Below are 72,089 nucleotides of genomic sequence, written 5' to 3'. Positions count from 1 at the left end.
ATGCATATGATGAGATAGCATGATGGATCTTAGGGTAAAAATTAGGGTCTTACACACACCACTAACAAGTTAATAATAAATAGATAAAAATACAGGTATTTTTATCCTGGTTCTCATGAAACTCAAAGTTACTCCAACCCACCCTCCAAGGTGATTTTGCCTTATATACAAGGACTTAATCCACTATAATCAACAGGTTACAATAATCACAAAGAATAACCTTCTTTGTCTTATCAAGGATCCAACTATACCCTTGTATCCCTAAGGACTCACAAAGAACAAACTTCTTTGTCTTCTCAAGGATAACCTCCTCAAGTAATCAAATAAACAGTTTGCATAATATTTTGTGTGTTACAAGATGCTTCTACACAAGTAGATTTTACACAGATGAATAACAAACAATTTAAAGAAAATTATGTACAAATAAATGATAGCTTTTCTCAAAGAAAATATACTTATCAAAATATTGTGTCACCGACGTTTTTCTTCAAGTCTCCAAGTATCTCTTATATAGTATAAGAAGAAGGCCGTTGGATGGAAAAATGGAGAAAGCTCATAAAGCGACTGTCCACTTTTGGATGGGAAAGGAGTGATACTGCATATTATCTTTCACCCATAAAATCAGTGACATGTGTCATGTATAGAACTATCCTTGCCCACGAAATCAGGTAATGGAAAGGATGTTCGATTTGTACTGTGTACTATTGGATCACTTTCCCATTTGATCTTATCTTCAAGTTCATTGGCTTCTGATGAAAGTTGATGAAGCATGAAATGAAGAAACGTAAAGCTGGATTCAGAAACTTCAGAATCTTTTTTAGAACCTTGACAACGTCAATAGTCAGGATTGAGATCTCAGTATCTTCAGAGTCATCAGAATCTTCACTTAGAACCTTGATCACTTCAATTATCTGGCTTGAGATCTTCTGAATCTTTATCTACATAACACAAGTTCATAAGCTTGACATTCTTCAGAAGTTTCGTGATCGGAGTCACGTCCAGAAGCATGAACTAAGAGAATATTGCAACAACACCATAGTGTCTCCTCAGAATCTTCTAAAGAGTGAATCAACACAGAAGCAGAAAGAACATTACAGCAGAAATATTGAATATATTTGAGAACTTCTAATAGTTGGCGTAGAAGCTGTAGGTGTTTAATTGGCTGCATTGTATGGTAAAACACAAATGTCTTGACTGATGTCATGACATGTATATGTAACTACATTGTAGTTACTGCAGGACTAGCTAACACAGGATTATTGAATGCTGTGACATTCATACCTGTCAACAGATACTAAGGAACAGAAGCTCTGTTAGAACTTAGTATTCACTTGCAGTCTGGTTATCAAGGAAGAACCAGACCTGGCATAAGGCCTACTGATTGAATGTCAAACTGGATGTTGTGACATTCATCATTGACAGCAGCTACTGAAGATTGGGCAGAGTGGTGTTCTGCTATACTTCAGCATATTAGTTAGTTTGTTCTTCAAGAGAATTACAGAACTAACCTAAGGCCAACTGTGTAAATGTTAAGTTGGACACTTTGACATTTACTAATGTAAGCTGGTACTGTAGTATGGTCATATTGATCATGTACAGGTCAGCAGATTTGTACAGTCTGTTTTCTGGGAAAACAGACTCAGCATATGGACCTTGATGTCAAGCTGAATGTCGTGACATTCATGCCTGACAGCATATGCTAAATTGTAGGTTGTTCAGTTTTCTGTTACAGCTTTCTCAGGCTATTCTTTAGGAAGTCAACAGCTTAGAGAAAATCCAGGAAATCAACAACCAAGCTACATTCAATGAACCTAACAAATAGCCTATTTGTTAGCAACCTAAATATTGAATTTGAGGGAACGTATGTGACCTAAAATTCAGGAAAATACAGGTGCAAAAGCCCAGGTGCTGCAATATAAAAAGGAAGGCATTCCTCCATTCAGTTTCAGGGATTTTGAGGCGTGAAGATTTAGTGTGTCCATCATACTTCACTGCTGTATTTTTGTGAGTCTAGAATTAGACGTATCTTGTAAGCCAAGTCATTATCAAATAGATGATTGCTTTGGCATAGGGTGTTCATTGAGTTGTAAGTGTTGTGTCACTCAAAGCTTTTAAGCGTGAGTGCTGTGTATCTTGGTTTAAGCTGTGAAGCATAACCAAGAGTTGTTTTGAAGTGTGACTTCAAAGTGTTTTTAATATCACTGAGGTGATTGAGGGGGAGTGAGTAGGAACTCTGATCTTAGATTAAGATTGAAATTGCATTGGGTAGGGATTAAGTGATAAGTTGTAAACGGGTGAGTTTAGCTTTGAATTGATACTACTAATAGTGGATTTCCTCCCTGGCTTGGTAGCCCCCAGATGTAGGTCATGTTGGACTGAACTGGGTGAACAATTACTTGTGTTATTTACTGCACTTACAATTAAGTTCTGCATAATCCCTGTCTGTGCAGAATTGGATGTCATAACAACCAGTGTGACATCCAAAGTCTGATAACTAGAATTTCAATTGGCATCAGAGCAGGCACCCTGCCTGTGAAGCTCTGGGTGAGATCTAGGGAAGTTACTTTCTAGTACCATGGACAAGGATTTAGGACACTCAAATAGACCACCCATGTTGGATGGCCCTAACTATGATGACTGGAAGCCTCGTATGATAGCCTTCTTAAGGTCTCTAGACAGCAAAGTCTGGAGAGCTGTCAACAAAGGATGGGAACACCCAATGAGGACAGGTGAAGATGGAGTCAGTGTGCAGATTCCTGAAGAAGATTGGGACAAGGAACAAGAGGCATTAGCTCTTGGAAATTCCAAAGCCTTGAATGCACTGTTCAATGGAATCACTAAGAACATCTTCAGGCTGGTGCACCACTGTGAACTAGCTAAGGAAGTTTGGGATACCCTCAAGGTAACTCATGAAGGTACTTCCAAGGTGAAGATGTCAAAACTTCAGATGTTGACAACCAAGTTTGAAAATCTGAGGATGAAAGAGGATGAGACTATTCATGACTTTCACATGAATATTCTTGAAATTGCAAACACCTCTGGTGGACTAGGTGAGAAAATGACTGAAGAGAAACTCGTAAGAAAGATTCTCAGGTCCTTGCCTAAGAGGTTTGCTATGAAGGTCACTGCCATAGAGGAGGCTCAGGACATCAGCAATATGAAGGTAGATGAGCTCATTGGTTCTCTCCAAACCTTTGAAATGGGCTTAGGTGAGTATGCTGAGAAGAAGAAAAGCATAGTCCTTATAGGAGAAGGATATACTAGAGGTGATGAAAGTATATCAGAAGCCTTAGCCATGCTTGGGAGACAGTTCAACAAGCTCATAAAGAAAGTTGATCAACAGGGTAAATCTAATGTCAAGAACATCCCATCTGACATAAAGAAACGATCAACTCATAAAGAACAGGCCAACCAAGGCAAGGGAATCCAGTGCCATGGATGTGATGGATGTGGTCATAGTAAGGCTGACTGCCCTACCCTTCTCATGAGGCAAAGGAAAGGGTTATCTGTCACCTGGTCAGAAGAAGACACTGAGAGTGAATCTGAAGGAGAATCGGGCAAACAAGTCAATGCTCTGACGAGTGTTTGTGCCTCAGAGGATAACTCAAGTGGAGATGAACTCACATTGGATGAGCTTGCTGTTTCATATAAAGAATTATGTGTTAAAAGTGCAGAAGTTTGCATCCAAGGAGAAAAGCATAAGAAACTCATCAAAGAACTAGAAGCTGAGAAACTAGAGCAGCTGAAAGTCATAGAGGGTCTGAAGAGTGAGATTTCGTTGCTAATCTCTAAGCTAGACCATATGACCAAATCCATCAAAATGTTGAATAAGGGATCTGACACCTTGGAAGAAATCCTGAAGATAGGACAGAAGTCTGGAAACACATCTGGTCTAGGCCTTGGGAAAAGATCCTCAACTAAACGCAAACGCCCAAAGGCTAAAGTTCAGAAGTCCAAAGGGATGTCTCATTCAAAGTCACAACATCGAGGAACCAGAATGAACAACCATCAGAAGAAGAAATTCAAGAGATGGAAATGTCATTACTGTGGTAGATTCGGTCACATAAAACCATTCTGCTACAGGCTGCATGGTTACCCAAACCAGACCCCTCAAGGTAGGCCCAAGAAAAAGGTGTCTACTCATAATGCTCCCATTAAGAAACCAACATGGGCGGCTAAGCAGACACCTCAGGCCAATCCTAAGCAGCTGGCATCTAAGATGCACTTCTCTCCTGAGAATCAACAGTGTGTTGCTAACCTTGCGTACACTTCTTCAAGGGGACATATCAAACAAGATTGGTACCTTGATAGTGGCTGCTCAAGGCATATGACTGGGATGAACTACCTAGTGGTGAATCTACATCCCTCTAACACCAAGTCTGTGACATTAGGTGATGGAACTAAAAGAGAAGTCATGGGTGTTGGGAAGCTGGACTGTCCAGAAGCTCCAAAATTGAGTGATGTATTGTTAGTAAAAGGACTAACTGTGAACCTCATAAGCATAAGCCAGCTGTGTGACCAAGGATATAAGGTGGAATTTACCAAGGGAGGATGTGTGGTGTTGAATGGGAGCAATCAGGAAGTTATGAGAGGAACCAGGTCCAAAGACAACTGCTATCTGTGGGAACCTGACCTCTCTAACTTTTCCACAACTTGCTCCTCAGCCAAGGAAGAACAGGAGGTAAAGCTGTGGCATAGAAGACTTGGCCATCTCCACTTACGTGGAATGAAGAAGATCATATCCAAGGAAGCAGTCAGAGGAATGCCAAAGCTTCTGATTGATGAAGGAATAAGCCATGAGTTCTCCTCCCCTATAACTCCTCAGCAGAATGGAATAGTTGAAAGAAAAAATAGAACTATTCAAGAATCTGCCAGAGCAATGATTCATGCAAAGAAGCTCCCTATGCACTTTTGGGCTGAAGCAATGAATACGGCGTGCTATGTTCACAACAGAGTCACCTTGAGAAAAGGAACCTCCTCCACTCTGTATGAAATATGGAAGGGTAGAAAACCCACTGTGAAGTACTTTCATATTTTTGGAAGTAAATGCTACATTCTCACAGATCGTGAACAGCGAAGGAAGCTAGATCCCAAAAGTGATGAAGGCGTATTTCTGGGATACTCCACGAACAGCAGAGCCTATAGAGTGTTCAACTACAGGACCAATGTCCTGATGGAATCCATAAATGTCATTGTGGATGATAAAGAGGAAGGAACCGATGTCATGGAGGATGTTGAAACATTCCTTGATAGTCCAACTGACAGTCCAGTCAAGCCTGAGGAAGTACAGGAACCTCCTCCTGAATGTGAAGTAGAAGCACCTACCAAAGTGCCATCTATCAGAATTCAGAAAGACCACCCTAAGGATCTTATCATAGGGGATCCCACCAGTGGTGTAACTACCAGGTCAAGAGGAATAAACTCAAATTCCTGCTTTGTTTCCAAGGTTGAACCAAAGAATGTGAAAGAAGCCCTGACTGATGAATACTGGATCATTGCCATGCAAGAGGAACTCGAGCAGTTCACAAGGCATGAAGTATGGGAGCTGGTTCCAAGATCTGAAGGGTCCAACATCATTGGTACCAAGTGGATCTACAAAAACAAATCTGATGAGAAAGGAGTAATTACTAGAAATAAAGCAAGACTAGTAGCTCAAGGATACACTCAAGTTGAAGGAGTAGACTTTGATGAGACATTTGCTCCTGTGGCTAGACTTGAGTCCATCAGATTGCTGTTGGGGGTAGCATGCATCCTGAAGTTTAAGCTATTTCAAATGGATGTGAAGAGTGCATTCTTGAATGGCTACCTGAATGAAGAAGTCTATGTGGAACAACCCAAAGGGTTTTGTGATCCTAACCAACCTGAGCATGTATACAAGCTGAAGAAAGCCTTGTATGGGTTGAAGCAAGCACCCAGAGCTTGGTATGAAAGGTTAACCGAATTTCTGACCACAAATGGATACAGAAAGGGTGGCATAGATAAAACCTTGTTTATGAAGGATGAGGAAGGCAAAATCATGATAGCTCAAATCTATGTGGATGATATAGTCTTTGGTGGAATGTCAGAACAAATGGTTAAAAAATTTGTTCACCAGATGCAATCTGAGTTTGAAATGAGTCTAGTGGGAGAACTGACCTATTTCCTTGGAATGCAAGTAAACCAAATGGAGGACTCCATGTTTCTCTCCCAAAGCAAGTATGCCAAGAACATAGTTAAGAAGTTTGGTATGGATCATGCCAGGCACAAGAGGACTCCAGCTCCTACTCATCTGAAGTTAACCAAAGATGATGGAGGACCCAGTGTTGATCAATGCCTGTACAGAAGCATGATAGGTAGTCTGCTGTATCTAACTGCAAGTAGACCTGACATTTCCTATGCAGTTGGAGTGTGTGCCAGATATCAAGCAGAGCCCAAGGTGAGTCACTTGGATCAAGTCAAAAGGATCCTCAAGTACATCAATGGGACATGTGACTATGGGATGCTGTACTCACATGGGTCTGAGCCTGTCCTATCTGGGTACTGTGATGCTGATTGGGCTGGAAGTGCTGATGACAGAAAAAGCACATCAGGTGGATGTTTCTTCTTAGGAGAAAACCTCATATCGTGGTTCAGCAAGAAGCAGAACTGTGTCTCTCTGTCCACTGCAGAGGCTGAATACATAGCGGCTGGAAGCAGTTGCTCCCAACTGGTTTGGATGAAACAAATGCTCACTGAGTACAATGTCACTCAAAATGTCATGACATTGTTCTGTGATAATCTCAGTGCCATCAACATCTCCAAGAATCCCATCCAACACAGCAGGACCAAACATATTGACATTAGGCACCACTTCATCAGAGATCTGGTGGAAGACAAGGTGATCACTTTGGAACATGTAGCCACGGATCTTCAACTGGCTGACATATTTACAAAGGCTCTGGATGCTACTCAGTTTGAAAACTTAAGGAGCAAACTGGGAATATGTCTCTCTGAGACATTATAGCAATCACTGATGTTTGGGATAAACTGTTTAATATCTCTGCCTATTAAACAATTTGTACTAGGCTATGATTGGTCAACAGATCATAGCTATGCTGCTTGCAACAAGGGTGGATACAAGAGGGTAAGGAGGCACCCTACAGAGAGAAGGCCACTGTATCTGCAGGAGTTCAAGGATGCGGTTCATGCAGGAGGTTCTGGATGTCAGAAACAACATCATGGCATCTGATATGGTGGTACCTATTGTAAAGCAAAAGTGGGTGATCACTTGATCGAAGCTGTGAAGCAAGATCAAGTGGATGTGAACTTGGTTGAAACTGTGATGTAAAACCAAGTCTGGAACTCTGTCATTGTGCTCTGACTATGTTGTTGGCTTTGGCAACATTTGTGACAAAAAGGGGGAGTAATAACCACCAATACCCCTGACAAACAGAGTGGGTCTCTACAACAGACTCTCATGACAGATCTGAAGATTCCCCCCTTGCAGCTGATGTTGAAGTTTAGGTGCAACTTCGAATATATGTGTGCTGCTATGTGAAGTTTTTATTTAACTTCCATGTGTGTGAGTGTGCTGCCACTCTGAGTGTTTTAGCTAGTATTATTTCCTGCTAGGTGAGTGTTTCCGCTGCTATGAACTCTGTTATGGGGATCAAAGTGTTTTAGCCAAAAATTTGCCAAAGGGGGAGTTTGTAGGTGTTTAATTGGCTGCATTGTATGGTAAAACACAAATGTCTTGACTGATGTCATGACATGTATATGTAACTACATTGTAGTTACTGCAGGACTAGCTAACACAGGATTATTGAATGTTGTGACATTCATACCTGTCAACAGATACTAAGGAACAGAAGCTCTGTTAGAACTTAGTATTCACTTGCAGTCTGGTTATCAAGGAAGAACCAGACCTGGCATAAGGCCTACTGATTGAATGTCAAACTGGATGTTGTGACATTCATCATTGACAGCAGCTACTGAAGATTGGGCAGAGTGGTGTTCTGCTATACTTCAGCATATTAGTTAGTTTGTTCTTCAAGAGAATTACAGAACTAACCTAAGGCCAACTGTGTAAATGTTAAGTTGGACACTTTGACATTTACTAATATAAGCTGGTACTGTAGTATGGTCATATTGATCATGTACAGGTCAGCAGATTTGTACAGTCTGTTTTCTGGGAAAACAGACTCAGCATATGGACCTTGATGTCAAGCTGAATGTCGTGACATTCATGCCTGACAGCATATGCTAAATTGTAGGTTGTTCAGTTTTCTGTTACAGCTTTCTCAGGCTATTCTTTAGGAAGTCAACAGCTTAGAGAAAATCCAGGAAATCAACAACCAAGCTACATTCAATGAACCTAACAAATAGCCTATTTGTTAGCAACCTAAATATTGAATTTGAGGGAACGTATGTGACCTAAAATTCAGGAAAATACAGGTGCAAAAGCCCAGGTGCTGCAATATAAAAAGGAAGGCATTCCTCCATTCAGTTTCAGGGATTTTGAGGCGTGAAGATTTAGTGTGTCCATCATACTTCACTGCTGTATTTTTGTGAGTCTAGAATTAGACGTATCTTGTAAGCCAAGTCATTATCAAATAGATGATTGCTTTGGCATAGGGTGTTCATTGAGTTGTAAGTGTTGTGTCACTCAAAGCTTTTAAGCGTGAGTGCTGTGTATCTTGGTTTAAGCTGTGAAGCATAACCAAGAGTTGTTTTGAAGTGTGACTTCAAAGTGTTTTTAATATCACTGAGGTGATTGAGGGGGAGTGAGTAGGAACTCTGATCTTAGATTAAGATTGAAATTGCATTGGGTAGGGATTAAGTGATAAGTTGTAAACGGGTGAGTTTAGCTTTGAATTGATACTACTAATAGTGGATTTCCTCCCTGGCTTGGTAGCCCCCAGATGTAGGTCATGTTGGACTGAACTGGGTGAACAATTACTTGTGTTATTTACTGCACTTACAATTAAGTTCTGCATAATCCCTGTCTGTGCAGAATTGGATGTCATAACAACCAGTGTGACATCCAAAGTCTGATAACTAGAATTTCAGAAGCGAATTTGGAACACATAGTTCAAAAACTGATGACGTTGCACATCCTATATTCAGAATCAGAACTGGTTGTTAAAGCTACACAATAACAAACAATTAGGGTACCAAAATTCTTCTTACACAAATACAATATTATTATCATCAAAACTCAAGGTATAGATGCAGAACCAAATCTTGTACCAGATGTTTGTGAAGTTGTTTTTCCAGACTAAGATCTCAATTTCTAATTTTTTTTATAACTTTATTGATAATTATCACATATATTATTAAAACTGATATTGCACATCTTGTAGCATATGTTCATAAAAAAATAGACTTGAAGATCCATTATTTAGACATCTAAAGTTAATTGCATGACTTATACTTGTGAGAACATAAATTCTAAATTAGATATTTGAAACACACAAAATATGAATATTAAGATATTTATTCGCATTAAGCCAACGAGTTAATATATGATAATTCTCTCCTTAACTTATAAATTATTTTAGATTAATAATATAATACTTTTCATCTACGTAAACTTTTGGATGTGTTGTGTATAATTCAATTGCTCCAATATATCACACTAAGATGTGTTTTGAAAGAATATCGAGAAAATGCATTTTATATGAATCTGTACTTGGGAAAAAGCTCAACAGACTCATTTTCAATTTATAAATTAATTTTCTCAATATTAGAAGGAGAGAATAAGAAAATCAAAGTGCGAACCAAAAGTTTAAATAAATAATTTAAAATAAAATATTATTATATCATTTTGATTGTCGACGATTAAAACACAATTCATTATTTGCAAAGTTTATGAAACAAATTATCAGCTGCTAATACTCCACTCAAAATGGATTCTCCGATTAGACAATATAATATTGGAAATGAGTCGTAGCTGTAATACCCTGTTTTCCTAATTTATTTATTTAATTGAAATTATATGTGTTCAATTATTTAAATTGATATCCATGTGCATTGGGTGGTGTTTGAGTGGTTAGTAGTAGTATTTAAAGAATAACTAAAATAAATAATATTAGAATAATGAGGATTTTAATAATTATAATCTAGCAATTCTATTTAATTTGTTGGAATAAAAAAAGTAGAGAGAATAGGAGAATAACATTAGTGGTATTTTTATTTAAAATAAATTAGAGACGAAAAGGGCATTTTGGAGAATAAAGGAATAAATGATGGCAATGTTGGAAGTCATTAAATGAGGGAGATTAAGTTACTAATAAAAGGTTAGTAAAAGGGTTTTGAGAGTTTTTCTATGAAAAATAGAATTTTGGTGAAAAGAGGAAGAGACAAAGGCTATGGCATAGGAACAACATCAGTTGGAAGAGTTTTAAGGAGTTTTTTTTGGAAAATATAAGGTAAATGAGTGATTACTCCTAATATGATGTAGATTGCATCAATTGGGTAGAGGGAAGTCCTTAATCCCTTTAGGTTTTCATAACTTTTCCCCTTTTGTTGAATGAATGATGAACATGATGTAAATCATGTGGTAGTATGACTTGTATGATGTATGATATAAAATTTGAATGCTATTTTGATGTAGAATTTATGAATTCTTGTTGATAATTGTAAGTATGAATTATTGTTCATATGTTTTTGTGAATTGATGAACAAAACATGTCAAATCCATATTAGTTGATAGATAATTGATGAGACGTTATTGATTTATATGTTAAAAGATGATAAAATTCATATGTTTTCATGTACAATGATGTATGGTATGTTTTGGGACTATTAGAGGTAAAATTTTAGGGTTTGGATCTGATGAACCTGAAAAACAAGAGGGATCACACAAAATTACGAGCAAACTAGGGTTTTTTGAGCACTGCTATGGGTTGTAGCAGCTGCTACGGGCGACCGTAGCAGCTGCTGTAACAATCCAATTTTAGTATTTATTTATTATACTATTATTATTATATTTTATTTTAATTATGTGGAGTGTTAATTAATCAATTGGTTGTTAGGTAGTATAATAATTGATTATATTAATTAATTTTGGTGTGTTAATTAATTATTTAGTTGATATGAGATATAATTAAATCATTGTATTAATTAACTTAGTGTGTATGTGGGGTTAGTTTAATTTAATTGAACTAATTAGAGATATTTAAATATTAGGTCTTATTGGGCCTATTAATTAAATTAGAAGTATCATGCTTTAAGCCCAAATAGAATACTAGTATATAAGAGGGAAGGAGAGTGAGAATTAGGATTCATTTGATCATTTGAAGGCAATAGAGAAAGAGGAGAGGAAAAGTAAAGAGAAGAGCTAGGGTTTCCAGAAAATTGAAGAGGTAAGGGGGGAATCCTTATTATTATGGGTTAGTATGATTGGGTCAATGGATAGATGTATGTTTAGGTTAAAATCCCTAATTTTGTATGGTTGTTTGGAATTGTTAGGTTTTGATGAGTATGCTTGATTGTGGTGATTGATTGTGTTAAAACTGCAAATTAACGTTATATATTTAGAGTATTGTGTGAGTTATAATTTTCTGAACTTTTGGTTTTTTACGGAATCGAAATCGGAGGTCCGGAAGTCCTCCAATGATGAAAACCGCAGAAAATTCTGCATGTTGTCCGTCACAATCGCGGCCCTTTTTTATGTTTTATTGTCGAAATTGTTTTGGTCATAACTTTGGATCCGTAAGTCCAAATTGAGTTCCGTTTGAAGCGTTGGATAGCTGAGACAAAAGGCTATAACTTTGTTTCAGGAATAAAATAATTTTGGAGACTATTTCATGGACGTTTTTGGGGTTGAAGAAGATGACAATTATGTTGGAAAATTTAGAAAACAACAACTTTTTAGTAACGCCTTCGTGCACGGTTTTATTCCTAACTTTCAACTCGTTAATCATTTTTTATTAGGGTTTAAAGCAATAGAAAGGTGAATATAATAGATATTATGTGAATCGTGTATTTGTTATGAATGTGTATATGTACCATTGGTGGATTGTGAATGATATATTGTTATGAATGTGTATATGTACCATTGGTGGATTGTGAATGAAATAAGTGGGGGAGAAGCGTCTGCTTATCTTGGATGTTCCAATTGTATCGAGCTTGGACATTATGGTGTTTTCCTGAACCCGAAGAGAGGTCGGATTCGAGGATGGTGTTGGTTAGAATTTAATCGGATGTATATCAACTGTTTTGCTAAGGAAGATTGATTTGTGTCTGCTAAGCAAGTTGACGAATCGGTGCAAGATGGTGCCGATTGTTTATGTTGTTGGCAACTTTGGATATTCGTGAGAAGAGGACGATTGAAGAATTGCCAATAGTTTGTGAGTTTGCGGAGGTATTTCCGGAAGATATAAGTGATTTACCGCCGGAACGCGAGGTTGAGTTTTCGATTGATTTAGTTCCTGGAACTAGTCCGGTATCGATGGCTCCATATAGAATGTGTGCTTCTGAGTTGAAAGAGTTGAAGAGTCAACTTGAAGACTTGCTTGAGAAGAGGTTTATTCGTCCTAGTGTGTCGCCGTGGGGTGCACCTGTTCTGTTGGTCAAGAAGAAAGAAGGTTCTATGAGATTATGTGTTGATTATAGACAACTGAATAAAGTGACGATTAAGAACAAGTATCCACTCCCGAGGATTGACGATCTGATGGATCAACTGGTTGGAGCTTGTGTGTTAAGCTTGGTATGTTGAAGCTTACGTGTGGCATTCTTGACGATATTAGAGAAGGTCAGAAGTCAAATTTGAAATTAGTCGATGTTATGACATTGATTAATCAAGGAAAAGGTGGTGACTTTCGTATTGATGAGAATGGTATCATGAGGTGTCGTGATCGAGTTTGTGTTCTGGATGTTGCGGAATTGAGAAAGAGGATTCTTGAGGAAGGGCATAGAAGTGGTTTGAGTATTCACCCTGGTGCTACTAAAATGTATCAAGACTTGAGAAAGATGTTTTGGTGGCAAGGTATGAAGAATGATGTAGCGGAATTTGTGTATTCATGTTTGACTTGTCAAAAGTCAAAGATTGAACATCAAAAGTCGTCTGGTTTGATGCAACCGTTATCTATTCCCAAGTGGAAGTGGGATAGTATCTCTATGGATTTTGTTTCGGGTTTGCCGAGAACATCGAGTAATTCTGAGGCGATTTGGGTCGTTATGGACAGGTTGACGAAATGTGCTCACTTTATTCTGATGAGGATGGATTATTCGATGGAGAGACTTGCTAAGTTGTACATCGAAAGGATTGTATGGTTGCATGGTATTCCGTCGAGCATTGTTTCGGATAGAGATCTGAGGTTCACTTCGAGATTTTGGGAAGGTTTGCAAAGTGCTTTGGGTACGAAGTTGCATTTGAGTTCAGCGTATCATCTGCAAACTGATGGTCAAACAGAGAGGACTATTCAGTCACTTGAAGATCTTTTGAGGTCTTGTATTTTGGAACAAGGAGGAAACTGGGATAGTTTCTTGCCTTTGATCGAGTTTACGTAGAACAATAGTTTCCATTCGAGTATTGGAATGGCACCTTTTGAGGCTCTTTATGGCAGAAGGTGTAGAACTCCTTTGTGTTGGTACGAATCGGGAGAGAGTGTTGTGGTTGGACCCGAGTTGATTCAAGAGACTACGGATAAGATTAAGATGATTCAAGAGAAGATGAAGGCTTCTCAGAGTCGTCAAAAGAGTTATCATGATAAGAGGGGGAAAGCTCTTGAGTTTGAGAAAGATGAGCATGTGTTTCTTTGAGTTACGCCAATAACGGGTGTTGGTAGAGCTTTGAAGTCGCGTAAGTTGATGTCGCGTTTCATTTGTCCTTATCAGATTTCCGAGAGGGTAGGTGAAGTGACATATCGGATTGCATTACCACCGTCACTTTTTAATCTTCATGATGTGTTCCATGTGTCTCAATTGAGGAGGTACATTGCAGATCCATCGCATGTTGTTCCATTAGATGATGTTCAAGTGAGGGATAACTTGACAGTTGATACATCACCTATGTGGAGTCGCCAATGGCAATATTACTTGGGAACTCGAGGATAAGATGAAGGAATCATATCCGGAGTTGTTCGTTTGAGGTATTTTCGAGGACGAAAATCTTTTAAGTGGGGGAGAGTTGTAACAAGACAATTTTAGTATTTATTTATTATACTATTATTATTATATTTTATTTTAATTATGTGGAGTGTTAATTATTTAATTGGTTGTTAGGTAGTATAGTAATTGATTATATTAATTAATTTTGGTGTGTTAATTAATTATTTAGTTGATATGAGATATAATTAAATAATTGTATTAACTAACTTAGTGTGTATGTGGGGTTAGTTTAATTTAATTGAACTAATTAGAGATATTTAAATGTTAGGTCTTATTGGGCCTATTAATTAAATTAGAAGTATCATGCTTTAAGCTCAAATAGAATACTAGTATATAAGAGGGGAGGAAAGTGAGAATTAGGATTCATTTGACCATTTGAAGGCAATAGAGAAAGAGGAGAGGAAAAGTAAAAAGAAGAGCTAGAGTTTCCAGAAAATTGAAGAGGTAAGGAGGGAATCCTTATTATTATGGGTTAGTATGATTGGGTCAATGGGTAGATGTATGTTTAGGTTAAAATCCTTAAATTTGTATGGTTGTTTGGAATTGTTAGGTTTTGATGAGTATGCTCGATTGTGGTGATTGATTGTGTTAAAACTGCAAATTAATGTTATATATTTAGAGTATTGTGTGAGTTATAATTTTCTGAACGTGTGGTTTTTTACGGAATCGAAATCGGAGGTCCGGAAGTCCTCCAACGATGAAAACCGCGAAAAATTCTGCATGCTGCCCGTCACAATCGCGGCCCTTTTTATGTTTTATTGTCGAAATGGTTTTGGTCATAACGTTTGATCCGTAAGTCCAAATTGAGTGCCGTTTGAAGCGTTGGATAGCTGAAACAGAAGGCTATAACTTTGTTTCAGGAATAAAATAATTTTGGAGATTATTTCATGGACGTTTTTGGGGTTGAAGAATATGAAAATTATGTTGGAAAATTTAGAAAACAACAACTTTTTAGTAACGCCTTCGTGCACGGTTTTATTCATAACTTTCAACTCGTGAATCATTTTGGGTTGGGGTTTAAAGCATTAGAAAGTTGACTCTAATAGATATTATGTGAATGGTGTATTTGTTATGAATGTGTATATGTACCATTGGTGGATTGTAAATGATATATTGTTATGAATGTGTATATGTACCATTGGTGGATTGTGAATGATATATTATTATGAATGTGTTTATGTACCATTAATGGATTATGAATGATATATTGTGATGAATGTGTATATGTACCATTGGTGGACTGTGAATGATATATTGTTATGAATGTGTATATGTACCATTGGTGTATGATTCATAGAGTTGAATTATGGTGATATGTGGAATGTTAAGATGGTAGAGATGATCTTAATTGCATATGTATTGGTATTTGTACATTCATTCATGGCATGGTCGGCTTCATTGTGGAAGCGGTGAAACTGTGGGTTCACATGGTATTAGACGTTGATCCTTAATTGGAAATAGGCGTAGCAGACGTTGATCCTTAATTTCAAATAGACGTGGTGGCTTGGATTCTAGATATTGAATCGGAAAGCGGTGAAACTTTGGGTTCACATTGAGGTACCGCATGCATAGAGTCACATGTCTTGCATTGAGTCACATTAGAGTTATGTGATAATTGAGTGTATGCATTATTGTGATTGTGATGTGTGTATGAGATATGGTAATTGGATGTGATGATGTTTGGATACATAACTTGACAACATATATGATTATGTGATAATTGTAGTTATGTGTATATTTGAGAATATAATATTGGATTTTAATATTGTACTCCTTGAGTTTGATGGATGTTTGAAACATGTGAAATAGATGTTGGTGAATATTATTTACATGGTTATGTGAAGTGTGATGAATTCCTTTAATTGTTGATTTAATCATTGTGCTTGATTATACTTTTTCATAATGATTTGAATTCTCACCCTTTCTGTTTGAATGTTACCTTTACATGGGTATCGTGCAGATACTCAGGAGTAGTATTGTTGAAGTAAGTGAACGGTAGCACTCGAGGTTAGCTGGAGAGCTTCGGTGCTTTGTTTTAGAGACTAAGGAGTGAGTCAATGCTCTGGTCATGTAACACTGGGTAGATTGGTAGTATTGAACTCGTGTCTTATTTGGATACGTTTTATGGTATTACTTGTGAACATGTTTAATTGAAGAGATTATTGAGAGATGATCATGGTATGGGACATGGATCATTTTATGAAATGCATGGATATTCGTTATTTTCCGTTGCGAACGCATATTCTTGAATATTCATGATAATGGAAATGTTTTATTTTAAATGACCAGGTGTATTGTGTAGTTATGATGAATGATGTTGGTTTTTGAAAGCTTTTAGTTCTTGAAAACGTCGATGTGACGCCCTTTTATTTATATGCGTGCTTATTTACTCTGATTATATGTTAAGTATTTTGGGGTAGAAAAAGGGGTGTTACAGCTGCTACGGGCGACCGTAGCAGCCCTTTGTGTTTTTATACCAGAGGCATTCCCAAATCGGGTTTTTGGCATGAGGAGTTCTACAGGCCGTAGCAGCTGCTACAGATGGCCGTAGGAGCTCTGTGGAATTTGTACCAAGCAAGATGTTTTCAAACGTAACTTGAGTTTCGGGATTCACATTTAGGTATGGTTTGAAGCGTTGGAAAGCTAATGCAAAAAGTTACATTATGGTAGTGCCTTATGAGATGAATTTCTATGTTTGAATGATTTGTATATGTTGTTAAGTGTATATCTAATTGTGTGACTTGTTATGTTTACTTAATGATGAATTGATGATAAAATGATTTAACATGATTGAGTGTTGTATGCATATATATATAATTAACATGGAGCTATTATTGACCATTGTTGGGGGTGAATGATGTTGTTATTATGTTACTATGGATTTAATCCACTTGACTTGTATGTAAATTGATGTTGTTGTTTGTTATGGTGATTACATGGTGATTGTATGGTGATCATTTGGTGATATTGCGTGGTATGGTGAATCATGCGTCATGGTGTATGAATTTCGGTCTAGTTTTGGTGTGCTCTGATCCTATGATAGGGATTCAGGAGAGAGTAGTTGGTTCCATATGTGAATCAGTGAAGCGTTACCTATGGTGATGGAAGAGATTTTGTGTGCTCTGGTCCTATGATGGGGATTCAGGAGTGAGATGGATCTATGTTATTTATAATTGTATTGCATGCATTGTTGAGTCGTGGTGTTGAGTTCATTTCATTCGTTATTTGTATATGCATTGGTCTTTTGTTCCTTGATTTAATTTTTGATTCATTGTGATTCAATCCATTATAAGACATCATTGTGGGTCCATCTATGCATTTGATCAGAATCATTCATATGGCTTTGAAAATGTATTATGGTTTCAGGTCTGTATTCATTCAATACCTCGATTTACACAAGAAAACCCTAGGCCCTAATCCGCCGTTGATTTTGGTCAACTGATGACTTTTTGATCAACAAGTTGACCAAAGTCAGTCATGTTCCTTAAGTTATATTCAAACCTATGTCTATTGAACCATGTTTTAATGCCATTTTGTCCATTTCGTTTCATTGTTTTAACAAGCCAATTCTTCTCATGTTGTTAGTAACCTTTTAATCCAAATAAACTTTCCATTCCATACAATTCAATTAACCTTTAATTTCAATTTTGACCATTTCACCATTTTTGAAATCATTTCAACATAACCTTTCAAAGTCATTCAATTTCAAACCTTTACTAATATTTAACACCATTTCAAATCAAGACCATTTCAAATTGTTTTTCAAGTAACACTATGTAATGATATTCAATTTTCTATAATCCAATAACTTTCCAAATAAATGAATATCCCATTTATATCCAATACATCTTCATTCACAATAAAACTTCCTAAAGTTAACTTAAACCAAATCTAAATACCATCAAATATTATAGAATATCCAAATTTAACATTTAAATTCATTGCCAAAATTACAAATGTACATTCATAGTATTTACAAATTTACATTCAAGCATTTCAATTTGAAATTCCATAAAACCATTTCAAGTTGATCTTCAAATCCCTTCCAGACATTTACATAAACCCCATCATTCAATTCCAAATATATATTAAACTATTCCAAATATACATACAAAGTAAATTTCTAATACATTCAATCAACAAAAGTTACAACATGACCAAAGTCCATAGCAATCCAATCTATCCTTCACAAACCTTGAAAGCTTTCACTTCATCACCAATCATCAATAGTCCCACAAACATGCTGCAAATCATGAAAAGAATGAGATTAGTTTTAAACAACCTTTTGACATTAATATTCAATCCCATAAAATCCACTTCACAACAATTACAGTCAAAACATAATATGGATTTATCATAATAGCTGTTATTACAGCGTCTCATTTTGTCTTAACTAACTAAACTCCAATTGTCTTAACAGAAAACACCAACTAAACTCATAACACAATCACACAACAAGGGAATTTCAAAATAATCCAAATGCAGGACATGAAAACATGTAGCAGAAAATCAACACAGATGAGCCACAATGCATAATTTTCATTAACAAAACATCAATATGAATTCCACCATAAGCCACAATAACACAAACACATGATCAAAACCTCACCTATGCACTGCAAACTAACACAAACAGAAAGCAAAACCAACTAATGCTCAAGACTAACTTAACTACCGATTTAACAGAGTTCACATTGAATTTAAGAAAAAAAACTAACAGAATTCATCTACAGGGAACCCCTAACCAAATTCAACTAACCTTTAACACTTTTTTTAACGACATCTAACAGTTAACCACTTTGCACTAGATAAATCTAACAGAGTCAGATTCTGTTAAAGGTTAAAACCTCTATATAACCATCATTACAATCATAATTCAGGGGAAGCGATCATTTTCACAGAAACACATTCACTCTTCAAGATTCTCATATCCATTCTCCTCAAATTCTCACGTTCTGTCTCTCTCGACTCCTTCTTTCTCACAAGGCCAAGCAGTGAAACAGAGGGGAAGAAGTGAAACAAAGAAGAAAATAGAGCACTGAGAAGAAGAACGCAAACGCATAAAAGGATTGAAGAGGAAGGAGAAGATCGATTCGTAACCTGTTTTCACCGCCACGTCGAACCGGTGAGTTCCTCGCTTTAATTTCAATTCCGTTCTCTCCGTTTGTACGCGCGGAAATGATGAATCTCGAGCTGAGTTATTGATGCGGATTTGAGACTGCGAGATGATGTTGAAGCTTGAACACGATGATGATTGAGGCCGAATCACGATGCAACTCCGACGTTCCAAATCTGCAGCCGTGATGCCGAGGCGGAGAGTTAATCAAAACGCTGTTGCAACTTTTGCGTTTTGGGAGACACGATTGATTCGGTCGCATCTGATTAGAGAGTTCCTATGGTTTTTTAAATCCATTTCATATTATGCTTTAAGGTCCACTGTGCTGGTCATATTTGGGCCTTAGGCCCAAACGAATAGATTGGGATTTCCACCCCTAATCTTAGGCTACACCCGCCTAGCTCATCTCAGGCCATGGATTGGGTCAGGAACCCTTGGCCTATCCGTTTGGGCACATTCTGTCCACTATACCACCAAGCCTGGGCCTGCACCTTCATTATTTCTTAAGCATTTAATTAATTTCCTTCCATATTATTTTAGGTTGTGATTAGAATAGAATTAGGGGTTTAATTTTAGATTTTAGAGAATATTAGGTCATTTTAATTTAGAATTTGATTTGGGATTTTGATTAGATGTTAAATAGAGTTTTAAGGATATTTAGTTTTAGAACTTGTTTAGGCCTTAGAAAATGATTAGATTAATTACTTTTAGAACTTGTTTAGGTTTTATGAATTAATTAGTTTTTCGAGTTGATTAGGTTTTTAGAGTTCTAATTAAATTAATTCTAATTAGATTTTAAAATAGTTAGAATATGACTAGAAATATTTTAGATATTTAATTAATTGGTAACCGTGCATAACTACATATTAGATTTAGGTTAATTTCTAGATTAGTCTGATTTTTATCTCATGACATTACTAGATGTAAGTAGAATCAATTAGGTTAGCTAGGGTTGATTAGAATTTTAATTGTTGGAATTTCATTCAATATTTTTCCTGATATGACCATTTTCCCCTTAGGCTTAGAATCTTGATTTATAATACATGATCCCGTAGCTTAGACATACTTAGAACCATTTGATTAGTTGATTAATTCTTTTAGAGTTGTACATAATCTAGCTAATATTTTCAATCCCTCTGATTAGTGTTGACCAAAGGTCGCTATGGTCAACCAAATCCTTTGTATTGTGTTGTAAGCCCCAAGCCTATTCAAGTGATCAAAAGACCCTTGATCACTTGATATAGCAAGTTCATTGTGCTCAAGCTATTGTGGATATGTTGAGTCTCAGGAGCTCAAGACCTCAAGGTTCAAATACGAGATCAAGACTTCAAGTCAATATCAATCAAGCATAACTAGCAAAGTGGATTACTTCTCAAGCACAACAAAGGTATCAACACTTGACAAGTGTGACTCAAATATTAAGTTATAAGCCTTAAGTAATGAGGAATGATGTGACGGAGTTTCTCCTACCCATGTCTAGAATGACTTTGCGTACGGGGCGTAGGCCCTAGCTATTCAAAGCATTTTCTCTCATTCATATACTTTAGCATAATTCTTATCAACAATTGCCAAGTCTTCGCAATACAACAAACAACATGGCATCATCAAAATTAGTCATCAAAAGCCTCTAACACTTGTCAATCATGATAAGGGTTACACACTATGAGCCTTAAGTAGTGAGGAATCATGAGACGTAGTTTCTCCTACCCTTGTCTAGAGTGACTTTGCGTATGGGGCGTAGGCCCTGGCTATTCAAAGCACTCGCCCTTGTTAATAGACTTTAGTGCAATTTGAATCATGCAATTGACAAGTCTTCTTCAAGCATCAATCATTCAACACCTCAATAATGGAACGCTTTTTCTATTATCAACTTGTGGTTGTACACCCTCTCCCGTTCATTCTTTTGCCTTGTAAGGTGGTAAACATTGACATGTTCTTTGCCTTGTAAGGTGGTAAACCTTAGCACTTGCCCTGTAAGGTGATAAACCTTGGCAGTCCAATTCTTTTCTCGATAAGGTGATAAACCTTGACAATATAACTCATTCCTTGCCTTGTAAGGTGGTAAACCTTGGCAATTCAACTCGGTTCTTCGCACTGAGAGTCATGGACTCTGGCATCTTTTTGTCTTTGCCCTGTAAGGTGATGAACCTTGGCACTTGTCTTGTAAGGTGGTAAACCTTGGCAATTCAGTTCTTTTCCCTTAGAGTCATGGACTCTGGCATCTATTCAGCTCATTGCCTTGAGAAGTGGTAAACCTTGGCAGTTCAATTCCTTGCCTTCATAATCATAAACTCTGGTAGTGATACCTTGCCTAAAAGGTTGTGAACCTTGGCGCTCCTTTTTCATCCTTGAAGGGTTGTGTACCCTGGCAAATCAATTTTTTTCCTTTTGCTTCATCCATGTAGGTTGAACTACGATTGCTCTGATTTTCTCATTGCACGATGAGAATATGTAGGCACGAGGGTTCGAATCCTCCGCGAGCATACTTATTTATTCCTCCCGACTTAGGGCACCATTCATATCTTTCACGCTCCACTATTTACCTTCAATCATTGAACCGTTCACCCCAGTGACGCATCGTTTCTTTGAAACTAAAGACACTTCCTTTGGAATTCCATATATACCCTTTTAGGATCATATAATGGCAAATCCACATTTGTACCTAGAGTTGTTTGGCTCGTACCAAGAAATTTAATTCCTTCTTTTTTAGCTAAGACGTTGTTTCCCTCTATGGTACAAATTCCATTTCTCCTATGGATTCCAATGTATACCTTGACCTTTGGTTTTAAATTACACTGCTTCAGTCAGTTATTACCAAACCCTTCAATTATGTGACTTTGGTCACTTCATTGCATTCATATCCTACATTCATTCACTTCACGTGATATACCCTATTCTTTGAGCCAAATACACTACCCCTATGAGCTCCATCTTGTATCTCCTTATAAACCAAGAGTTGTTTGGATCGTGCCCAAACACTTAATTCTCCTTGTTTTCGACTATACTATATAGTGGCACACGCTTCCGACTAGTCCACATATCAGTTAACGCCAGATTTACTCTTGGGTTCATATTTCACCCCTTCTTGGATTTCAAATCATTATTCTTTGGTGTAGACCATACTTGATAACAATTCTTTTTATCTTCCATCACTAGTTCTATGAACTACAGAGCTATGAATTCCTCATTGCACTATGAGGATACATATGCATGAGGGCCCTAATCCTCACTGAGCACTTTATCTATTTCTTCCTTTTCCTTTATTCTTTTGCGAGTAACCTTTAGATATAACACACATTTGAGCAAGAACAATCAAAACGGTTCCCATGGAGTACCATGGATATTAGGGGTGCTAATAACTTCCCCTTGCATAACCGACTTCCTTAACCATCATATCTCTTTCCCCGAGTTTTATCGATGTTTTCCCTTTCCTTCGGGAATAAAGAAAGTTCGATGGGGAATCTGTTGTATGTTCGAGCATGCGATACGTTCAGGTATATTTCCGCTAGCTTCAGCATTGAATGACTATGTTGATGTTGGTGATTGAGAATGCTTTAATAATGTATGCAATTGAATCATGTTGAATAATTGATGTTGTTTGTTTAAGCCACCCTTGCATACTTTTGCACCATTATACATTACGAGCGTATTCTCACCCCTTTGTTATTTGTGTGGTTATGTGCTCCTTCTTGGGGTACAGACGAGCAGATAACTGAGTAGCCTCTTAGAGGCTGAAGGATGGCGTAGAGGTTGTTCTTCCTTTTCTTATTTTATGTGTTTATTTTAGTATTTTGTTACTCTAATTTGTAACACTAGGATGGCGGACGTTTGTTTTTATTAGTTATCATTTGCGAGGTTGTTGAAGGCATTTTTCCATGACCATGTTTTATGTCATGAGACTTATTTATTTGTTGATTTGTTCCTATTATTTGATTATGCTGCAATGAGCCTATATTAAGGCGAGCATGTGATGTCAGGTGTTTAAATTGATGTATGTTTCATGTAACCCGTGTTATGGAGCAGGTTTTTGTTATGTTTAACTGACACCCTTATTATGTAATTGTTTTACTTTCACATTATTTTGTATTTTGGGGTTTAGGGTGTTACAGTAGTTACACTTGAAGCGTGGTAGGAAAGTTGAAAATCTCTTAAAAGGTTCGTTGGTATGGCCTGGCGTAAAAGGGTTGGGGATAAGTGTGTAAAATCTTAAGATCAAATTTTATTAAGGTTCGTGGGCATAACATATAAAATCCCAAACTTTATAGTCAACATCTCAAGAAGATCGCTTAGGGACAAGAGTAGGCCAACGTTCGATGGAACTTAGATAAATCTCTGGTGCAGTCTCTTTAACTCTTATCCTCTTTAACTTCTGCTATTTACATACTATTTTTTCATTTGTTATATACTCTATGAAACTACTAACACAAATTTAAGAATATTTAATAAAATCACAAAAGTAATCATGAATTTTAAATACCATAATTCACCTCCCCCCCCCCTCCCCTTTGGAAGGTTGTGAAAGAAGATTCATTTACTCCTACACACAAAGTTAATGGTGTTTTAGTAAATAAACCATAAAAGAATTAGACCAAAGATGATAAAGAGAATGTGCAGCTCGGTTTGAAAGTGCAAACTGTCATCACCATTTCCCTCAGTCTTGATGAATTTTTACGATTTTCTCACTGCAAGACTGCAAAAGAAATGTGGGATATCCTCAAAATTATCCATGAAGAAACTACTGACATAAATCGGGCAAGGTTGGGCACATTAACCCATTATTATTAATTCTTGCGAATGAAACCTGAAGATAGCATAAATCAAATGCAAACACGAATCACCCATATCGTGATTCATATGAGAACTCTAGGAAAAATATTCTCATATGAGAAATTAGTTACAAAAATTATTTGTTGCCTAAATTGTATATGGCAACCCAAAGTTACTGCAACTTATGAATATATGTATTTAGCAACTATGGACACACACACACACACACACACACACTCTTTCTATTTTTGTCTTTCTCTCCCTCTCTCTAGAAAATTGCAGGAACACGAAATGGAAATCAAAAGGCTTGCCATAGATGAAGAAGGAGAAAATAAAAACAAAAGCCTAACACTTAAAGTTGAGGAACCCAACCCTGATGGTGATATGTCTCTCATAGTAAATAATTTCAAGATATTACTGAGGAATGAGAATAAGCAAGAGGAAGAGCAAGAAAAAGATGGAAAAAAACATGCATTCCAACATGCTACAAATGTGGGAAGAAATGGTATATTAAACCATATTGTCCCCTATTCAAGAAAGTAAATCAAAAGTTCAGAAAACCTCATAAAGAGAAGAAAGATTATGTTGCGTGGGAAGTCAATGATATGGAATCCTCAAATAATGAAGAAGAAAAAGCCAACATTTTCCTTATGGAAAATCATCAAAATAAAGAGGTGAATTATCACTTCTCTTATCATGAATTTTTTAGAATTTGTAAGAAACTAACAAAAGAAAAACAAGTAAACTATAACAAATTATTTCTACATCTAAGGCTAATATCTTCTCTCTTAAAACTAAAAATAAAAACATGGAAGGGAGATAAAACTCCATAGAGAGATACAAAATGATCTAGTTCAAAGTTCTTCCACTTCAAATGAATATGATGAACCTGACAAGTGCAACAAAAATTGTAAAGGCAAATTGTCATACAACATACAATCATAGGTTTCGATGATGACAAATGACCACCATGGATGAATCGGCATTGTCGATTCCACTTCTACAAAACAAATGCAACATATCACCTATCATATCCTTTTCTATGCTCATCTAAAACTGCTATATTTCATACAACATATGTGGATAAAATATGGTCATGACAAAATGCATGAAAACCACAAAAATATGAATTTTTGCAGATTTGCAGGGTTTGAGTCGACCGCAAGGGTCAGCACATGAGCCACGGGTCAGCGTATAACATAGACCAGTTGGTGACTGGTCAGCGCATGGTGGCTTGAGTCGACCACAGGTCGGCGCATGGAAGACTTGAGTCGACCACAGGGTCGACGCATGAAACTTTCATTTTCCCACGGGTCAGCGCACGCCGACCTATGGTCGACGCATACTGAAGCATTCTTCAGTCTGTCCAAAATTGCAGGCCATGCATCGACGCATAGACCTGCTATGGTCGACCGCTCGTGCGCAAATTCAGTTTTTGAATACTTTCCACTCTGTTTGAAAAGCTGTTAATTTTGGTTGGTAAGTTGGTTACTATATATAGAAGTTTAGTTACTTTTATCAACTAACATTTATCAAATTGATTCAAGTGTTCAAAGAAACAAGAAAAAGTGAAATAGGTGTCCAAGATTCATCATCTTCATCTTCAACATCTCACAACACATCAACTACACACAACCATTTTTGAAGTGCTTTGTGATTGGTTAAAGGTGATAAGGTTCGAAGCTGAGATTGGGGAATCCGGTTCAGGTTGAAGCTTGTGACCGGTTTTTTCTTGAATAAAATCGTTGGGGTTTTGTCCTCCAAGACTGGTTTGTGTTTGGGGGTTTTTGGACGAATTTCTTCATCAATTTTCAGCTGAGCGAAGGTGATTGAGAAGAGGAAGTCTTCGTCAATCTAGTAGCGGATTCAGTGATATTGAAGGGAAGAATTCGGGTTCGATTTGTTGTAGTTGAGATCAGCCGGGCCGAGGGTTTGAAGAACTGAGGGTTATTCAACAAAGGGGCTGGAATCGAAGGTCTATCAACAACAATCGAAGGGCTTGATTCATCTTGAATCAAGGAACAAGGAGTGGAAGCAACATTCAACATCTTGAGAGTTTTGTTGTATATTTGCTTTGCAATCCTTGTATAAACGATTAAATTCAACAGGTGATATCTATTAAATCATCTCAATTCTAGTTTTAGAATTGAGGGCAAACGTACCCCGAAGCGAGGACGGCGGGGGAACTGCCTCATCAAATCTTTGCCTTCTCTATTTTTTAGCATATTTGTTTTTAGCTTAAAAATTAAGTGATTTTAGTATAAGCACTTTTATCAAACCTTGATATTAATTGAGTAAGAAGTTAAAACTCTGTTTTTGAATTCAAAGTACAATTAAATATTGTACTAGACTAATTGAAATCTCTTACTCAACATAAATATCACTTGGAGTGTTTTTGCACACCAAGTGTTTGATAATTTGCCTAAACCAAAATTATCTTAGTTGTGTATCTAGTTTGGTTTGGTCTTTGAATCATTGGAACTAGGAATCCTAGTAAGTGAAACAAATCATTGATAGTGTGACAAGTGTAGTGATTCTTATTCCACATTATCACTAATCCATAGGTTTGACGCATATCCGGTTTTCCAATAACAGTTCGTTTTAGACTATATTTTCCTCGGCCGCTTTCGCACTTAAAACAATTTTTCAAAACCAATTTTTAATTGGTAGCGCCGACTCAAGTTTTTAATTAGGATCTATTCAACCCCCCCTTCTAGATCCGTGCCATAGTCTAACAAAAATAACAATTTAAAAATTGAAATTTGTGATCTTTTAAAATCACTTGTCAAGTTCATCTAAGGAAGAGATAACTTAAATCTGTTGTTATGGAATCAAATAGGCTCTTAAAACAAAGAAGGCCTTAGTTATGATTTGAATAATAATAACGAAAATTTTGATAACATTTGAAATGCCAAAACACATTTTATTTTAAAATATTAAAATGCAACTACTATAGTAAAGAAGAACGAATCAGTGCCTAAGCCCGAAGCATAATGGACCGATGATGATGAAAAGAAATACAACTATGATCGGAAAGCCAAAAATATCCTAATATCCTCATTAGGTGTAGATGAATACTATCGTGTATCCCATTGTCCTACTGCTAAGGCCATGTGGGATTCACTACAAATTGCCCATGAGGGGACGAACGATGTTAAGTTGGCAAGAATCAACACACTAACACAAGAGTTTGATCTCTTTTTCATGGAGCAAGGGGAAACCATTGTTGACATGCAAAAGAGATTTACTCATCTTATCAATCGATTACATTCACTAGGTAGGCCGGTTTCCAATGATGTTGCTACTAATAAGATCTTGAGATGTCTTAAAAGGGAATGGCAACCTAAAGTGACCGCCATTAAAGAAGCAAATGATCTCACCATATTAGACTTGACAACATTATTTGGCAAACTACAAGAGCACGAACAAGTACTCTTGAGCCTAGAACAACATGAAAAGAAAGAAAAAAAAGGACAAAGCAAAGGTGAGTGAAAAGAAATCAATAGCTTTAAAGACTTCCTCCTCAAGGTCTCAAGCAAAAGAGCAAAGTGATTATTCCTCGAGCGACGAAGAAGAAGAGGACAAGAGCGAAGATATGGGGTTGTTCGTTAAACGATACAATCGTTACGTGAGAAAGAACGGCATCCAACATTCCGAGAAGAACTTGGTAAACTTCCGGAAACAATCTAGGTACTTTAAAAATGATGACTCAAAAGGTAAAATGACTAGAGGGTCGTGCTATACTTGTGGAAAGCCCGGTCATTACAAACCGGACTGTCCAATGAACAAGAAGACAAAGGAAAAGGAAACATACAAATCACACAAGAAATCATCAAAGCCAAGGAGAGCATACATAGCTTGGGAAAACGGTAGCGACTCCTCCGATGATGAAAGTTCTAGTGATGAAGATGAAGCTGCAAACCTTTGCCTATCTGCTCATCAAAAGAACAAAAAGAAACAGGTACAACATGCTAAATGTGAAAAATCCTCTAGTATGTCTCATTATGAACTACAAGCTGCATTTGAAACTTTACACTCTGAAGTTAAAGAGGCCTTTAAAAGGCTTGCCTCAAATAACAAAAATTTTACTCATTTGGAACAAAAAATTCGAGAATTCGAAAGGAAACTTGAGGCACTTAAAGCTTCTATAGTAGAAAGCACAAAAGCAGGTTGTGAGGACCTTAAAAGTAGAATGATCAACTTTGGGTGTGATACTTGTTATATTTGGCAAGGTGAAGAAACCTAAAGGCCAAACTTGACAAGGCTCTTGAGCCCAAGATTACCTTTGCAATCGATAAATCAAACTTTCGAAAAAGTATGGTTAATCCATATCAAAAATATAAATATGTTATAAAAGATGAAGATAGCAAAGGAAACCAAAATGTTAATTTCTCTTGTCTTTATTGTTGCAAGAAAGGCCACTCCATTGCTAAATGCAGGTTTAGGAGATTCTTAGTTCCTAAAGGCATTTACCAATGGCTGCCTAAATGCAACCATTTCGTTACTCACCATTCAGGACCCAATAAGCCATTGGGTACCTTCTCGTGTTAATTGCATTTCCATAGGTACAATGCCTCGAGACCACCGAGAGAAGATGGGTTCTCGACAGTGGATGCTCAAGGCACATGTCAGGAGACATATCACTCTTCATTGACTTCGTGGCTAAGAAGAAAGGATATGTAACCTATGGTGACAACAACCGTGGAGCAATACTAGGTAAAGGTAGTGTAGGTAACCCTTCTTCCACTACTATCTTTGATGTATTGCTTGTCGAAGGTCTTAAACACAATCTACTTAGCATCAGTCAATTATGTGACAAAGGATACAATGTATCGTTTTCAAAAGATTGTTGCAAAATTGTACATAATGATGATAAGAAGAGTATGTTTAATGGCCTGCGAGTGAATAATGTCTATATGTTAGACTTGAATGAAGTATCGTTAACAAGTGACAAATGCCTTGTAACAATGAGTGAAGATTCATGGTTATGGCATAGGCGTTTAGCACATGTTAACTTCGACTTACTAAATAAAGTAGTCTCAAAAGATCTAGTCATAGGTCTCCCCAAAATAAAGTTCACCAAGGATCATCTTTGTGATGCTTGTCAAAAAGGGAAGCAAACGAGGATCTCATTTAAATCCAAAAATATCGTTTCAACAACAAGACCTCTCGAACTTCTTCATATGGACTTATTTGGGCCGTCTAGGATTAAAAGTCTAGGAGGAAATTATTACGGTTTCGTAATAGTGGACGGTTTTTCTAGATTCTGTTGGACTATCTTTTTAGTAAGCAAGAGCGATACGTTCGCCGCCTTTGAAAGGTTTGCTAAGCTTTCCCAAAATAAATTAAATACAAACATTGTTTCAATTAGAAGCGACCATGGGGGTGAGTTCGAAAACCATTTATTTGAAGAATATTGCGGTAACCATGGTATCGATCATAACTTCTCCGCTCCACGTACTCCTTAACAAAATGGGGTTGTGGAGCGTAAAAATCGAATTTTGGAAGAATTGGGAAGTACAATGATTAACGAAAGTGGTTTACCGAAATATTTTTGGGGCGACGCCATTAGTACGGCGTGTTATGTTTTGAATAGGGTGCTCATTCGCCCCATTCTAAATAAAACACTGTATGAGCTTTTAAAAGGTCGAAAGCCAAATATTTCTCACTTACATGTTTTTGGTTGCAAATGTTTTGTATTAAATAATGGAAAGGAAAACTTGGGCAAATTCGACTCCAAGGCCGACGAAGGTATATTCCTCGGATACTCTCAATTGAGTAAAGAATATAGAATATATAATAAACGATTACTTGCTGTGGAAGAGTCTGTACATGTCACTTTTGATGAATCCAATCCGAGAAACGTCGGAAAGGGTAGTGTTGTTCATGGTGCAGGTACATCTACAGAAGACATGCTCAAAGGTGGCGAGCCGGGGATTGATCAACCCGACAAAGTCAAAGTTGAGAAGGATAAAGATGTACTCCATGAGGAAACCGGGGAAGCTCATCCGCCTTCAAACGATGATCTCCCTCAAGCTTGGAAGTCTCCCAAAGACCATCCAATCGACAACATTCTCGGAGATATCTCAAAGGGGGTTACAACTCGATCGAAGCTAAGTAATTTCTGTTATCACTTCGCTTTCGTTTCACAAATAGAACCTAAAAACCCTAAAGAAGCCCTACTCGATGAACACTGGTTTTTGTCAATGCAGGAGGAACTAAATCAGTTTACTAGAAATGAGGTTTGGGACCTTGTCCCTCCTCCGCGAGATCATCGAGTAATCGGCACCCGATGGGTGTTTAGGAACAAGCTGGACGAAAACGGGGTAATAACCTGTAACAAGGCGCGTTTAGTCGCGCAAGGGTATAACCAAGAGGAAGGCATCGACTATGAGGAAACTTATGCGCCGGTTGCCCGACTCGAGGCTATACGCCTTCTCCTTGCCTTCGCTTGTGCGAAAGACTTTAAATTATTCCAAATGGATGTTAAGAGTGCGTTCCTTAACGGTCACATAAATGAAGAGGTCTACGTCGCACAACCTCCGGGTTTTGAATCTCATGAGTATCCTGATCATGTTTATAAACTAAAAAGGGCTTTATATGGTCTCAAACAAGCTCCTAGAGCTTGGTATGAGCGACTAAGTAAATTTTTACTCGATCAAGGTTACTCAAGAGGAAAGGTTGACACAACTCTCTTCATTAAACGTCAAGGAAAGCACTTGATATTAGTACAAATTTATGTAGACGATATTATATTTGGGTCTACTAACATGAATCTTGTTAGAGAGTTTTCAGATCTTATGCAGGGTGAATTCGAGATGAGTATGATGGGGAGCTCACATACTTTCTCGGTTTGCAAATTAAACAACTCAATGAAGGAACATTCGTGAGTCAAACAAAGTATTGTTTGGACCTTATCAAGAGATTTGACATGGCAAAAGCCAAGGCCATTGACACCCCCATGCCAACATGTGCAAACTTGAATAAAGATGAAAGCGGTAAGGACGTAGAGGTAAAACGGTATAGAGGTATGATTGGATCACTTCTCTATCTCACTGCTTCTCGTCCCGAAATTATGTTTAGCATGTGCATGTGCGCAAGATATCAATCATGTCCCAAGGAATCCCATCTAAAAGCTGTCAAACGAATACTTCGATACCTATCCGATACTCCGAAGTATGGACTATGGTATTCCAAAGGTAATGATTGCTCATTGGTAGGTTTCTCCGATTCCGATTTTGCCGGTTGCAAATCGGATAGGAAAAGCACCAGTGGCACTTGTCACTTATTTTCAAATTCCTTGGTCAGTTGGCATAGCAAGAAACAAGTTTCAGTTGCTTTGTCAACCGCCGAAGCGGAATACGTTGCCGTCGGTAGTTGTTGTGCTCAAATCCTATGGATTAAGCAACAACTATTGGATTTTAACCTCAAACTTGACCGTATTCCCATTTTCTGTGACAATACAAGTGCCATTAATCTTACCAAAAATCCTGTGTTGCATTCTCGCACCAAACATATCAAAATTCGACACCACTTTCTTCGGGATCATGTAGAGAAAGGTGATGTTGTATTTGAACATGTTAATACTGAAAATCAACTAGCGGACATTTTCACAAAGCCGCTAGCTACTGAACCTTTCTTTCATATTCGCTGAGAACTTGGTATTCTCGACATTTCTGAACGGGCGTTATAAATTGCTTGCTTTATCTTATTTCATTTAACACTATAATCTTGTACTTATAACAAGTAAATGTTGTTGCAAGCACAATTATATAGCTCATCAAGTTATTCCGGCATGGTATCGAGGTGATATTGTTCCTTATCCTTCTCTCTCTCCCAAACTTCATAGTTAAATGGTTGTACTATATGTCAAATTCCTGGAATGCAATGCCAAATATAGCGAAGACCTGGTCCGAGTGTTCTACGCCTGCCTTCATGACAAATTTCGTGGGCACAAGTTTCACTCCATGATCGGCACGAGAAAGGTATCGTTTAAGTCAAATGTTTGGAACAAATATTTTGATATGTCATTGGATGCTGATGAAAATCCTCTAGCTGAGGTAACTGACTCTCACCCAATAGAAGGTTATGAGTTTAAGAGCGCGTTGAACGACATGCTGAAACGACCTTACCCTGATCAGATTGTGAACAGTGATGCGTTCCCACGAATTGTCACTGCCGGCAAACTGAAAACAGGAGAGCGGATTCTCCAGTGGATTGTCTCACGCATCCTGCGACCTAAGAAGGGTGGTCTTTCCAGAGTTGAACAGGCTGAGGTTCATCTCATATACATTCTGAAAAATAAGCGGAAAATCAACTGGCCCTACTACATTGCCAGTAGGATGTTCAGTCTACGTGACTCCGGACGAGGAACGACTCTTGCCTACGGATCTTTTATTCAAGAGGTCCTTACTGCAGCCGACGTTGATCATCCGTCCTTCCCGTATACCTCCATTTCATCATACAAAGAGTTCAGCCCAAAAACTTTGTCTATGATGGGATATTTTTGGTGTGATAAGCGGAGAATCTACAAGTTTGTTCGAAGAGGGTATGTTCCTACGACTGTTGAAGAAGATGATGAAAGTGATGAAAGTGAAGAAGAAGACAAAGAGGAAAATGAAGAAGAGGGAGCAGGACAAGCCTTTGATCAGCATGGTGGAGATAATAGTCCTCCACAAGTTGACACTCACGACTACTCAAACTCCGCTTGGGTTCAGCATTCACATTCAACTGAAGAAGATGCCCCCAACTAGGGTGGCTGGGGTGAATGGCAACATACGGGTTGGTCAACACAACGCCAATTCTACCAGCCGTATCAATATGGTGATGAAGAATCTCCTCTGTCTCCTCCACAATACGCAAACTTTTCCGAACTGTTGGATATGATGCGAAATATGCAGCTGGCTCAACAATCCTTCATGCAAACTCAGGATGAGCGCTATGCTCATATTAGCAGCCAAATTCAAGCACAAAATGAGAGGCTCGATAACCTCTCTACAAGCATGAATGAACGGTATGCAGCATTTACCGAAACGTTTGAACGCCAGGAGCGGTCGGTCAACGTGGGTATCAAGTATCTAGGTGGTGTTGCTGACCAAATATCGTCTCTGGCAGACCCCTACAGAAACCCGGATATCTGTTACCATCGAGGACGACACCATTAGGACATAAGACTGCATATGCATCTGTATTTTTTTTGTTTTTGTTGTTTGACTGAATTAATTTTCTATTGTGCTCGTCTGTGCAATTCTAATTTAATGTTATCTTCTTTTTATTTGTTCAGTAATGATATTTGGTGTGATATTGTTATCTGATTCCCTATCTCCTGTTGAATTTTATGTTACGTTGAATAATCGTTCCTTTTCTCTTTTTGATGTTGTCAAAGGGGGAGAAGAGATACAAGCAGCCAAAATATTCACAACAATTAACAGTCGATTTTGCATATAGCCTTAGATTACAAAAGAAAGGGGGAGTATGCATAATGTGTGTAAATATTGCATGTTATTTTTCTCTTTGGCTTTACACAAGTTGTCATCATCAAAAAGGGGGAGTATGTAAAGGCAAACTGTCATACAACATACAATCATAGGTTTCGATGACGACAAATGACCACCATGGATGAACCGGCATTGTCGATTCCACTTCTACAAAACAAATGCAACATATCACCTATTATATCCTTTTCTATGCTCATCTAAAACTGCTATATTTCATACAACATATGTGGATAAAATGTGGTCATGACAAAATGCATGAAAACCACAAAAATATGAATTTTTGCAGATTTGCAGGGTTTGAGTCGACCGCAAGGGTCAGTGCATGAGCCACGGGTCAGCGCATAACATAGACCAGTTGGTGACTGGTCAGCGCATGGTGGCTTGAGTCGACCACAGGTCGGCGCATGGCATAGTGCAGTTGGTCACGGGTCAGCGCATGGAAGACTTGAGTCGACCACAGGGTCGACGCATGAAACTTTCATTTTCCCACAGGTCAGCGCACGCCGACCTATGGTCGACGCATACTGAAGCATTCTTCAGTCTGTCCAAAATTGCAGGCCATGCATCGACGCATAGACCTGCTATGGTCGACCGCTCGTGCGCAAATTCAGTTTTTGAATACTTTCCACTCTGTTTGAAAAGCTGTTAATTTTGGTTGGTAAGTTGGTTACTATATATAGAAGTTTAGTTACTTTTATCAACTAACATTTGTCAAATTGATTCAAGTGTTCAAAGAAACAAGAAAAAGTGAAATAGGTGTCCAAGATTCATCATCTTCATCTTCAACATCTCACAACACATAAACTACACACAACCATTTTTGAAGTGCTTTGTGATTGGTTAAAGGTGATAAGGTTCGAAGCCGAGATTGGGGAATCCGGTTCGGGTTGAAGCTTGTGACAGGTTTTTTCTTGAATAAAACCGTTGGGGTTTTGTCCTCCAAGACTGGTTTGTGTTTGGGGATTTTTGGACGAATTTCTTCATCAATTTTCAGCTGAGCGAAGGTGATTGAGAAGAGGAAGTCTTCGTCAATCTAGTAGCGGATTCAGTGATATTGAAGGGAAGAATTCGGGTTCGATTTGTTGTAGTTGAGATCAGCCGGGCCGAGGGTTTGAAGAACTGAGGGTTATTCAACAAAGGGGCTGGAATCGAAGGTCTATCAACAACAATCGAAGGGCTTGATTCATCTTGAATCAAGGAACAAGGAGTGGAAGCAACATTCAACATCTTGAGAGTTATGTTGTATATTTGCTTTGCAATCCTTGTATAAACGATTAAATTCAACAGGTGATATCTATTAAATCATCTCAATTCTAGTTTTAGAATTGAGGGCAAACGTACCCCGAAGCGAGGACGGCGGGGGAACTGCCTCATCAAATCTTTGCCTTCTCTATTTTTTAGCATATTTGTTTTTAGCTTAAAAATTAAGTGATTTTAGTATAAGCACTTTTATCAAACCTTGATATTAATTGAGTAAGAAGTTAAAACTCTGTTTTTGAATTCAAAGTACAATTAAATATTGTACTAGACTAATTGAAATCTCTTACTCAACATAAATATCACTTGGAGTGTTTTTGCACACCAAGTGTTTGATAATTTGCCTAAACCAAAATTATCTTAGTTGTGTATCTAGTTTGGTTTGGTCTTTGAATCATTGGAACTAGGAATCCTAGTAAGTGAAACAAATCATTGATAGTGTGACAAGTGTAGTGATTCTTATTCCACATTATCACTAATCCATAGGCTTGACGCATATCTGGTTTTCCAATAACAGTTCGTTTTAGACTATATTTTCCTTGGCCGCTTCCGCACTTAAAACAATTTTTCAAAACCAATTTTTAATTGGTAGCGCCGACTCAAGTTTTTAATTGGGATCTATTCAACCCCCCCTTCTAGATCCGTGCCATAGTCTAACAAAAATAACAATTTAAAAATTGAAATTTGTGATCTTTTAAAATCACTTGTCAAGTTCATCTAAGGAAGAGATAACTTAAATCTGTTGTTATGGAATCAAATAGGCTCTTAAAACAAAGAAGGCCTTAGTTATGATTTGAATAATAATAACGAAAATTTTGATAACATTTGAAATGCCAAAACACCTTTTGTTTTAAAATATTAAAATGCAACTACTATAGTAAAGAAGGACATATTGCAATGTTTTGATTCATCAAGAAGAGTCACAAAAGTAAATAAGGACATCATTCTTCATATTTTTACAACAAACACTATGAACAAAAAAAAATGTTGCCTAACCTTGATAATGCATATATCTTTAAAACCAAGAATAAAAATGATTAAGAAACTAATAACCAAGGACCCAAGATGATATGTGTACCTAAAGTTTAGACCTAACCTTTTCTTTGCAGGAATGCTTTACAATTTCAAACACCAAATGGTATCTTGATAATGGTTGTTCAAAGCATATGACATGTGAAAAAACCCTATTCGACGCTTTCTTTCCTAAACAAAGAGGATATGTCTCTCATGTAGATGATACTAGGGGAAAAATTCTAGGAGTTGGCACCGTTGGTAAGTACCCCAGTCCAACGATTGGGGAGCTTCTCTTTGTAAAAGGGTTTAAGCATAACTTACTTAGTGTAAGTCAATTATATTACAACGGTAACAATGTAACCTTTGACTCTTATGGTTGCAGAGACATAAAATCTAAATCAAATGAAACTCTATTTACAAGCTCAAGAAATGTAATACATATACAATGAACTTAGATAAGATTCCTTCAAATGATGTATGTCTCCTGAGCAACGATGATGAACCTTAACTATGGAATAAGAGAATAAATCACATCCACATAGATCACTTGAACAAGTTGGTATGTAAAGATCTTGTAGATGGACTTCCAGACTCGCATTTGAAAAAGAACAAATTATGTGATGCATTCCAAAAAGGAAAGCAAGTAAGGACCTTATTTAAATCTAAAAATAATGTTTCTAATCATCAGCCCTTACAACTTCTTCACATGGACCTTTTTAGCCCATCTAGAATCGTAATCTTAGAGGGAAACATCTACGCTTTTAGAATTTTGGATGACTACTCTTGCTATACCTGGACATTATTCTTATCTTGGAAACCAGACATGTTAGCTTCTTTTCAGAAACTAACCTAGGTTATCCAAAATGAAAAAGGGAGTAAGCATTGCATCCATCAGAAGGGACATTGGTGGATAATTCCAAAATGAGGAATTATAATTCTTTTGTAATGATAATGGCATTCAGAAAACTTTTTCCACTCCATGAACTCCCCAATAAAATGGGATAATAGAGATGACAAATAGATATTTGGTAGAGCTTGTGATAATGATGCTCAATGATATCAATCTTCCTAAATATTACTGGGCCGATATAGTAAGCATCGCTTGCTATGTCAGGAATTGTGTCTTTACAACACCAATTCTAAAGACGATGCCTTATGAACTGTACAAAGTAAGAAAGTCGAATATCTTTCACTTACATGTTTTTGGATGCAAATGTTTTACCCTTAACAATATGAAAGATAACCTGATGCGAAAGTTGATGAAGGAATATTTCTAGGATATTCCATTTCTATCAAATATTTTAGATTCTTTAACAAAATAACCTTGGCAAAACTGAAGAATCAGTTCATGTTTCTTTTGATGAATCTAACCCTAAACCTGTAGAAGTGGAAGTTGACAATTATGCAGTTATCTTGGAAAAGACAAATTTGGAGGAAAATGGTCAAGAACCTGACCAAGACCAAAGTGAAAATTAAGAAGAAGAACTAGCTCAGGATCAAATCCTCTAAATGAACAGAGACTAACAGGAGACCATCATATCCATAACGTTATTTAGATGTCTCTAAGGGAGTCACAAGTTGTCGGTCCCTTAATAAGATATGTAACTTTTTGGCTTTTGTTTCACAAATTGAGCCAACAAAGCCATTATCGGTGAACAATTGTATCTTACTATGCAAGAAGAGTTAAATTAATTTGAACGAAATAATATATGAGAACTCGTTCTCAAAGCTTTGGTTAATATAGTAATTGGTACCCGATAGGTCTTTCGCAATAAGTTTGAAGAAGATGGCAAAGTTTTAAGAAATAAAGTCAAACTTGTTGTGAAGGAATACAATCAATAAGAAGGAATAGATTTCAGTGAAACTTATGCTCCTGTAGCTAGATTAGGAGCCATAAGCATGTTATAAGCTTTCCCTTGCATCATCAATTTTAAATGGATGTAAAAATTGCTTTTCTAAACAGATATATTCAAGAGGAGGTATATGTTTATCAGCCTCCGGGTTTTGTCAACCCAACTTTCCTGACCATGTTTTCAAGTTTAAGAACTATATGAACTAAAACAACCTCCTAGGACTTGTTATGACCATTTGAGAAAATTCTTGCTTGAAAACATGTTTCAACGAGGAAAAGTTGATAAAACTTTTTTATCAAGAAAATCAAACATGTCATCTTACTAGTTGAAATCCACGTCAATGATATTACCTTCGGTGCAACTAACAAATCCTTTAGCCAACTTTCAGTTTGTTTTAAGTTTAAAAAATTGAGTTAATTGCATTTCATGCATTTACATCGCCTCATGCATCATTTTAAGTCGACCTAAGGTCATTAGAATAAAATTTTAGTTCTACAGGCATATCAGTAAAAGCGATTCAACACAGTGTGCAAGATTAACAAACAAAATATTTCGAGTTTTGGTCTTTAGCTGATTTTTTTATGAAACTACGTTATGCATAGGTCGTGTGGGTGTGCTTGCTTTATTCTTTCAAATGTAGAGGTCAAAGTGGTTGAATAGCCTATAAAGAAGCGTGAAACTTTCCCAACATGTGACCTCTTTCTAGGATAACGTCCCAAAAAGGCGTATAGTAATTGTGCAGAGAATAAAGAATAAGAACTTGTTTTGCCCAAATGGAAGTTTTCTCATCTGACGGAGGAGGTTCAGGAATGTAGTCTCTCACTTCCTCATCCTCGTTTGGTAAGATTGTGAAAACCAACCGATTTTTGCTAGTGTCAGATTTAGAGGGCATTGTGTGAGTGGAAGGCATGGTTGGAAATGGATTTTGTTAAAAAGAAAAGGAGTTAAAGGGTTTTGTTGCTCTAAGCGAGAAAATTGTAAGAGGAGTTGAAAGGAGGAAGAAGAAGAGAGGAGTTGAAAAGTATTATTTATAAGCTTTTGAATGCATTGCATTGATATGCTTTTCACATTATGTGTTCCACATCGTCCATAATCTACGTATGTGTTCCATAATTTATAAATTTCAAGTATTTTCACATTTAAGTATCTTTTATGCATTGAGTTACCTTTTGATTTCACTTTACCGTTCATGCTTCTACTTCACCTTGAATTTTTATTTCAATCTTTATTCTAAAAATCTTTTATTCCAAATCTTGCTTCAAACCAACATTGAAATAAATCAAAGAAGTTACCCTTCAATTTTGATACACAATATTGTTCAAAACCATAAATACACACAAATATATTCTGGGAGATTTTCGATTTTGATCCCTTAAATATTAATAAAAACTTGTATTTGTTTATCAAATTTCCCAGTAAACAACATTTCAATATTTTACCTAATATTACACATAATGTATACGACATTATTGAAAATTTATCAAGTTTTACATTTAACTAAACCTATTTCGAAAGAAAAAAAACATTATTGTATCATGCATAACAAACAATATTTGTTTACCAATATGACATAATAGAAAAAAATAAAATGCATAACATACAACACTTGTTTACAAATATGACATAATAGAAAAAATAAACAATTTTTATGCATGTGTGATGGAACCTTTATGATTATAAGTGTAAGATTTTGCAAAGCAAACGAACAAAGTAAACCCCACCACACTTAATCCAGCAAGAAGCCAGTAAAAGTAATCAAAATGTGCCTTGTTGATGTTGTCACAAAACCAACTTTCATTACCAAATTTTCCACTCAAAATTTGAATTAGAGAAATGAGAAATCCACTTAAAAAGCTTCCAACACCAACAATACTCAAATAGAGTGCAAGCCCCATGCTTCTTAGTTCAGTTGGAACTTGATCATAGAAAAATTCTTGAAGCCCAACCATGGTAAAAACTCCAAAAACTCCAAACAAAAAGTATTGAGGAACCAACCACCATATACTCATTGGAACAATTGCATTAGGATCATCAACAAGACCATACTCTTGTACTGTTTTAAGTCTTTTAATCTCAACAAAGGCTGCAATTACTATTGTGAATATGGATATAAAAATTCCAGTTCCAATTCTTTGAAGCATTGTGATGCCTGAAGGTTTTCCGGTGATAGCTCTTGTTATTGGCACAAATATGCGGTCATATATAGGGCTGAAGAGAACAACACTGACACCGTTTATAATTTGAAGTGAAGTCAGTGGCATGTCAAAACCGGGAAATATTGTTATATCCATAGATTTGCCTTGCTTGGTGAAGAATGTAGAAATTTGAGCATGGACAATGCCATAAACCAAAGATGTAGTCCAAATTGGAATCAATCTTAATATCGCTTTTGCTTCTTCAACCTCGCTAATGCTACAATTATTTTCTCGTTTAGATCCTTTTGGTGTTAACAATGCCTTGTTGAGGAAGCTGCCAATGTAGAAAATGCAAGCTAAATCAAAAGATAAATGATTTTTTTACATTAAATTCTTGATTTTAAATATGCTATCTTCTGATTTACAATGTTATCCAATAGGGATTCATCATTTAGTCATGCCACACAATTAATTTTAAAATATTAAAGTGAGTTGACTGAATATATAATAGTGATTGATTGACTGTATAAGATCATTTTACACTGTTAGTGCATATCCTTTTTTCTCATTGTTATAACCTATCTGAATTTTTGTTAGAATTCTATAAGTTTAGTGTGTGTTTCTTAGTTTTTTCCATCAATTTATAAACTTTATGATTCCATGTAAGATTAAAATCATTTTGGGATACCTATCAAACATCAAAAATAAGTCCTATGTAATTAATTTCATTATACTTACGAAAATAATATTTAGTTAAGTGAAATTACTTTTATTTTATGATATAAATCGTTCATGACTATAATACATAATCATGAAATAGTAGATAAATGGACAATAAATTGCGTCGTTACCTCTTTTGGAATGGCAAAACCAATGCTCTTAAAAATTATATTTATTGTTCTAGGAGACACAATATTTATATGCATGAGGTTTTCACTCTGTAAAATATCTACTGCTTCTGGTGCTAGAAAATCAAAAGTGTAAAGACAAATGGTATGAAAACAAGTTAATTGCCGGAACACATTTTCTAATGCTTAACCACTTTACTTGAAGCGACTTTCAGAGCTACTTGCCCCACAGTAAAGCCTCCAGTGTTTAGTCTAACCAATGGGGAAACCCCAATCATGCCTACACACGCATCTTTCCCTCCTACTCACACGTACACAAGAACATCTACTAACCTAAGTATTGATATCCTTTCCTATGGGTAAGTCAACAAATTCACAGGTGCCTCTTTCTTCATAGGTACCCCTACACGCCAAAATATATCAAATAAGACTTACCTACCAAAGGCATGCCATTTTTTTAATCCTAGAAGCTCCTTACAATGAATTGTGTGATCCCTAAATGTATCCAAGCACGCCTTGCGACAAACAGGGAAAACCTTGTCAACGAGAAATAAGGGAATCATAAGTCAGTAATTAAGGATGATACGATGCTCTATCGGGGACATATGTTAGCCTAGACCAATAATAGAGATAACAAGGAGAAAATCTTGAGTATGTGCTACTTACAAACAACCAAAAATTGCATTATGTCTAGAGGTCATGTCAAACTTTACATCTATGTCTTGACACTTTTACTAAAAAAGGAAATTGCCAAAACATGTTGTGCTTTGGGAGGGAGAATGTCATTTCTAGTAAAATCGCTAAGGTTGAAATCTGGAATCACAACTCTTAGACCATCCAAAAATCTATCAAAATCAAGGTCAATACCATATGTCCCATTGTCTCTCAATATATGATCTTGTAACACCCAAAATTTAGTCCTAGAAGCCACAAACACGTATGCGATAACCTATACTATCGAGTACATATCCAATCCCTCAACTCTAATAGGTAAAGTAGCCACATTCCATTCAAGGTCCTCAAACAAAAGACCTCCACCAACAATGATGTCTTCAACAACCCTTTACAACTCTTTATCAAACCAAATAGTTTCTTTCTCCATATGATTAGGTTGAGACATTCTAAGGTCAAAAAAGAGTTTGACGATATCCATGCAAGAACAAAGTAGAAGAAGATCCCTTATTTGTGGCTGAAGATGTATTAACTCAACAACCATGGCCAATCTCTCCATGGGCATTCCCTCAATAAAGTCTTCATCTTGACTAACAACCATTCCAAGCAACTTCATCCCCAACATCAGCCTCCCAATATTTAAGAGAAATAACTCCACAACAAAATTTACTACCATTACCCGAAGGACAAAAGATCTATGTTCTATGAATTTTAAATTCAAGACCGAATTGTTAATTCTCTGTATTTATGATTGGCGGTAATTTTGGTAAAACTAACTTAGCAGCAACATGTGGATTCAACATCTTGTCTGAAACATGTTTACTCTTGGTAACGGTTGATTGATTAATAAATTACTAAATATTCTAGGAATATTAAGTAATCCTATATGGCGTCCAAGATTGAGGAATCAGATATTCTATTTGAATTTAAACTTATTTTGTTTTCTAAATGTTGAGACATTTTAGGAAACTCTTGATTATTGACCTGCTTTGAACAACTCTCTCGCTTAGTGTATGAAGCCCAAATCCAATCCATACTTTGGTTATTTATAGAATGCCTCAAACCTAATTGAAGCACAGATCAAATCTTATTTTTCTAAGTTGTTAGGGTTTGTGTGTTCTTGTTAATTGTGAGCATGTCTAATATCACCTTGATATAAGAGTAGGACTGTCTATATTGAGTTGTAAGTTCTGTCAATCACTCTTAAGCTTTTAAGAATTCAGTGATTGTGTGTCTGTGAAGTGTGACTTATGAATCTTTTGTAATTGTATTGATTCATCACTGTAGTGATTGAAAGGGAAGTGAGAAAGGTCTCATACCTAGGTGTGTCTCAGGTAGAAGTTAAGCACGGGTAGTGATTAGAGAGTAGATTTTAAACTGGAGATAGTTTGCTCAAGGTCTACAAACTGATACTATTTAGTGGATTTCCTCCCTGGCTTGGTAGCCCCTAGATGTAGGTGTTATTATACACCGAACTGGGTTAACAACTCTATGTGTTTTGTTAGTTTCTGTTCTCATATCTGTATATGATCTTGTCATTGTGTTTTGATCAGATAACAGTGTATCGACATCTCTTAGGACATCTGATACCTACATACCAGAATTTCACTAATCTTATACTAGATCCTGATGTACATCCTTAAAAATATCCTAAGTGACATTTTTGTGTCTAGGAATTAAATAATCAATATAAAATAGAACTTATGAGATGTTTTTTGGGAATGACGACATAAATAGGGTGAAAGATTTAAATTTACTTCAATATTATTCTATAATAGGTTAGAATTTGTAAAGTTTGGTGAAGTTCAGAACTTGAATAGACTTCAAGAGACGTTGCACAGAGTATGGGTTTAGAAGCTTTAAGTTGAGGAGCCATCTAGCTCAATTATACTAGATCTATCAGACATTTGCAAAAAAAAATCATTCTCAAGCCTCGCTCTCAATCGTATCCAGAAAAAGAATTATCCATCTCCTCTATTTCTTTTTGTTACTCCTTTTAACAAAGGAAATTGCCAAAGAAATATTGGTGTTGGTACTGATTAATGTTCTTTTTAAATCAATATAATGTTCTTATAAAATGTATTTTTTTATCATGGTTAGTATACTTCTAATAATAGATGATATCTTTATTCATTTTTCTTCTTGTATTGACACTCCTTAGAAAAATGACATTGTTGAAAGAAAATATATTCTTATTGTTTAAACTATTGATTTTCTTTTGTTGGTTTTGTTAAATGACATTATGACACGAGTTTAAAATCTACATGCATAAGACTATGTATGAAAAACACCATTCATGATGATAATGAAAATAACTTGATACACAAGTGTTGTACCCCGAAATTTACCCTCTTCTTTTCAACCATATTTGGCTTATGTATTACCATCATTTACATTCATGCATATCATTAGTTCTATGGTTATGGGATCGAGGCATCTCTCTTGTGAACTTCTTCAAGCCTTAGAAGGGAGAAAAGGGATAATTAGTACAAAGAGGGTGGACTATCCTCAACTACATAATCATCCAAGCTATCAAGGGGTTTCTTATGCCATAGGATATCTCAAATGGTCAATCACCTCACCAATTAATTGAGAATTACAAGATATTGGAAGCTGGTCACACTTCTTTGTCTTTTGGTCCTTGAGCTACGATGCCATGAAATTTTTGGATCATCTTCATCATGTTATTATGCAAGACATCTTTGCTCACAAGTTTCCCCATTGTCCCTAGGAGAATCAAGGTTGTGAGGTAGTACACTCATCTTCTATCCTTTTTAACTGAAATTAGGGTTTATGATAAAATCAGTTTATTTCTGAATTTTTGAGCAAGACTTGATTCCATGGTATTCTCTATGCCCCTAAGAATCTATGTTTGGAAAATTGGCCATCAATTTTATTCAGAAGAAGTTCAATTGCTCAGATGACCAATGGTTTTATTCAGTTGGGGAAAAGTCAATTGAGCAGATTAAAAAGTTAACTCTTGACTTCTTTGGTCAAAATTGTATTCCACAAGTCAAATATGGTCCATGGTTGAGATTTGATCAAGAAAAGTAAAAAGATTCATCAAAAATCAAGAATTACGGAAATTCACCTAAATTGGAGATTAGGGTTTTAGAAACTTGTTATTTTTGGTAAGTTTGGTGTTAGTGGGCAGCTACCCTCATGGCCAATGTTCTCCATGACCAAGACTCCAAATTAATTTGACCTTAACATGAATTTTGTTCTCCTTTCTCCAATCTTTAAGGAGGTGCCAATATTGAATAATTTGAATCATCATGGCTCAAGTTATGATCTTTGAAAGTGAGGTGTTTCAAATTCATTCAAGTGTCCCAACACTTAGAAAATTTCTAAGTATCCCAAGTCAGGATTCCCAAGCATGTTCATGGCAGTTTTAGGGGATATAAGGGACTCCATATCAAGGTGCTTCCAACATGAAATTTATAGTGTCAAGTCTCCTCTTTCCATTGATTCCAAGCATACCTCATTTGGATAGCCACAACTCAAGATATCACCCTCAAAAGTCATGACCTTGGATTGATTGATTTGGTTTTATACTTAGTGAAAATTTTCCAAGTATTTGATCATTTTAAACAACCTACTTTATGTCCAATTTTCATAGGGTTACAAGTTTCATTTGGATTCGACCTCGACATAAGAGTTATTGTGCATTATCTCCTTTCCACTTTTGCTTTAAATTTTTTCTTATTTGGTAGTTTAGGGAACAAGTTATGGGCATGGTATGTTGGATCCTCAGAATGACCTATATTTGACACTTTGACATGCAGTTCCAAGCAGCCATCTTCGTTCCTATTTTTGAAGGAGCTCAAGGTTCTTTTTCAAATTTTCTCGAACACCAAACATGTTCCCCTCACTCCCCTCTTTCCAAAATGCCCCATCTCACTCCATTTGGCCAATAGGCCATGGAGTTATATTGACTTAAAGATGACATGTTTAATCTCCATTACCACACTTATGGATTGGGATTATGCATGATATTGCCTTTCCTTGCTGCATGATTTTTTTCACACGACCAACACACATTCCCTTACCTTGTATAAACCAACAACACACGAATTGTGTGCTTGCATATCATGTCCATATGTGGCCAAAAGAGGGAATGTTTTGTTGGTCTCTTTTTCTCTCACCACTGCCTCCAAGTCACACGACGCTGAGACCTTTCCATGACATCTCCAACTCCCTAAAACGACACAAAGCATGCACTCCTTGCATCCAAAATGCAGCCTTGCATGCCACTCTTCAACTTTGCACAAACTGCCCAACTTGCCCTCCAACGGTCATGTACCAAAAACAAAGCACCACACCTCATCACAAGCATGATATATAAGCTAACATTAACCTAATTTTGAGAGAGAGAGAGAGAGAGAGAGAGAGAGAGATAGGTCATTATAGAGAGAGAGCTTGGAGGCTACAGCAAAAACTTGAGGATTCCTTTCCATTTCAGAGATCATCTTCACCATTCACTCATTTTTCATCTTGGTTCCCAGAAGAGCACGAAGCTCCATTAGATTTGTTTCTGAAGCTCTATCAAGCTCAAGAAGCATTGGATCTTCTCCACTAGGTAAGTCATTTTCTCACTGCACTTCTTCCATTTTCGAGATGCATATGCTATGAACTGCTTAAGGGTGATGTTTGAAGTTGGTCCACCATGTTGGTTTTGTCTGATTACTTGAATATATGATGATTGAGTTTGCTAAGATTCTTGAAACAATGTGTTTTCCCTAACTTTTGCATCATTTTTCTCCATGATGAATCCATGTTTTTAAGTTTTGTTTGAGGTGTTGTTGTACTACTCCTTGAGATCTATGTTTTTGTTGTTTATTCCATTCATTTTTATGCATCGTGGTAGGAGTTGTTTGGATTAGAAGTTGACATGTTCAGGTCGGGTTTAAGGTTTATGTTTGCATGATCAAAGGTTGAAGACGAGTGTTAGCGTCTTTTGATTGGTTGAGCGTGGTTTTGCCCGCTAGTGACTTAAGTGGAACATGACCGATTGAGGTAATGTTCACATGAATTTTTGTTCATTTCGTTTTATTTTTTAATGTCACATTTTTTAATCAGAGTTTTAAAGGGTTTGGACCATGGGCCTGGCACATTTACTCTTTCCACCCCCCCCCCCCCCTCGCTTTAGGCCCGTTTGCATTTTAAACAGTCTCCTAGTTCATTTCTAATTTTCTAATACTCCCCCTTTCCATTTTCACCTATTTATATTATTTCGTTTCATTTAATTTTATTTAAAATACTCCCCTTACTCTAAAAATTCCCAATTAATTCATAGTTGACTTTTTGATTATTATTTAAATTCCCATTTTTTTGTTTTTTTTTGTTTTTAGTTTATTTTAATATTTATTTTAATTATTATATCTAATTAGGTTTAATTAATTTAATTTGTTTGTTAGGGTTTGATTATTGATCTACCCATTTGATTTATGATCCAATATTTTATACACATTTAGACACATGAACGTATGGGTTTTCATTTGACATGTGGATTGATAATTTTAGATTATTTTTGAATTTTATTTTTGAAGATGGTTTGGTTTGATCAACTAGTGGTGCATTATTTGAATGTGGATTTTGTTTGAACACCATTTGCACATAATTTTGAGTATATCTTTGGGACACTTTGAACTTATGATTTTATCTTGTTGTGCCTAATTTTTCATAATTTTCCTATGCTCCTAGTTATTTTTCTTAAGTTATCCAAGGCATGCTTGTTTCTTTGAGATACCTTTTACACTTAATAGACTATTTTGGAATGCACTTGTGCAACCATTGTGGATCTCTTTCCTATTCTCTCTTGACCTCATCATCATCATTTAGAGGTATTAAATTCATCCATGTGACCCCTTTTTGGACATCTTCATTTAATGTTTCTTTACTTTCTTGTCTTGAGTACTTCTTGCTTGCTTTTGAGACCATAGTTGGATTTTGTGTTGTGCATTCCAATTTAAGTACTATGAGTCCAATGGAATTTATTTCCTCTTTTTCAAACTTAAAACTTCCTTGGTCTTGGTATCCTTATAATTTTCTCTTATGATTCTTTTAATGGTATTCCATTGCCATTCATCGTGATGACACATGAGGAGCTACATTCTTCTCTTTTTTGACTTAGTTTTGAGTTTGATGGATGGTTAAGATCTTAGGAGCTTGGGATCCATATTTGTGTATTTTGATATTGTTATTATTTTATTTCTTTATGTCTCAATTTCATTTTTACATTGCCCTTTTACTTTGGTTGGACAAAGGACTCCTTGCTTGGATGATGTCCACCTTGTGACTTGCTAGTTGTGCATGAACTTTGAGTTTGTTGGTTTATTGATACCTCTTGAAGTTAGAGGTGTATGCTTTAGAGAAGACTTCACTATTGTCATGTGACCCTATGAGAAACCCTCTCTTGACCTTTGCTTATCCCCATTGCATTTCGATGAAGGATTCCATTTCTAGGATGACATCTTTACTAGTTTGTCAGGTTGTTTACTTTAATATATGAGTGAGATTTGAATGACTTCTATTGTTACTCTTGAACCTCATATTGAATTAACTTATTTCACAAGTCGTACATCTCTTGATGTCATGTGTATGCTTCTTTGTTTGTTTACTTCTTGCTTAAGCTTCTTTGAACTTGTGTGTTTGTTTGCCTATCTTTTGGCCTATCTTTGAGCATAACTTGAGTAATTCATTCATAATACTTGAGTGACTTGTATGTGGAGCTTAATATGTCATACTTTTTACTTGTGTGGTTTGATACCACTTTCCCATAATTCTACTTCATCTATACTTGCTTGAAGTTCATTAGCCTTTAGGAGCATGACTAGTTTGATTTTGATCATTACTTGTCTCAATCCTTGAGTATGCTTTGATATAATGCCTTTGTGATGTCTTGAGTTTCCTTATGTATTGATGCCCTGTTTTGATTTCATTGATATATTATATCCTTTTCCATGTCTAATTTCCCACACACTTGTATTCATCTTACTTTACAAATTTACATGATGATTGTATACTTTGATGCTTGAACTATATATGCATGACCTTTATAAGTAAGACATGTCTTTATGTTTATTTGGATGTGATGTTTCTGACTATTTTGATTTGATAACTTGTCATTTGCTTTAATCTTCCTTCCATGACTTGATATAGATTACATTGTTTATCTTTCATCTATTCTTTCATGACTTGATATGAATTGTTTAATTTCTATTTTTTTGTTCCATGACTTGATATGGATTACATTGTTTATCTTTCAATTCTTTCATGACATGATATGAATTGTCTAGTTTCTATCTTTTTGTTCCATGACTTGATATGGATTACATTGTTTATCTTCTACTTGTTCTTCCATGACTTGATATGGACTGCTATGGCTTGTATCTTTCTTCCATGACTTAATATGGATTGTTTATTTGTCATTAACTATTTGTTGTCCCAGGAATTAATATGGATTGTTTCAATTTTTATTCCATGACTTGATATGAATTATTTTGTTATTGCTTTCCTTTACTCCCATAACTTGATATGGATTTGTCTTCTCTTATCTCTTTTCCTAGTGTGGATAACATGTCCACCATAGGATTTCTTTGGTTCCCTCTTGATCAAGATTGAACTAAAGTAGACCTTAGATTTGTTAACCAAGCATGACAATATTAGGTAGCCCCCTTGATCCTTAACCATAGGTCAATCTTCGCATGCTAATTTAGGTAAATGTTTCCCTCTTATCCTAACTTTAGGACCACTATTGCATGCTAACAATAGATTTTCTCTCTAGAATCCCCTTATATTTTAATTTAATTTTTTACATTATTTCTAAAACAAAAACCTTTTTCTCAATCAAAATCCAAAAACATTCTAACACTACTTGAACTCTTTTAACAATAAGAGAGAAGTACTCAGATGCCTTCTGCCTTGGGTGGACCATTTGATGTATTATTTCAACAAAAAACACTCAACCAATCAAATTTCTTTCGCCGCTTGGCTTTTCTTATGAAAATTTTCAATAAGGGTGGTTACCATAAAAAGCACCAACAAGTCAAAATTTCTGAGAAGAACTATGATGCTCTGATTCTTTATTGATACATAGGCATTGGATTGCAAAACCTAAGCGAGCGCAATAATAAAAACTTTCTTTTATTTATAATTCAGTCCTTTTGCATGCATTCCCTTTTTAGTCAGTAGGTTTTAGAATACACACACCCTTTTGATTAGAATAACAAGAGTGGATCCTGTAGAGTACTACAAACGTGAGGGGTGCTAATACCTTCCTCTTGCGTAATCGACTCCCTTACCCATCTTTTGGTTGCGAGATAATTAGATTCACACTTTTGTAGGTTTATTCAGTTTTTCATTTCCCGCTCTCGGGATAAATAACATTGGTGGCGACTCTGTTTTGTGTGCGCGTTTCTTCGAGATGCGACAACAAGCTACCAAACTAGTTTGTTTTAACAACCATAACAAAATTTCAAATTTAGTTATGATTACTATTATACATGCTAGTGCATAGTATATATAGTGTAGCTCTCTAAATAACTCATATATAGTATATAATCACAATGTAATCTTCAAGTTGCATAATCAAATATTCTCTTATTCTTTCTATTTTCAAAGTTCTTCCATGGAGTTTTCCATAGATTTTTTGTTTTCTCAACATAGTATCAAAGCTTCTTGATCTGAGAGTGCATCACTTCCGCATTCATGCCTCCTCTTTGAAACCAAAACCTTCAAAATGCAGATTTGAAAATTGATTCGTCAAGCTCTTTAGTTGTTCATCCGAGTGATGGTCCTTTATCAGTTTGTGTATCTTCAAAACTCAATGGTGTGAATTAACATTCCTGGGCTTGTTTGATGCAAATAGAACTTGAAGGTAGGCTGAAACTTGAGTTCATTGATGGTATCATCACTCCTATAACTGATACCTTTAATTCCTTGTATAGTGCATGGAATCGGTGCAATATGTTAGTACATTCGTGGATCATCAACTCTATGTCCGAATCCATTGCACAATCCATTATGTTCATGGAAAATGTTGTAGATGTTTGGATGATCTAAAAAAATGGTTTTCTCAAGGATATTTAGTGTGCAACTCTGAACTGATGCAAGAAATTTATGGTTTATAGCAAGATTCCAAGTTTGTAACTGATTTCTATTCAAACTTGAAGATCCCATGGAAAGAAATTGAAATTTATCTTCAAATACTTGTACTCGTCGCAACAAATGTGGTTGTGAAGCTATGCGTAATGCTAGGAAGCATCATATAACTATGCATGCAATTCGTTTCTTAACTAGGTTAAATTCCAAATTTGCTGTTGTAAATTTTCAAATATTACTCATGGAGTCTCTCCCACCCATGAACAAAATATTCTTTCTCGTTCTTCAACATGAGAGACAAGTAAACTTCAACAAGCCTGAAGAAACTTCCCTTGTCAATGCTATAGATTCTCAAAGGTTCAAAGGCAAAACTTATGCCTTAGGATCTTTTCTAAAAGGCAATAGTTGAGTTTACACTCATTGTGGCAAGACCAACCATACTATCGACACATCATATGACAAGCATGGATTCCCCCTCATATGCAATAGAGATTCGCAAACCACACTTCCACTGGTAGCAATGAATAAGATATGAAATCTCTTTCATAAATTAGTGAACAAAGATCAAATGCTTCATCAATCACTTTTGAATAATATGAGCAACTCATACACTCACTTCAACAGTAAAATATCAATCAACAATCACCAGCATCTTTAAATTAGGCCCACTCTTTTTCATCAATTGGTATTTCATCTATTAGTAAGCCAACTCCAGGCTTTTTTTATTCCATTTCATGTCAAATTTTCACTTTAGGTTATTGGATCATTGATTTAGGAGCAAGTGATTGTATGTGCAGTTCCCTAAAACGGTTTCACTTTTACCATGACATCACTCCAATTCATGTTAAAATGCATAATGAGCAATTTTCAATAGCCAAACATGCAGGAACCATTCAGTTTTCCATTAATTTTGCTCTGTCAGATGTGCTATATGTACCTTCCTTTGCTCTTAACTTGATTTCTATGTCAAAGTTGTGTCAATCACTTGATTGCATAGTCGAAATTAAGGGTCTCTCTTGTTTCATTCAAGAAAGGAGAACTAAGAAGATGATTGGTTTGGTGACAAGGTGAAAGACTTGTATTACTTAGTCTTGTCCAATAAGATAGTATGCACTTCTATAAAAAATTATGTTACCTTACCATATAATGCAATTTGGAACTTTAGACTTGGCCAGATATTTGTAAATAACATGAATACATTATACACTCAGTTTCATTTCATAAATAATAACTCAAAATTTGTTTGTGATGTTTGTTAATTTGCATAACAAAAAAGCTACCATTTCCAAACAGTTCTAGTAAAGCTTTACTTCGTTTTGGTCTCATACATTTTGATATTTAGGGTCTAATTGCTATTCCATTAATTCATGAACATTGCATTTGGTCATGGAATCACAAACATGGCCATTTTGTGTATTGTATCTAAACCCTAGGTTTTTACTTTATTTTACTTCACAAACTAACCCTAAATTCATGAAGAGTTGTTACTTGTTTTCTCTTGTTACCCAAGTAGGTGATCATGCTTCAAAGCAAGGCAAAGTCAAGGTCTTTGATCAAGGGAAATGCAAGTTTGATTCAAGGTGTTTCATGTGTTGATCTCCATGCCACAACCTTCAATCTTCAAGACATTTTCCATATCAATCAATCCATAATCAAGGTTTCATAAATGGATACTCATTCCATAATCATTATGGAATAAATATCAATAATACACCAAGTTTGCACAAAAGGGGTGCAAGGTGGTTTGACCTAATTTACAAGTGTGTCATGCCTTTGGTCCAAACCCCATAACTCCTTCATTTTTATCTAAATTCTAAGATTCTTTGAGAAAAATGTGCATTTTGGGATCCTCTAAAACTTTTATTCAAGTATCAAACATCAATTCATCCATTGAAGACCTCATTTGTGCCAATGACCAAGTTGTTAAACTAGGCCAAAACCTTGCAATGACTCTTACTTTCCACCCTTACCATTTTCAGCTCAATTATTATTTTGACCCCATTCCTTTTTCATTGTTATAAGCTTATTTCAAAGATTATTTGGCACATGTTTGGATCAAAATGCACAAGGGAATCAAAAGTTATGGCATCATGAACATAAGACCCCAAAATGACCAAACATGTTGTAAAGTGCTTGACCAATTACCTAGCCCACAAAACTAGGTCAAGACCTCAACTTCACATGACCACAATGTTTGGCATAACAATTAACTGGAAACAAACACTTCAGAAGGTTGTTGTCTTATCAACCAATGAAGCAGAATATATCGGCCTGACTGAAGTTGTGAAAGAAACATTGTGGCTTGAAGGTTTTGTTAAGGAGCTGAAACTTCAAGATCGAGTTATCATTGTTTAATATGATAGTCAAAGTTTTATACTTCTGTCAAAGAATTCAGTCTATTATGAGCGAACCAAGCACATCGATGTGAGGCTTCATTTTGTCAGAGGGGTAATCGAGCGTGCAGAAATCCAAGTGCTGTAGGTTTCGATAGATCACAATGTTGTTGATATGATCACCAAGACATTACCAAGTTTCAAGTTTTTCCAGTGTATGCAATTGATAAAGATGTATGAAGAAAGCTAGTTTGTTACCTTGATGTTAGGGTTTGTTCCAAGGTGGATATTTGTGAGATATTGGATTGAATTCTAGTATGGTCGAAGGGTAGTTTTTTGGTTCGACAACCCGACATGATCATTAGCATGTTGTCGAAGTCTGTTCACATGTTGTAGTTGAAGTATTCTATGATTGTTAGCATGTCGAATTGGACTTGTTTGTTATGCCCAATTGTTTAAGTTAGCTGGTTCGACAACCCGACATGATCATTAGCATGTTGTAAAGTCTCATTAGTTTAGTGTGTTAATTTTCTTATAAATAGAATACTAGTTTCTCAACATTGCATAATGCAAATCCTAATTAGGGTGAGACATGTTATTTGCTATTCTGTAACACTTGTAATCATGTTTCAAAGAGAAAATAAAAAATAGCAATTTATAACCAACTTGTTATGTTCTTCTTCCTTCCCTTTTTTCTTTCCTTGTAGGTTTCTTGCCGATCAAAAACCCGATTATACTTTGTTATTCTGATATCATTTTCATATTAATTAGAATTAATTTAATTTCAATAGAGGTAAATAGAAGTTAGTTGTGATTATTTGTTAATGAGTTATCTTAGATACTTTAGGATCTATATATAAAGTTATATACTTTCATTTATCATCATTATTCTTATTCATTTTATCATCAATTTTAAAATCAATCTTAATATCATTGTAAAACAAAATTATGAGAAAAATGTAGGATCAATTCTCATTGTAAAACAAAAATAAGATGCATTATATATAACATATTTCATCATATTTGATGCATTAAGAATGCGAACAATATGATTAATCTTACTAGAACTGAAATTAGAAAATAAACAAAAAAATAATCATTATTATTCTTACTTGAATTGTTGGGATCTTTGATGGGGAAGCATTCCATCACATTCCTCTTTAATATCCATGTATATTAAGGTATCTTGCCAATTTCTTATAGCCGCAACGAATACACGACCAATTCTAAGAAATGGACTCTTGTCATTATCGTTAATGTTAAACCTATAGGTCACTGTTCCCATCAAGAAAACAATCAAAGCAATGATCATTACAAGAAAAGGAATTCCAAATCCAAGAACCCAACTATAATTATCTTGTATATAGTTCAAGATGGGAAGTGTTAATATGCAGCCAGTAGCAGTTGCAAAAAACCACCAATTAAAGAAAGAGCTTCTATCTCTATGCTCCTTAGGATGTTGTTCGTCGAATTGATCGGCTCCAAAAGCCTGAACACAAGGCTGGTGTCCACCTTGTCCAATGGCAACAAGATATAGTAAGGTGAAGAATAAGATTACTTGTGACTGGGGAGAACAAATTGTAAGGGAAGGAAGTATTGCTGATAATGTTAGCAAGCCTAGTCCCTGTAATTCATGAAATTTTGAATGAGATTTTTAATAGTTATTGTTAAACAGTATCCATGTTTCTTTCAATTTGAATGGTGTGTATATAATTAAATAGTGAGAAATCTTGTGAAAAATCGTTGTTCATTATGTAAGACTGTAATGGTAAATATATGGGAGTGTTTTCTCTTGAGAGGTGCGGCGGTGTTTGAAATTTGTATTCAACTAACTCACTTTTTCAAAAAAATCTCCAAAATAACCCACTTTTCAGATTAATTTTCAAACTACCCCACTTTGAAGAGGTGGCGTCAGATGAATTGACGTCTTCTCTCTAAGTTAAAGAGGTGGCGCCAATTGGATTGGCTAGTGCACCTGGTGTTGCCAATCCAATTGGCGCCCATGTTAAAAAAGGAGAGGAGGCGCCAATTGGTCTGGCTATTGCGTAATTTTTTTTGAAAAACAATGTATGTTTTAGATAAAAGTCGAAATCAGACCAATTGATATTAATATTAATATGCGTTTACATACGAATACCATAGAGACTAATGTCATTGACCGGGATGACCTAACCGACGTTTGGTACCATATACCCTAGCTACCCGAACGCGTGGCTCTAACCCACGTTGATGATTCACCTTAGGTGTTTGAGGATTTAAGGGCCCAGGAACATCACCACCACCTGGAATGAAGCGCTACCCCCATAGTTGAGTTCGTGACCCATGCCAGAGTAGTTAGGATGTGTTTGAGTTATTGGAGGATGACCAGGACGATTGAAGGGAGATATTGGTGTGAATGACGCGTCAAGGAAAGGTTGAAATGATTGTTGTGGTATTTGGTAGCCATATGGTTGTTGCATCATCCATTGTGTATAATTCACTTTCAAGGTCAAGATCCATTCAAGGCCCACTTGTTCATGGTCTATTATAAAGGTTTCTTTGGTCTATTTAGCATTCACTTCATGGCCTTACATGTTCATCTTTTACTCGTCTATGTTCATTGGTTCAAGCTCATTTCCATGGAATCACAACTTTTGTGAGGGCAAAGATTCTTAATCCTTGTTTTAATGATGTCAAACCTTTTTAGGTACTCTTAATGTGTACTTTGGACGGTGTCATCATATCATAGAATCCATTCCTCCTCTAACATGCTCAAAGTATAAGTTTAATGTGTCCATGCATATAGGAGCATCTCATATATGTGAATAATGCACTTGATCATCGTTAGTACCTTAGGTTCATAAGAGAATAGTTTGAATTGACCAAAATACGTCTCAAAAACTCATTTTTGATTGTTTAAGAACTTTGAGTCGACTCATGCCTTGGAGCGGTTGACCCATTCATGCATATCCCATTCAGTGTAACTCTCGGCTCTGAACATGCCGATTCATAGGTCAACTCAATCCTGGGAAAACAAAATGAGTCGACTCATCCACCTGTTGTGTCGACTCATTACCTGTTTCATTTGAACCATGTTGCCATGAGCCTGAACAGGTCGAGTCATATGTCGACTCAACTCTGGAAAAAAAACTTGTTTGAATCGACTCATCCCATATTTGAGTCGACTCTTCTTCTGTTTCACTTGAGTAATTTTGCTGCGGGTCTGAATAGGTCGAGTGACCTGTGTGAACAGGTCGAGTTGTCGCTGTTGTTACTCAATTTTCTGTTGTGTATTTTTGCAAAAGTATTTTGTTGTGTTTGTGACTTGGTCTATGCATCATATATATATATATAATATATATATATATATATATATATATATATATATAATAATATTATAATATATTATTATATATATATATATATATATATATATATATATATATATATATATATATTATATATTATATATATATATATATAATATATATATATATAATATAATATATATATATATATTATATATATATTCTATTTATTTTTCAACTGTCAACAAGAAAAGTGAAAGATATACACTAAAGTTCCTCTTCATCTTCATTCTTCATTGCATGTTTCAACAACTACGCATAACAATTTTTGTTGATCATAGTACATTGCTGTGGTGATAACGTACAAATAGGATTGTGTAATCTTAGTTTGGGTAGAGGCTTTGAGTGGGTTTTTCTTGAATAAAACCGTTGGGTTTTATCCTCCAAGAATTGGGGGTTTTTGCATAAATCTTTGCTTCATAGATTCATCCGAGTGAAAGGTTTGAAGAACAATGGGTTCGTTCGAACAAGTAATGGTAACTGGAGGATTGTGAAGAAAGGTTTCGGTTCAAGCGTCTTGCGATTGAAGTTAGCCGAGCTAGAATTTTTTAGAACTTGGAGTTCTTACAATAAGGTAGCTACAATTGGAGGTTTCACGCATATCCGACCGAAATCATCCGAGCTAGAGTTTTGGAGAACGTGGAGTTCTTGCAATAAGGTAACTACAATCCGAGGTTTGTTTGGATTGCTTGAAGCACTTGGTTCATCTTGAATCAAGGGGAGAGAAGTGAATAAGATCTGCAACAACACTTAGGTTTTCTCGGTGGTGATCGTTTCTTCTCTTGTATAAACTTTGCAATTTGATAATAAATATCTCAATTCTAGTTTTAGAATTAGGGGAAGACGTACCCTAAGTGAAGACGAAAGGGAAACTGCCTAAACAAATATGGTGTTGTTCTCTCTTTCTCTAACTCTTTAAATTTTGCATAAATTGAATCTTGTGTGAAATTAATTGTTAACTCCATCTCGCTTAATTGTTTTGCATTAAAGTTGTTTGATAAATTGGTGCAATCACATTGATTGCAACTAAGGAAAATTCTGCACAATTAATTCTAGTGAAATTTAGACTTGGTGTAGTGTGCACACCAAGTGTTTGATAAAATTAACTTCACACAAGTTTATCAATATTTTGCTTGTTTTCTTATTGTGTTAACTTATCATTAGTGGTAACTATATCAAGGATTAGTGTAATTGATTGATTGATTAAGATAGTTATTGATGATCTTTATCTTAGTCATTCCATTTGGTTTCATGCATATCCGATCTTTCCATTAACGGATCATTTAGACGGTCGTGGTCTAGGGAGCTTTCGTAACCTTTAAAAACAATTTAAAAAAGCGCTAAATTTTAAATACTGATCTATTCAACCCCTCTTCTAGATTGGTACTATCGTCTAACAACTTCCACTTGATTCAATTTATCCCTAGCATTGCATCTGATCATATCCTCATGCTTAGTCCATGCCTAACCTATTTCATCTAGCCAATGTCATTCATGCCATTTGCATTGTCATTGTTGTTTGGTCCATGAAACTTTGATTACGACCTAGTTCATTGTACATCTTGGGCCTTGCTAGAGTTTTTGTTTCATGCTTGGCATTGTTCATCCAAGTTATGGTCATGTCCATTGATCCATGATTAGGTATTCATCAAGTTCATCACTTAGTCTATTCTATGTTGATTCATGTTATCATGTCCATTCATTTCAATATCTTTCATATCCATACAATTCATTTCAAACAGTCAATGCATTCAAATATCAAATATCATTTCATAGAATCACATTCGAAGTCCATACATATACAAAGACTACAAAATTGATCATTTATACAACAATTGACTTTTGGTTAACAATTAACTTTTTGCGCGACAACCACAACATTTAAAAACAACCTTTCTAATCGATTACAACAATCAAACTGATATCATTTGGTCCAAACGTCACTAACATATCATCCTTATCATTTTTTACTCGCACCCATCAACATAAGGCATCGAGTCTCTCAATACTTCTAATTTGTTTGCCTTTAGGTATGTTTCCGTCTAACCAACGAACCAACTCGCATCAACGTGGGTTAGGGACACGCGTTCGGGTAGCTAGGGGATGTGGTACCGGAGGTCGATTAAGTCATCCCGGTCAACGGAATTAGTCTTTATGGTATTCGTATGTAAACACATATTCATATGAATATCAATTGGTCCGATTTTGACTTTTATCTAGAATATACATTGTTTTTCAAAAAAAAATTACGCAATACACAGAGGCGCCGAACCAATTGGCACCTCCTCTCCTTTTTTACACATGGGCGCCAATTGGATTGACAACACCAAGTGCACTAGCCAATCCAATTGGTGCCACCTCTTTAACTTAGAGAGAATGTGTCAATTCATCTGACGTCACTTCTTCAAAATGGGGTAGTTTGAGAATTAATCTTAAAAGTGGGTTATTTTGGGATTTCTTTTGAAAAAGTGGGTTAGTTGAGTAAAAATTTCTGAATTTTTAACCCTTCAATCTTAATAATAAGAACAACATTAAATATTTTATTTAACACAACAAAATCGTTAGACCTTCAATCTTAACAACAAAAACAAAAATGTTAAACCTTCAACTTCCATATCAATAACAACAACAACATTAATCTTTAAGCTTTCAATATCAAAAACAACAATAACAATATTAAACCTTAAACAACTCAATAACAACAACAATATTGAACAATATTATTGTTACATGGATTGATAAAGAATTTGCATACTTAAAATATGATGAAGAAGTCAAAGAAATGAGTTTTGTTTGAGTTTTGAATCTTGTATGAATTCCCTTTTTCATGTTTCATTCAAGTTTTTATCATCCTTTCATTGCTTCGTTAGGGTTGGAAAAGAGAAGATGAAGTTCTGAACTTCGTTTGTAGAAGAAATGGCGTTTTCGAATTTGTTTTAGTGAAGAAATGATGTTTTTGTGTTTGGTTTAGTAGATAAGATGAAGAAATGGTGCTTCGTTCATTCATGAAAGATAGTGTTTTGAGGTAGATGATAAATTAACCACCTCACATCTTGAAACATTGCATGTGTGGATACTCATCTTACCATAAATATTTCTTTAATAACTAAACAAGAAACTAATTTAAATTATTTTGAACCTATAGATTTCCATATTTGTTAAGTTGGAGTTGGTGCTTCTATTCATTTTTCGAAGTAAATATTCCATAAATGCAAAAGTCACTCCAAGAAATATAATCCATTTCCAGGGTTTAGGGGTTTATGTTAGGGGTAAAATCCCTCATATAAAAAGTTAATCTGTTAGATGATATTACAATAAAATATAGATTTTCCATTAAGTTTATTTTTACCTCAATTGAATATAGTATAGAAGTGAAACCTATTAAACTAGGCGCACACTTTTTGAAATTAAGAATGAATAAGATTTGTTATCGGTTGAACCTTCTAACATAAGGGGAAAACGACACTAGTCACGAATTCAATTCGTGGCAACAATATTTTTCTACTTTTAAAATGGCGCGTTGCTTTTGTTTTATTTTTAAGTTAAAAATGAATAAGATTTCTTCCTTTATGGCCATTCAACCGAGTGTCTAAGTAACACTGGTCATGCGTTCGATTCTCAACAACAATATTTTATATTTTTATAATGGCGCATTGCTAATATTTTTTTTAAATTAAAAATGAATAAGATTTTTTCTCGGTTAGACCTCTCAATCGAGGGAAAAAGTGACCTCCCTTTTTATCTTATTTTAAAATTAATAATTAAAATGGCGATTTTTTTAAAATTAAAAATAAATAAGACTTTGTTTCGGTAAGGAGGTTCAATCGAGAGGAAAAGTGACACAGTTTTCCTTTTCTACAACAGAGTGCTAGTTTTATTCATTTTTGTATTAACAATACCTCATTGAGCCCTAGCAAAATTTATCATCTATTTTGAAACACCAACTTCTATGAACGAACGAAACATCATTTCTTCATCTTCTCGACTAAACCAAACACGAAAACATCATGTCTTCCCTAAATCAAACTCAAAAACACCATTTCATCCACAAATGAGGTTCAGAACTTCATATTCTTTTCTTCAACTCGAATGAAGCATGGAAATGATGAAGGAAACTCAAACAAAACTGGAAGAAGAGAAATCAAATGAAACTCCACTACGCCAAAAACTGGAATAGACAGCGCCCCTTAGAGGGCGCTTTATTACAAAAGCACACTCTAAAGTGAAGAGAAAAAATAAGGAGCATACTATTGGAATAGACAGCGCACTTTAGAGGGCGCTTTTGTAACAAAGCGCACTCTAAAGTGAAGCGAAAAAATAATGAGGAAATGGAGGGACACCAATAGAGGACGCTTTATTGAAAGCGCCCTCTAAGGGTAACCTTAGAGGGCGCTTTTAAAAAAGCGCTCTCTATGTCCATGTACATTTCCAGTTTATAAGGCGCTTTTGGAAAGCCTTAGAGAGCGCTTTTAGAAGCGCCCTCTTAGGCCCCCTTTAGAGGGCACTTTTGTAACAAAGCGCCCTCTAAAGTGAAGCCAAAAAAAAATGAGGAAATGGAGGGACAACAATAGAGGGCGCTTTAGTGAAAGCGCCCTCTAAGGTTACCCTTAGAGGGCGCTTTTAAAAAAGCGCTCTCTAAGTCCATGTACATTTCCAGTTTAGAAGGCGCTTTTGGGAAGCCTTAGAGAGCGCTTTCAGAAGCGCCCTCTTAGGGCCCCTTTAGAGGGCGCTTTTTTTACAAAAGCGCCCTCTAAGGTCCCCTTTAGTAAACATTAAAATTATAACATATACTGCATGTCTCTTTATTTTCCCTCTCTATAAGCTATTTCGTTTACGTAACTGGGTTTTCTCTCTACTGTGATTACTCTCTACTGCGATTACTCTCGTCCTCCGTTCGTTCTCCCTCCCTCACCGTTATCGTCGCCGTCGCCTTTTTCTGCTGCTGCGTTCACGTTCACTGAGTTATCTGCGTCCACCGTCACTGTTCACTTTCTTCTCCATCGTTACCGTCACCTTGAAGGTATTTCTCTTCTCCATCGTTACCGTTCACTTTTTTCATGTGTTTGATTAGGGCATTTTCTAAACTTAGTTTTACATTTTGTGCATTATGTTGATTAATGTTGTTTAGGGCAAACTGAGTTTTTTATTTCTGATTGAAAACTGATATCATTTGAAGTGTGTTTGAGCTTGTGCTTGAAAGTTTGATGATTATGGATGCAAGTTTGTTCATGTTCCAAACACCATAAGTTTGCATTGGTCTTTTGCATGCAGTAGGTGTGTGTGAGTTTGTATTCAATAATGATAAAAAAAAAAGAGTTTAGATTGTTGTAACATGAGAGAAATGGAAGGTATATGAATGTGTTTTTTGTGTAGCTTCACGAATATGGTCATTGTCTTACTTGGGTCTTATTGAATCATTTCTATATTACAGATAAAATGGCTAACCAAGACGATACCGATGATGCGAATGGATCACGTAACAATGTTGAAAAAGAAATCAAACGAGGATTGACTGTTATGAAGTCAATCATTCGTGCAAGAGACAAGGGTGTAAAATTTGAAGTACATTGGAGTGCTGAAGACCAACTAATTGAGCCTAACGGTTCAATGTTGGCAAGTTACATTGGTTTCCTTGTTCGACAACATATTCCGATTACATGTGATAATTGGAGAAGTCCGGACTTGAAGGTTGGCAAAGAAAAAATATGGTCCGAGATACAGGTATTTACCATATATTGTTATATGTTTTTTTTGTTGACTATTTGTTGACCATATATTGTTATAATATTACTTTATAATAACACACTCCATGTGTATGTTTTTTAGAGATCCTTTCACATCGATGAAAGCCGGCAAAAATATTGTATTCAATTGGCCGGAAAAAGACTCCGAGGATTTCGATCCTTTTTGTCCAACAAATTTCTCAAGGATGAGGAAGGAAAATTTGTTGAAGCAGAACGGCCAATGAAGTATGCCGAGATTATTTCAGCCGATGAATGGGATAACTTTGTCGCCAAACGAAGAAACGAAAAATTCCATGTAATGTCTATTAATTATGGTATTATACAATTGTTAAGTTACTTGGTTCTAATATGCCTTAAACTTTTTTATCCAGGAAGTAAGCGACAAAAATCGGAAAAGGGCATCAAAACCCGCGTATTCGTACAAAAAAGGGCGTACGGGATATGCACGGTTACAACAAAGAATTGTGAGTATATTCAAATGCTATGAGCTTATACATTGTCACAATATGTTATAATTGATGATCTTATAATCTAATTCAATGTGTAGCTAGCCGAGGAGAAAAGTGACGCAACATCTCTTCCGGAGCACGTATTATGGAAGGCTGCTCGGGTTGGGAAGGATGGGGCTGTCGTTGAAGCGGTCCAAAATGTTTATGACGAATGTGTAAGTATATGTAACATTATTTCTTTAATTATATCGAAAATTTTGTTAGACATATAATTCATTTTTAATCTCCTCTAATAATATTTCAGGAGACTTTATCCCAAACCTTACCTTCAACCGAGGTCCAGGATTGCAGGAGCGTACTTAGTCGAGTACTAAATGTTCCTGAGTATTCCGGTCGTGTGAGGGGTAAGGGTTTTGGTGTGACTCCGTCGTCATTTTATAAAAAACCAAAAACAAAAAATCCTACCAACAAAGAGGTGATGGAGACCTTGGCGGAGTTAAGGGCACAAGTACTCCAACTGCAAAACAAGAATGCAAGGTATAGAGAGGAAAGGTGCGCTTCCGAGGCAAAAGATACTAGTGACCGAGCTAGTATCAATTGTCAACCGAAATTTCCCGAGGTAATTATATATGTTATTATGAAATTAAAATAGCACTTTTTTACTTGACACATATACACGTTAACAATAACATTTATTATTGGTTTAGGGCATTTCACCTTGTCAGCTGTATCTATCGTCACCAACTTATCGCATGGTTGGCAAGGGAAAAGTGCACAACACTTCGGGTGAATTACTTCACCATAATCCCCTCCCGGTGGGATATATGAGAGTTTCCGTTGACCTTGTATTAGATACCGACGCGCTTCTACCATTACCTGACGTTGTTTCAGAGACAACGTTGATGCGAGAAGCAGTCGGATCCTTTGTTGGATGGCCGTCAGATCTAATTTTCCCAGATGCCGAGGTATATATGTTCTAAATGATTATGAATATTTAGTATTCACATTTCAATTCAGCTACAATTATGATATTTAATCAATCCTTATTACATGGTAATGTTAGACTCCTACAAGACCCACGCATAAAGCTGGTAAAGGGATTTCAAGACGCATCGAGTCGGTTGCATCTCAAAAAGAGGTACAAATATATATACCCATTGAATTATATACGCAACGATTCTGTTGCATCACAAAAAGTCATGATTTAATTTATATGAATTTTTAGGTTCCCGGTCGAAAGTTGAAAAAAGTTGGTAACGATATTCCTCCAACGACGTCCGGGACAAAATCTCAAATTATGATGCGTCTTGAGAAAATGGTGGAAGAGTCCGATATTATACACGGCGCCATCCGTAGTGTAGATTTTGATGAAGGTGTTTTCGGATTTGCTCATTCCGAAATAATTGCAAAGGAGGACATGCAACAACTTTTTGAACACGAAGAATTGGGCATCGCTGTCATTCATACATACATATGGTACTCCGATCAATCTATTATTTACTTAGTTGAACAATTTATTTACACATTTCAATGAGTAGTCTAATGTTTATTATGTTTCTATTTAAGGTATATGTATGTAACATTGATGCGGGGAACTGAATTGTGTAACCGATTCAATTTTATTGCTGCTTCCCGTATCAACACAACGCTTATAACGAAAAATCCAACATCCGTAAAGAATGAACTAGTCGATAGATTCATGGCGGCCGGCGTTAATACTACACCCAGTTTGTATTTTTTACCGTTTAATTCTGGCAACGGGTTAGATTTTCTTTCTAATAATTTCATTCTAATCTATGTATATCTTTTACGTAGAAAATTTTCATGCATCTAAGTTTTTGTTTTATTTTATAGTGGTCACTGGGTGTTGGTTGCTATGGATCTTTCGAGACTAATTGTATATTATCTCGATTCGTTATCGGGTGATTGGAGTAAATATCCGAGTATGAAGAAGACGGTTGACGCGTAAGTGAAATTCCCCTAAATATTCGTGTGTATTTGTATATTTAATTATGTCTGTCAGATTGATCTCAATATACGTTTTTATTTTGTTAGGGCAATACTAAAATTTAGATCGAAAAAGAATTACCGCAATAGGAAGGACATTACCTGGGTCAGAGTTCAGGTATATATTAAGTATCTTATTTTTGCTTATAATAGTGTTTGTTTTTTTTGCTTATAATAGTGTTTGTAAGAAATTAACTATATATATATATTGTTTGTTTTTCTGTGTAGTGTCCTCAGCAAAATAATTCGGTCGATTGCAGATTTTTTGTATTGAGATTTATGAGAGATATCATTGCGTTGAATCGTATAGACATCCCAAAAATGGTATGGAATAATAACTTAGGGTTTATTTTAATATTATCGGATATTTCATCTAATTTGTTACTAAATCATGAATATGTTTTATTCTCTTAATTGTAGTACTTTGAGGAATACAAATCTTACTCAAGAGCTCATTTGGATGAAATGAAGGATGAATTGTGTCAATTCATTGTTGATCAAAGAATCATATAGCTAGGTTGTATATTGTTGTACATATATGTATGGAATGTTGTTGTTGTATGCTGTTGTTGTATATATGTTGTATATTGTTGTTGTACTTTTACTAAATCATGAATATGTTGTTGTATATTGTTGATCAAAGAATCATATATTAATGTTGTATATATGGAGGATTAATGTTGTATATAAATGGATTCATGTTGTATATATCAATGGATTAATGGTGTATAACATTGGATTAAAGGATGAAATCAATATGAATTTTACACTTTTGCAGCATGCGAACAGGTTACCAATTAAATATCCACTGTTTTTCAAACAAATTTTTTTAAAATAACTAACACTTTAGAGGGCGCTTTCTGTAGGAAGCGCCCTCTAAACACTTTACATTGACAACTTTAGAGGGAGCTTTGTCCAGAAATCGCCCTCTAAACACCTTACATTGACAACTTTAGAGGGCGCTTTTTCCTGAAAGCGCCCTCTAAACACTTTACATTGACAACTTTAGAGGGCGCTTTTTCCAGAAAGCGCCCTCTAAGGTGTCCCTTTATGGACCACTCCAGAGGGCGCTTTTTTCTGAAAGCGCACTATAATGTTGCCCTTAAAGGGCCACTTTAGACAGCGCTTTCTCCAGGAAAACAAAGCGCTGTCTTTACCTATGCCAGCGCCACTTTAGAGGGCGCTTAAAAGCGCTGTTATAGGCCAAAATAAGCGCCCTCTTTTCCCTTATTTGGCGTAGTGCTCGAAAAAGGTAACTCAAAACTTAAACGAAACTCATTTCTTTGAATTCTTCATCATGTTTCCGGTACATAAATTATTTCTCTCTGCATGTAACAATAACGATGTTGTTGTTATTGAGATATTTAAAGTTTAATTTATTGTAGTTGTTATTGTTGTTGAGATTGGAGGCTTAAAGGTTTAATGTTGTTGTTGTTGAAATTGAAGGCTTAATGGTTTAACATTGTTGTTGTTGATATTGAAGGTTTAATATTATTATTGTTGTTGTTGTTGTTGTTGTCATTGAAGGTTTAATGATTTTGTTGTGTTAAGTAAAAGGTTTAATTTTGTTGTTATTGAGATTGAAGGTTTAATAGTTGTTATTGTTGATGTTGAGATTGAATATTTAATATTGTTTTTGTTGTGATTGAAGTATTAACGATTTGCTTTTGTTAAGTAAAAGGTTTAACATTGTCATTGTTATTGAGATTGAAGGTTTAATGTTGTTGTTGTTATTGTTGTTGTTTTTGTCGACATTGAAGATTTAATGTTGTTGTTGTTGTGTTAACTTATCAAAGTCATGACATCTCTTTTATAGGTGTGGAGAAATTTTAGTTAAATCCAGGTTCTTAAAATGCGTAGTTTATAAATTTAATTTAACAATGTGTGTCTAATTTAATATAGGTGTAGATTTATTACAAAGTAACTTAGTAATGTTTTGATATTACAATGTAACTTAACAAAGTTTTCATTTAAAATCCATACTTTGTATAGGATTTTAATTTCATTCTCAGAAAGTAGTTACAAATCGTAGTTGGATAAAAGCTAATATGTTAAGTGCATAGTATGATAATAGAGGTTGAATTTATTCAGTTTTCTAAAAGAAAAGTTCCTAAAAATAATGAAAGTTTGTATTGTCCTTGTGTTTTTTTAAAGGAATACGAAATAACTTGGAAAGAAATAAATATCTAATCATTTATGTTGTGATATAATTAGTTAATATTATATGACATGGTGAAGTAAAAAAAACAATTGTGTCACATGGAGATGACTTTGATGTAAATATGGATGATCGACTAGAATGTATGATCCGTGATATTAGAGAAGATTCTTTAAGGAGAGCCATTGTGTATGATACTTTATGTAGTAAAAAGAAAGAGTCTTTATATCTAGGCTACACAAATTTTACACGATTGTCAGCGGTGTTAAGACTATTTTATCTGAAGGCCAAAAATAGGTGGATGGATAAGAGTTTCACTGAGTTTCTGAATTATTAAAAGACATGCTTCCAGAATGTAACACATTGTTGAATCATAATTATAAGATCAACAAAATATTGTGTCAAATGAGTTTGGACGATATCAAAATACATGCATGTCTTATGATTCCATATTATACATGAAAAAGTATGAAAAATCGAATAAATGCTCGAAGTGTGGGGAGTCGCGCTACAAGTTAAAGGACAGTAATGATGACTGTGATGATGGTGGTGTAAGTAGAAAAGGTCATCCTACCAAGGTGATGTGGTACATTCTAATAATTCCAAGGTTCAAGAGACTGTTTTCTAATGTAAATGATACAAAGAATATTAGATGATATACAAATGAAATAAAATATGTTGGAAAATTTTTTCATGTAGTTGATTCTTTGCAATGAAAGAAAGTTGATTTGTTATTTCAGGATTTCGGCCATGAGCCAAGAAACCTTAGACTTGGACTGACCGTTGATAGAATGTATCAATTTGGAACTCTAAGTAATAACCATACTTCATGACCTATTATTTTTATAATTTATAACCTATCTTTGTGGTTCTGCATAAAGCACAAATATATGATGTTATCTATGATGATTTCTTGCCCAAGACAACCAAGAAACAACATAAATGTTTATCTAAGTTCATTGATTGAAGACTGAAGAGTTTTGTGGGAGGAAGAAGTTGATAATGATGCGTATCCAGGAAGGATAGAAAATCCCTCAAATTTCAGGAAGGAGACCATGTATTCTTGAGAGTCACTCCAGTGACTGGGGTTAGTCGGGTATTGAAATCTCGAAAGCTTACTCTTTATTTTATTGGTTCTTACCAAATTTTTAAGAGTATGGGAAACTTCCTATCAAGTTGCATTACCACCATCTCTCTCAAACCTTCACAATATCTTTCATGTCTCTCAATATTGCATGTATGTCTCGGATCCGTCTCACGTGATTCAGTCGGACAATGTGCAAATAAGAGATAACCTGACTTATGAGACATCGCCATTGCGGATTGAGGATTGAAAGGTAAAAGACTTAAGTGGTAAAGAAATTCCTTTGATGAAAGTTGTGTTGGGAGAATCTGTAGATGGTAGTGTGACTTGGGAGTTAGAGAGCCAGATGAAGGAGTCTTATCCAGAGTTTTTTTTCTTAGGTAAATTTTCGAGGACGAAAATTATGTAAGTGGGGAGAGTTGTAACACCCCGAAAATTTTATTAAAATTTTATTAGAATTTTATCAAAAAATTTGGTATGCCTTGTAATTTATTGTGTTATTGTTTAGAGCATTAATTAAATAAGAGTTTATTAAAATAAAGTATTATTAATAATAGAGAATATGAAGGGTTGCGATTATTTAGAAATTATGGGTAAAATAATGGGATATACTAAAATAAAGGAAACTAGTAAGAATAATTAAAGAAAATAAAAATAAAGTTTTTTTCTATATAAGGTTGAGGAAGTTTAGATAACGTGGCATTAAAGAAAATTGAGAATAATTGAAACAATCCTAGAAGAGAGATTTTCAAGGTTAGGAACTTCCATCACCAAAAAGCTCAAGATTTTCGGTTTTATCAGGGTAAGGAGGGGAATTATTTTATGATGGGTGTTAAGCTTAGGGACAAAGGGGATTTCCATTAGCCCCTTTTCCCTGTTATCAATGAATCATGTGAGGTTTGTGCAAAACCTCCATGATTATGATAATTGTAAATTCTAATTGTGTATTGTTGATGTTGATTTCGTTATCATTGATGTGAAATTCGTGTAAATTTGTGCTAAGAATTTGATTGTTGATGTTCATATGTTGTTTGATGAATTGATGAAGAAAACATGAATATTTGATGTGATATGTGTTAGATTGATATCCTTTGATGTGAAATTTGTTGCTTATTCGTGTAAATCGAATTCTAGATTTTTTCTGACGTGAATGGGGAGAAAATTTGAGGTTTGGATATGTTTCCATGAAAAAGAACATAGAAATCACATTTTGTAGTGGCGCGGGCGTCACATGCGTGGCGGTCCAACTGTCACTGCATCTGGGAAGATGGCGCTAGACCGTAAATGATGATTGGTGTCACACATATGACGGTCGATTTGTCAGCGCCTCGTTTCAGCCGTTATTCCTCTATACCATCAACGATGACGAGTGAGCTCTCCTAAGGGATACGACCGTCAGGGTTGAGATTGTCGGACCGTCATCCCTGTTGTTGAGCGGTTTTGTTATTTTAACCGATTTTTTGCAGAGTCTGCGATTAATCGACTTAATTCATTTTGTTAAGTGATTATTTATTGAGAAAATGGTTATGATTGATTTTTGTTGATTTAATTGTTAGTCACCTCATAGTTGGGCCGTGTTAAAAGTTGATGGTTTTGGGTTCAAGGCAAACAAATGTTTAGCCCTGATAGGCAGTGATTGATGTGAATTACGTTTAGGTTTTGAAGAACCAGTGTATGATATATCTTAGGTTCAAAATGACCAGTGTTATCCTTAACCGACAATCTTGATAATTGGAGTAGAAGGTTCGAATGGAGATTATTTGCATTTGTTTGATCATGCATCAGGTATATCAGAGATTAGCTTAGGACTTCAGTCCAATGTTTAGGACTTTGGCCCAGTGTGAAGAATCACTCAGTAAAATAACTCTTATTTCTAGGACTTCGGTTCAGTGTTAAGGACATCGATTATTTGTTTAGGATTTTAATCCAGTGTAAAGATTGGTATCACATGCATGGGAGTAGAGGAAGTACGCGTTGCATAAAGAAATTGTATGTTATACATCTATTTTGATTGGATATGTTTGTTATGTACTATCTTTGTTGTTTATACACCGTTTTAATTGTGGAATGTATTCTCACCTCTTTTTTGTCTCTATGTTTCTACCTTTGTACTTTTATGTAGATAATTCTCAGGTTGAGAATAAGGAGTGATATATGTTGATTTACAGAGAATGGCGTAGTTTGCAACTTCAGTAGTTTATTTCTGCGTTATGTTCGTCGTACCTTCTGTCGGGATGATATACTTTTCTACATCCTTAAGTTTTGTTTGAACTAATTACTTATGCATTATGTTCACTCTGACATTGTAACATCGGGATAAGATACTTTTCTACGTCCTTAAGTTTTGTTTAAACTAATTACTTATGCTATGTTTTTGAATTAAAATTTCACCTTGAAATTTGAAAGTTGGTCAATGTGACACCCTTGTTTTAACTTCATATTTTCCGCATTATTTTTATAAATCATATTTGGGGTTGAGGATGTTATATCTCTAGTCTCGATGTAAGACATTATCTTTGTGTGATGTAAGTCAAAAAATTGTGTGTGATATTATAATTAAAACACTTTTTAACATTCAAAGCAAGATATGGAAAATCAGACCAGTAACTAAGATAATCTTAAGTAAATGCATATATTGATCACGATGTATTGCTTCAGGCCTATCATGCTCAGGTAGCTATGACTCAGGCCAACGACATTTTGACTCACGCTAGTAAGACATGACCTCTGATGTAGGAAGGCTAGTTGCACGTATCGAAGAAGAACTCACACGTCGGAAAGGTTCAACAACATTTGTTCAAGTTTGACGTTCGATGTATGAATGACTATTATTATACCTTTCCGAATAGAGAATCAGTTCATGGGTCCAACTGTTTCGCTGCGATCTTTGAACTTTTTAAGCCATTCGAGTTTATTTTAGTCTCAAAATCAACATTATAATATTTTACATAATTTTCAATTTTATTTTTGTTTTGCATTAAAAACCCATTAAAATTTATTATTTCTATATTTAAACATTCTTGGAAGTGTTCATCATAATTATCTTTTTTCTCTATAAGATAGATTCTAGAGTTTTATGTAACCGATTTTGTCGCTTGGATACCTATGATTTCAAGTGGATAAACAACTTTTAACCATCTAGCATGTATGGCTCACATATATGGTAGAATTCAAGGACATATACGGTTCTTCATATTAACATTACAATAGACATGAAAGAATGCGAATATCTTTTTCCTTTATAATATATATATTATATAATATATATATATATATATATATATATATATATATATATATATATATATATATATATATATAATATGTAAGAAACGTACAGTTAACCAAACAAATCTGAAAGATCAAGACAGTTATAGAGAAAAACAAAAGATGTTGAATAAATACTAGTAATTAACATATTCATCAACAATGCTAAGATTAGAGGGTAAAAATTGAAGAATGAAAGAACTAACCAAGATATAGATGAGAGAAGCAAGAACTATTGTACGGTAGCGTCCGAGGAAAGAATCAGCGACGAAAGCACCTAATAGAGGAAGAAGTGAAGCTGTTCCAGACCAAACATTCACATTCTTAGCAGCTGTTGCAGTTGTCTGTTCGAGCGGTCCTGTTAGATATGATATCAAGTTTCCTTGAATTCCAAAAAATGAAATTCTTTCGGCCACTTCCACACCTAAACATAATAACATTTACAAACTCAAAAAATAAATCAAGAAGATGAATTTGTATGTTATAGTATGAAAATACCTATGATGAACCAAGCGGATGTCCAATAACCGGACTTGGATCTAACGGCTGCTTGTCCTCTGTAGTCAACGGCAGCTTCTAGCAAAATCTCGTTGGGATTCTCCATCAAATCAATATTGATTAAACGCTGGTTTCTTCTTCGGTGGTTGTGTACGCACTATGCCAAACAAGGGATTAGACAGCGTTTTTTTTGACATTAGACAGCGCTTAAAAGCGCTGGCTATACTGGCGCTGGTATAGGTCTTAGACAGCGCTTAATTTACTAAAAAAGCGCTGGCATAGGGGGGGTTTAGACAGCGCTTTTTCAGTAAAAGCGCTGTCTAAAACCCCCCTATGCCAGCGCTTTTTTAGTTAATTTCATGTTGAAATTAACTAAAAAAGCGCTGGCATAGGGGGGTTTAGACAGCGCTTTTACTGAAAAAGCGCTGTCTAAACCCCCCCTATGCCAGCGCTTTTATTAAAAAAGCGCTGGCATAGGTGGTTAATTCAACAAAATATAGTGTCAAAGTCAAAGTGTATTGAATTGGACGAAAATTACATGGTAGCCTACAAACGGGCCAAAGGACTCAAAAATGAACTCGATTCGTCCAAATTCCGAGTGGAAACATGTTTTTTGTAACAGTACAGCAACAGTAAAATCAGGGAAAAAGTTGTCCGAATCGAAAAACAAAGTATACCATTGGCTCCGGAATCGTGGAGAAAGTCTATTTTCATTAATCACATGCATTAAAACTCATCACGATTCAAAAATATAAAGAAATCATGCATTATCAGATATAACTTATAATCAAAGCAATTGAAAACAAAAATATAATGAAATCATGCATTATCAGATATAACTTATAATCAAAGCAATTGAAAACAAAAG

General features: G+C 35.7%; 1 protein-coding gene and 1 long non-coding RNA gene across 3 annotated transcripts; both read right to left on the bottom strand.

Moving 5' to 3' along the window:
• Nucleotides 1–17,989: 17,989 nt before the first annotated feature.
• LOC127104974 (uncharacterized) lies at nucleotides 17,990–19,523 on the bottom strand. The gene is made up of 2 exons (XR_007794864.1): nucleotides 19,174–19,523; nucleotides 17,990–18,316 (listed from the first exon to the last, which is right to left on the bottom strand). It is a non-coding gene; the product is annotated as an uncharacterized LOC127104974 (long non-coding RNA).
• Nucleotides 19,524–39,175: 19,652 nt separating this feature from the next.
• LOC127106978 (protein NRT1/ PTR FAMILY 5.10) lies at nucleotides 39,176–71,370 on the bottom strand. Of its 2 annotated transcripts, none has more exons than XM_051044268.1 (4): nucleotides 71,222–71,370; nucleotides 70,930–71,147; nucleotides 53,780–54,291; nucleotides 39,176–40,046 (listed from the first exon to the last, which is right to left on the bottom strand). In XM_051044268.1, exons 1-4 carry the CDS (start codon nucleotides 71,325–71,327, stop codon nucleotides 39,224–39,226), a joined length of 1,659 nt encoding a protein of 552 aa, XP_050900225.1. In that variant the 5' UTR covers nucleotides 71,328–71,370; the 3' UTR covers nucleotides 39,176–39,223. The 2 variants fall into 2 exon arrangements, with proteins under 2 accessions (XP_050900225.1, XP_050900226.1); XM_051044269.1 differs by having other exon boundaries at nucleotides 70,930–71,081.
• Nucleotides 71,371–72,089: the final 719 nt, after the last annotated feature.

This window comes from Lathyrus oleraceus, chromosome 7, assembly GCF_024323335.1.
Source record: "Lathyrus oleraceus cultivar Zhongwan6 chromosome 7, CAAS_Psat_ZW6_1.0, whole genome shotgun sequence".
In the NCBI taxonomy this organism is placed as follows: Eukaryota; Viridiplantae; Streptophyta; class Magnoliopsida; order Fabales; family Fabaceae; genus Lathyrus; species Lathyrus oleraceus.
Note: the sequence above shows the minus strand (reverse complement) of the source record. Positions and strands in the feature narration are given on the sequence as shown.

Bases quoted from the DNA above. Each gene is read 5' to 3' on its own strand.
- LOC127106978 (XM_051044268.1), bottom strand. From the start codon at position 71,327: ATGGAGAATCCCAACGAGATTTTGCTAGAAGCTGCCGTTGACTACAGA. The intron at 71,148-71,221 runs GTATTTTCATAC...TATTATGTTTAG, and splicing joins ATCCGCTTGGTTCATCATAG to GTGTGGAAGTGGCCGAAAGA. The intron at 40,047-53,779 runs GTAAGAATAATA...CTACATTGGCAG, and splicing joins CAAAGATCCCAACAATTCAA to CTTCCTCAACAAGGCATTGT.